Below are 72,089 nucleotides of genomic sequence, written 5' to 3'. Positions count from 1 at the left end.
TTCCTCCGAGCAATCACGAGGCAAAAATTATAATATTTCCAGCTCTGCAGACGCGAGCGGCGTTCATGAGAACCACGCGTCATGACGTCAGTGGGGAACTTGTAAAAAAATAGAAAGTTGTGCAAATACCTGCTCGATAAAAGATAATTTTTCTGTAAATGTTGTCGTTCCAACATAAATATTAATGCGTCAAACACTTGATATCTTCGACAAAACGTTTATTACATGGAGTTTTAGTGGCGCCATCTGTCCGAGGTGAACAAAACCGCTACAGCGAACAGCTGCCAGAAGCCGGGGGGGGGGGGGGGGGGGGAGGGGGGGGGGGAGGGGGGGGGGGGAGTGCTGGTTCGATGGCCAGACCAGAAACCTCCTAGAGAAGAAGGCCGTAGCGCTCCGAGTGGTTACGTCATAATGTCGGAGGCAGAAAGGCCATGGCGCACCTACGTGAGAAAATATTTGCTATCGACGTGGAAAAAATGTTTCCTCTCGAGCGGCGCGGTGGTGTTCGTGCCCGTTTACCCGACATTAATATACGTTTAAAAGGTGCAGTATTATACAATTCATTATATTTGTAATATAAACGTAATATACAACGCGGTACCAAGGCTGAAAGTACCAAATTTATGTTTATGAGGAGAGCCCTGCGCGGATAACAGTTTGACCTACCGCATCTGATTCGCATACGCAAACCTTTTATCCGCATGCGAACCGCATGCGCCGAATTCGGAAGCGCCTCCGACCCTCAATCCGTGCACTCATTTTATATCGTGAAATCAAGCATTAATAAAAAAATTATAAAAGCACCTGGATTGTATCCTATAAGCCGCCTGCTTATTTTTACACAAAATCTTGTCGTGTCAGAATACGGTGAAAGTCATTTCATCGTACCCATTTTTATTGTATTTATAATATGAGCAACCATCCTTTCAGAGACACTTCGCATCACTGGAAAGATTATCGCACTTATAGATCATCTTGGGAGCCCGTGACACTGACCCTCTGTCCAGAGAATGCGCACAAAAGAAAGAAACTTTTAATATGTATTCTCTTTTTTTGCTTTGTAAAACCCACTTCAACCAGACAGATATTCTATAAATACGGAAATTAACAAAGAACAGACTTGTGTTATTTGATTTAAGCAGAATAATAAAAAAAGTGAGAGAAGAAAGGCGCTTACTCACCACAGCAATGTCCTCGCGTATATGTGGTAAAGCGCGAGTACACCAGTGGTAACGTATCACAATATTTAATATTGGCAACACCACCTACCGGTTTCAAATTTAAACCTGCGATGCAAGAATTATGTGAGGAAACTTGTGCTGGCTCAAGTCCAACCACTCCAAAATATCGAATTCAGTCTCCTCGATCTGCTTATTGGTGAAGAAGTCACTTGTGGGCTTTTAATTACGTGCGACTTGTACGTTTTGGGTTTCCTTGGTCAAAAGAACTTTTTCCGCTTTTTCCCTGCCAAACAAGAACACGTACGCTTACCCAGGACGACGGATACTCCTGCATTCTTTACTTTTTCTAGGGACAGCCTAGAAAAAGTAAAGAATCTTTCTTTACGTAAAAGCTAATTTCTCCCCGATGACACAGTTCATCTAAAAGAGTAGTTTGCTTAAGCAAGAGATTGGTCGACAACGTTAAGCCTTTCGTCGCAGCTGCTCTCGCATCGGTACTTTTGAGACTTGTTTCCCGTCGTATTTCTGTCGTCACCATAGTCTCCGGTAGTTTTTTTTTGTGTTAACTTGATACTACGGCATTTACGTGGATTCGTAGAACAAGTCCTTCTACAGTTTGAGTGACATGTGCGACAACTAGCCAACAATGACTCTGGTCGATTATCGAAATAGACCTCTCTAAACAGAGAGAGAATACTTGGAGTTCGTGTTCAAATGTTTTCGTCACGGATATTGTGGGACGTATGGATACGATCGACAGGTGAGAAACAACTTATTTGCGGGCATTCTTGGTCATGTCGGACGCGAACAAAATGCTGCAATCGTTTTCTTTTTTAGTTTTGTGACAATGAAATTTTATTCTTTGCCATTATCCGTGTGCAGTTGCGTCGACATTCGTAATCACTCTATAAATGGTAATCTAGTTTTCCCTGGAAGGTGAAAAACAAGTGTGTGTGATTATTTAAAGCGCGTTATTTGTGGTTATTTGTTTATTTATACTAATGTTATTTTATTGCCTTTATCACGTTTAGACTAGAATCTTAACCGTATTAAGGTAATGGTATTATTTATTGTATGCAAAATAAGATATATTCTGTACTAAGGAAGCTCGAGCCCATACGGAAGAGTAAATTAGTTTACTAAGTAGTAAGTTTAGTAGATGGTTGAAAAAACCCCGAGACTGCGGGTAAACGACACAACACTACAAAGTCTCAAACCCAGCTGAAATTTTTATTATCCGAAATCTTTTGCCACTTCGGGACAAAAGAAAAAAAGGGGGAGAAGGAGAGAACCCGAAAGAATGCCACTTTCCACCAATGTAACCTTTGACTAAACACAAGGACACCGGACTGTGCGTCATGCACCTCTCTTATCTTTGATCCCTCGCTACCCGACCGCCAAACACACTGGACAGCCTAAGCCCATTAACACACACACACACACACACACATACAAACAAACGACTTAACGTGTTTTCTACCCAAAAACATACATAACCCATTAACACACAGCAAAACCTCTTCTTTCTTTCAATAGCTGCCATTCTAAACATGTCAAACTGGGAATAATTCGGAATCTCGTCAATTCAACAGTACAGAAATCATGCTCACATTTTATTGGGTCTTCTCTTCGTCGACTGACAGAACGTTTCGAAGTTGCTAGATATCCTCAGGAACATATTTTAAGGGAGTTGATGTATATGATATGTCCAAAGAAGTCAATTCGGAAAAATCCAAGAACTTCAAAGCGAGTAGCCCTTCCATATTTTCATAAAATTTCGCACAACATCAAAGCGTTGGCCAGCAGGTTTAATATTGGCACAGCCTTTTCTACAGATTATAGATTGAGCCGTTTGACCCCTTTTGCCTCGACTGTTTCAGGTTGCACGATAAAACTCAGAGAAAGGGATGTAGAATGTTCGTCAGGTGTCGTTTACAAGATACCCATTGATTGTGGCCTCTGTTATATTGGACATACTAAACGCTGTATAAATGAGCGCTTGATGGAACACAAACGTTGTATAATGAAAAAAGACCCGTACTCCGAAGTGTCAAAACATGTTATCGAATGTAGGAACTGTGCACCGTTGTGGCATTTGACTTCAGTAGTGTTGCGGGAAAAAGATGACCATAAGCGATTGATAAAAGAGTCATTAACAATACTAGGTCACGGGAACGCAGTTAATAAGCCGTCGTTTGGGTTGGACAACGAACTTCGCCGTTTTCTTAGGCTTTCCAGTGTGTTTGGCGGTCGGGTAACGAGGGGTCAAAGATAAGAGAGGTGCATGACGCAGAGTCCGGTGCCCTTGTGGTTAGTCAAAGGTTACATTGCTGGAAAGTGGCATTCTTTGGGGTTCTCTCCCTCTCCCCCTTTTTGTCTTTTGTATCGAAGTGGCTATATAACCAGATTTCGGATAATAAAAATTTCAGCTGTGTTAGAGACTTTGTAGTGTTGTGTCGTTTACCCGCAGCCTCGGTTTTTTTTCAACCATGTGCAATGTACACCAACTCGTTTGCGCCCTTACTTTTTGTTCAAGTTTAGTACCCCTGCCGCAAAAAAAAGTTAATATATTTACATTCAATGATATGGTATTTAATTAGCTTGCGGTCTTGGGGAATTATGCGAGAGTCGCGAGCTGATTTGTTGACTCCATAATGATATTCAATCGAAATTACATCAATTGTGCCATGTTGCCGGGGTATAATACAAGAATTCAGTGACTGCACGCGATTATATTGCTTATGTGACCGTAAGTGACACTTCTCTTGCCGTGTCCGCGTTGACTACGTCTACCTGATTTTTAACTTTGATCTGTTTTGTTGTGTCCAATCGCTGCGTGTTGCGTCCAATCACTGCGGAAGCAACACGCGACACGGTCAGGCGCAGGCGCAATCGCGGAGTCCACGTCACAACAGAAAGGAAGAGGTCCGCGTTTGCAACCATCCCATATTTTTCGCCAGCCTCAAAGCGGCAGGGTACGCTCAGCAATCGCCATCGGCGGAGCTCCGAGTGTAGCAGAGGTGGCAAACCATCGTTGGTACTGTCGTTCCCTAGTTTAATCTTACTTTAATGCACAAAAAAAAGGAAAAAGAAAAGAAAAAACGCCGGCGGATTGCAGTGGACAACAATCGGTTGCGACAAAATGAACAGGCCTAGTTTTTCGTCTTCTTCCTTCAGATTTTTTGTCGCTTTTTTTCTCGTTCATTGACTTAGGATCAATGTCAGTGCTTACAATGTTCTACGCCCGAGCACCGCCTCTGCACTTCTGAGGTGGCACTTAGTTGGTCGAATCGCGTTTTAGCGAACAAAGTCCCGCCCCCGACTTTTGATCGAAAGACACTTCAGCGAATGGTCGGCCGCCGCAAAGTGGCGTGTACGGGTGAGCCAGGTAGATTAATATTTTTGTAATGAGCCGTCGCAGACTGTCGTCGCGAAGCGGCTTGAAGGAAGGGGGGCGGGTAGGCTAGCACGCTCAAATGACCACAGTTCGCTCAAACGTCCTTCGCTCATGAGATATTGACCCGCACCCCTGATTGACGTGACGTGGGAGCGATCGAGGTGTCACAACCCCGCGTAATAACAACCAACGCAACCGAACGGATCCGACTCGAAAGGTCCAGCTTAGACTGGCTGGGCCTGGCCATCTACCTTAAAAAAATCTGGCCGTAAAGCAACTCTTAAGAGGTTCTTCGGCTCATCTATATTTTGCACCCTAAAAAGTTATTTTAAACAGTCCCTAAAAGCGTTCTTATGAAGAGCCTATAAGGGGTTCTTTTAAGCTTCTTTCTTCATGCGAAAAAGTTCTTCATCGCCCAGTTGCCTTTAGTGTACCAGGGGGCGATAGTGCTTGAGGCGAAACCATTCTTTACGAGCTGAAAGAGGGTTTGGGACCTCAAAGAACCTTAAAAACGAAATTTTGTTAGAGTGTAAAGATTATATCATGTACTCAATAGGTTGAACTGGCGCTAGTGTCTATGGGACGTCCTGTTTCAAATGGAAGCAACAGCAACAACATCCCTACGGAAAAACGTCCTGCATTTTGACTCTTCGCAGGAGAATAACAATAATTATCATTGTTATATGGGTTGTGTAGAGTAGTAGGTAACTTTATTAAGAATATGAATGTGCAGTTGCTTTAGTTATAGTATTTGATTACCCCTGAGCGATATTTATACTTCCCAACTATTGCGGGCCCAATCCTATGTTCCACAGCAAGTGTATAAAGACAAGCGACGAATCTAAGCAGGAATAACAGTTGAAGAAAACGTAGGTCTTGTTCAAGAAGCGCCAACAACCCGATGACGCTAACACTGATAATTTGCGAGATTTATATGCCACTAAAGTGATACCCATTTACGAGTGGTTAAAACACAAAAAACAGTAAAAGTACGCGAACTGTAATAAAATGTTTTGTTTTTCTTCTTAATGTGCTGAATGTATCGAGCGACAAACGTGTTCTGGCTTTCCCCAATTTTTATAGTTGTCGAGCGTGCAGGTATAATGTTTTGAACGCTAGAACAAACTTACCTTTTCGTCTTTCTTAATCAGCTTGCTTGCACTTTTGCATTAATTGCATTATCATCATTACCTTTTCACACCTACATGAGGAGATCGAATAAATCAAATGTTATTTGTTGCAAATCACACTCATTATACTTGGTTTTCAATGAATATTGATCGTCTACATGCGCTGGTAGAAAATAATTCAGCCTACTTCTTGACATCTCTCTTAATTTTTCAGATGCTCTTTATTATTTTGGCCCGTAAAACCCCCTGCAGAAAAGCGCTGATACCGTGTTCATGCTGACAGTGTCAGACAGTGTACATAAATATATGTGTGAAGCAATTTTTCTTCATAAGTTTAATTTATTATCTCCGCCGCAGTACGGTTTTATTGCAGGTTGTGGCACAGAATCTCTACTGGAAGACCTCGTAGAATCATCATATGGTACGTTCGAAAGCAACAAATATGCATAGGCGCTGCTAGGCGCTGCTAAGGCATTATACTCTATCAGTCATAAATACTTCTGAAACAAATTTTTAACTACGGTTTCAGATGGACTTTTTTTAACTTACTTCAAGATACTTCAAGATTTTCTAGCAAACCGGACACAGCATCTTTCAATTTGCAATAACCTGAACGCCAAAGTGTCCTTTAAAAAAGGAGTGCCACATGGTTCCAATGTATCTCCAATTCTGTTTATTTTGTACGTAAACGACCTCACGAAATATGTCTCAGGATGTCAAATATTTCAATACGCCGATGATACGCTGCTACTGTCAACGCATATAAATTGTAACAGTGCGATTAACCTATTGCAAGCTAATGCTAGCAAGTTGATGAACTAGTTCGACACCAATTTTATTAAAATTAACATTCATAAAAGAAAATTGATGTGTTTCAATTGTCTTTTAAAACATGTGAATTCACAGGGTCCTTTTGTGCTGCACTCGCCAAAGACAAGCTGCAGATGTAATATTCTCAAACTTGTCCATAAATATAAGTATTTAGGAACTTATCTTAACAGTGATATGTCCTGAAACTCTCACCTTAGTTACGTTGCTAAGAGGCTACGTAGTGTATCATGTATGCTATACTCAACCAAAATGTTCCTCCCTCTTTCTGTTAGGCAAATGGTCGCGAATGCTCTAGTACAGGGGTCGGTTTCCTCTAAATACTCACCAAAAAACAAAACGCAAAGAAAAGCACAAAAGCTGAAAACTTCACATGGCTGGCGCCTAAACACAAAAAAAAAATTGAAGAATTTTTTTTTCTTAAACTCGGGAAGAAATAACGAGTAACTTCACTACGTTACCGCTTTACTTGAAATATGCAACGCAAGTACATTACCCGTTACTGGTTTGAAAAAGTTACGAGTCCGATAATACGTTACCAAAACAAGTAAAAATTTAACAGTAACGCGCTACCCCCAACACTGGTTTTGGCCTCAAATGGGGATCGTCCGGCACACCATACTTGAAGAGAGAACATCTTCACTTCCTTTTCGCCCCTCCTCTGACTGCCCCCCCCCCCCCCTTCCCCCCAAAGACCCTTCACGACTTGTTGTGCGTCCTCCTTCTTGTCGGCTTTCTGGCGACTCGGCCCGCCACTGAAAAAGGTTGCCGACCCCTGTTTTAGCGTATGGTCTTTTGCGATATGGTATTACTGTCTACACGAAGTGTTCTATGCTATGGCAAGATTAAATTGATAGCATCGTGAAAAACACTTTAAGAGGAGTAGTGTACCCATCTATAAATATCCCAATTGAGGGTTTGTATGCATATTTATGCTTTCCGCATTTTTCGGCTCTTTTCCAGATATTTGTTATTAGTAAACATATTTGGTCAAGCCCTTTTAAAATTCCTAGGGTTGCACATAGCTCTTTAAGAGCTGATGAATGTTTTATGATATATGAAGCATGGACGACGACTGCGCTCGTTTTATGTCCCTGAACTTTTTAACGGCCTCTCCAATATCTTTTTTGGATTAGAATCAAAACGTAAACTTAATGAACTACTAGGAACAATACGCTAAGACATTGGAAACTCTGTCTTTGATATTTCAATACGCTGCTCTTTTTATATATGGACGTACATCTATAGTGGGCTTTTTTTTTCTCCTGTGTTTGTTTAGTTTACCTATTGCGCATTATTATGAATGAGTCATGTAATACATTTTTTTGGCTTGTTTTGTATCTTTTTGGCACGTTATTTTCTTTTAATTCGAAGTTTTATATTCTGTTTCCTGCCTATGTCGTTGTTGATTTTCCATATACGCTCATGTTTTTGGGGTGTTCTTTTTTTCTTTTGTAAGATTGCCTGCAATCTTTGTAGCTTGTGTTTGCTGTCGTCTTAGGTTATGTTTATATATCATGGTTTTTCCTATACGTCGATGCTGGGTATAATCCTACAAGCCGCTTTTGGCATTTGACAGACTCGCTTTTTTTGTATTGATGTTTTGTATTTGCAAAAAAAGTATTATTATTATTATTATTATTATTATTTAAGTTAGGACCATGGAGTGGGGTGCATATTGTTGTTTATTTCAGTTTAATATATATACATTTTATCCATAATCTTGTCAGTCTTCTTCGGTTTATCCTGTCATTTTCCTCCAGAAGAGTGCACCGGCTCAATCTTAACAGTGGTTAAAACCAGGTACAAACGGTAGAACCGGGTGGCTAGAACAGCGTCAAAGCTGAGCCTGGCTGAAAAATAGCACTGCAAAGGCTGGGGAGTGCGAGCGACTTGAGACGCCGTTTGAGTCCCGCTCAGCTTGTGAACTGGCTTTGGCTGTACTTTCTTTCCCCCAGTATTAGCTGATACGCTGTTTCTAGCAAGTTGGCCCTGGTGTTGTCGCTATCTTTTTGCGCACGAACTTACTCGGGTATAATTTAATAAAAAATGACTGACGTTCACAGGCTTGGCTCAGTCTCCAAACGATGGCCGACATAAAAAAGGTATATCAGAATAAACGTTTTCCCGTCATGAATCACCTCAACGTGGATCTGCTGAGGTCAGCCTTCTACAAGGCTTATGGAGATGAGTTCTTGCTTTGGAGTTTCATCTTCGAGCGAGAACAAAAACATACAAAGAAATTGGAACAGAACAAGTAGGCACATACTGTTTTCTTTGAGCTCAGCTTCATTTATTTGAGCCGAAGTGATTAAATGCTGTAATCTCCGTTTTTGCTTTACGCGAAAATCCACATCGGCGGCGGCCTGACCAAGCGATTGTACCAAAAATGGCCGACGACGCGAAGAATAAAAATACGTAAAAAAAATGCTTGGATTGACGTTTAATTTCTCAGGGAGGTTACTGTAAACAAAATAAATTGGTGTATTTGAAAATAAAATTTGGTACAGTACGGTCTGGGTGGGAATGGAAGCCGGGCCTTCAGCGTGCGAGACGAGCACGCTTCTCGCCGCCACGGCGGCTCCACGGTTGTGGCTGACTAAAGCTGTGCCTAGTGTCACCAAAGGGACTATAATGCTTTCGCATTCCCACACGTAAGCAGTCTTAAGTGCCTCTGTCGAGCTTTTTTCTTGTTGTATTCATTACAACTTCGCCTCCAAATCCGTTAACTCTCCGCCGTAGGCAACAACAAGGAGAAGAAGCAAGAAGTCTTTTTCAACTCCCATGGTAGACACACTGCAAGGTGTCCATCGAGGTCCGGTGCGAAAACAACCTAACATCTTTATTTCGAGCATTACCGTAACGCTGACAGAAGTGAGTTTCCGAAGCTGCTATCATCAAATCTCCCGGCTGAGTAACGACTTGACAAAATCTTCACTCGCATTGAGCCACAACCCATCACACGCGAACCGGGAGCAATAAGCGGGGAAGTCTCTGCTTTTCTGGTTTTGTTTATTAAGCAGTAGCTAATTTTCTAAAAAACAAAAACACATTTCAACACATGTGACTTCTCGTTTGTCTTACTGTCTTTTCAGTTCTGATTTTGAATTTTCTGTTATACGCCTACAGCAATCCCGTGGAGTCGTGCTTAATTCGTTGCCAGGAACTCCTTTTTTAAATCCCCTGAGCATATCATTTTTAGAAACTACGCTTGAGCACAATCTTGAGATCAATGTATTGGCGCAGCGCGCAGAGTTTCTAGTCACTAGTGTGAAGCAATTCTGGCCAAAGCACGTTAGTATACGTCATGACAGCAGCACTGTGAGGGGTCAAGGCTGATCTCAGCAGATCAACGTCGAGGTGCTTTTTCACAGACCAACAAAGCTCATTTCGATATATCTTATTTTTGGTATATCTAATATTGACCATCGTAAGGGGACTTCATCAAATCCGTGAATGATAAAACTGCACACAAACAACTTCGAATGTAAAAAGCTCGAGCGAAGGATTGGAAGGATAGCTGCACACAAAGACGGCCGGTTGCAGATCTCGTCTTATGGTTATTAACAGCAGAAAAATTCAGACGAGATGAGATATAATCAAATATAAATATATAGTATCCAGGCTGAAGAATGGAAATCAAGATGATACAAATCGTGACTTATATCAGAGCAGTTTTGCTGTGAGGATTTAAATCGAGCCTTTCCCGCAACAATTATTGCCGAAAAAATGATTTTCTTTACCGTTTATTTTAACGTTTGATGCTTTCTTTCTATGTGCATTTATTTTCTAATAAAAAAGTAAAAAAAAACAAGCAAGATTTATATTACGATGGCCATGAGCAAAAAGCATTGCTCTTCTGATCAAATCGGATCATTGAGCTTTCTTTGTACCTCCTACTTTGTTCGTCAGCTACTTAGCGTAAAAAATGGAAAAAGTAATGTCTTATTCTGTGCAAATCAGAACGAAAAAAAAGCAAACTAAAGAAATCAAGCCGTTTTTGTTCTAGTATGGCTGGGGTTACACGAATTGAGAGTAGTTGATTAAAGTGTACTTTAAATTTACAATGCTTTTCTTTTCTGCATTTTTTCAGTGATAAGATGAATTGATATTAAACAATCTACCATGTTTAAAATGCATGTAGTAATAAAGAGTCGTTATCGCGTATAGTTATTTAAATCAAATTACAGTTATCCGATAAAATAATCTGATTTAAATCATTTGGGTGGTTTCATCTCACTCAGGCACGGATTTGGAGTCATATTTTTAGCTTCGATGAAAAAAAAATATATCTTTTGTTGAAAACCCTTTTGTGACAGTGAGTGCAAACCGCAAGTTCGGGCGAGTTTTTGTTCTCGAGTTATGGATATTTTAAGGAGCCGAGGCGCAAACTGATTTTTCTCTCGCAGATGTCATGTTTAAATCCTTTTTACTTTTTGCCTTTTATTTTTTGTTTTTTGGTAGTGCAATGTAATTTTTTTCGCCCACTCTCAGAATGGGGATTATGTATCGTCAATATATTTAGTGTGATTATTAATCTTCGCTTTTATTTTAAATATTGGCTAAGTCTGTTCCTTTGACAATATTTGTCGAATCTGACCAGTTCTTCCGTGTGAACAATTTGAGATATCGTAACATGCTTAGTATTTTCAGAAAGCTAAGAGTATACTCTTTCTTTTGATAACATATTCAAGGTTGTGTGTGAAAAAGAAAGGGCAGTGTGCTCTCGTAAAGCAAGGACTATATCAAAGTATTTGCAAATTGGAGGTCAATTCTCTAAAAACGCCAACCGTTTATTTGGCTGACTTTTTTTCTCGCTCGCTATTGCAGTGCTTTATAACGTAATATAGCTAGAAAATGTAATATTTTGTTTGTATCGCAGCTATAAAAGCTTGAAATCTGATTTTGTTTGACTGTTTTGTCAGTAAATCGACTTACTCGTACTATTTCAAAATTGGCGCCTCTTATTTTTTTAATAGACACCTGTGAACACACTCATTCCCCAATAAATAATATTAACGCGATTATTTATATGAAATATATTTTAGAACATTGGCCAATATTACGTTTTCGGGCGATATTTGTCAAAGTTTACGAGCTTTTCCGTGCGACCTATAGAGGTGTCTTAACATATTTTGTGTTATCAGAAAGCTTAAACTATACTTCTTCTTATGATAAAAAATTTGATGTTGTGTGTAAAAGAGAAATGGCAGTATCTTCTCGTAAAGCAAGGACTATTTCAAATATTTTTGGAACCGGAGTCGGATTTTCTAAAAAACCTACTTTTTATTTGACTGTTTTTCTCTAGCTACATATTGCAGTGCTATATAAAGTAAAATAAACTGAAATGTAAGCTAATTGTTTTTCTCTAGCTACCTATTGCAGTGCTTTATAAAGTAAAATAAACAAAAATGTGAGATTTTGTTTGTATGGCGGCTGTAAAAGCTTAACCTTTGGTATTTGTTCACTTGTCGCCCAGTAATACAAGTGACCCGCGAAAATACACCAACTCATAATTAACGCCTCTGAAATTTTTAGTAGCTACCTGTAAATTGCCTTAATAAAAGATGCAAACGGCGAGTTATGCTAATTAAGCGTGTAGGTCATAATATCGTTAATGTTTTTTTTTTTTTTTTTTTTTTTTTTTTTTTGATTGCCAAACCGACTCTCTGCAACAATATTTGACGAAGTTCAGCAACCTCTGCTGTGTGATCTGATCAATATATTTCTGTGATTTTAGATCACCATAAAGCTCCCATTAAGCTCTTTCGTTTGAGTATAATTTGAATATTTTGCGCTAAACAAATAATGCGAAATATTTGCCTGAAAAACGAAAATTTAGAAAAACTAGCAAGTTTGAAGTCGATTTTTGTAAAAAAAGAAACTCACCTTTTGTTTTGTTCATTTTTTATTCACAATTAAGTAATATAGTAGTCTGTTAGGAACTACCAACAGAAATTTTAATACACTGTTTATATGGCCCCTATTAGGACTCAGATCTCGTGCTATGAGAGTTTGAACTAGACTTTGCATAGACGCTCAGCTGAGAGGAATTTCAACCTATGTAAGGTTTTTTATTTAATGTTAGTACTTACCTCAATATCTGAGCGTGAATTCCAGTGAAGCAACAACATTTATTGTAACAATATTTTTTTACTTGGCACTGGGTTAATTTGAAAGCTGTGTGAGCTTCGCCCTATGTATTGACGGAGAAGATACGTAATATCTAGACTCCCGGACAAACTTGAGTCAAGAGGAAAAAGTCTAAGGGCCGGTTGCACCAACGTCGCTTAGCGCAAAGCGGAGCTTAGCTGGGAACTTAAGCTTAGTTTCGGTTTTGTTCGGTTGCACCAAACTCGCTTATCGCTAAACCTAGCACTAAACTACGCTTAACTTAAGCGCTCAACATTGGGCGCTTTGCTTCTGGTTGTTTCTTAATCCTGGGGATCTATGTTGGACAAATGTTTCGTTTCTCCTAAAAGAAACGGAAGTGACGACTTCGCGTCTGATTGGTTGAGGCTCGAATGACGAAAGTTCCCTACGAAAATGTGGGCGGAGACGGCGAATTGCCCCCACCGGAAGTGACATCACTTTGACGTATCGTTTCCTCGGTGTTTCGTCTGAAAAGGGAACGAGTCTGTCGATGGTCTCTTCGCGGTAGCGAAATTGGAAACACGGCGTCTCGGAGGCAGAGCGACAGTCTTTCTATTGTTCAACTTTTTTTTTCCGTCCGGAAAGGCTCCACCGGCTGCACCGCGACACCGCGATGCCTTTGAACTACCGGAGGAAGCTTTTCGGAGGTAGTACCGTCTCACCAAGAATGTGGTCCGTTGATTGTGCGACGAACTGCGCGAGGAGCCAGAGTTGAGGCTGCGAGGTTCATGGACGGTGATGTCTGTGGAACAGCAAGTATTGTGCGCACTTCGCTTTTACGCCACGGTGAGCAAACTGTGCGGGGAGCTTTCAGGGCATGGTGGCGAGCGAAGAGCACATAGCGAGGAATCAGGCTACAGTCGGCATCGTTGTGCGGGCTGTGTCCCTCGCTATTGTGCAGCGTCTGGGGATCCGGCGCGGCTAGATCGACTTTCCCCATGACAACCGGCAAGAGGGACGACGTCGAGAGGGGCTTCCAACGGCTCGGCAGGATACCCGGCGTCATCGGTTGCGTCGACGGGACGATGATCGCCATCGTCGGCCCGTCAGAGAACGACCCCACCGTCACGAAGGCGGCGTATTGGTGCCGCAAACAATTCTACGCTCTGAACGTGATAGGGGTATGTACGATCACATATATACTACGTCTCACCTTAGCATGAGTGCAAGCGCGAACGGCTTGACTGGAGCACTCGCTGCACGACCGCTCGTGCAGCCGTCGGGGCTTTATCCAAAGCAGCTAGCTCGCGCTTTTAGCTATAGATCAATGACCGTTCTGAATGGGTTTGAAAAAGAGCGTAACGCTAATACGGTGTGGATATGCCATTTTATAAATGAGAGTTGTGAATTGTTAGTACTCGTTCATCCTCCGCACAAGCGTTTGTTCGACGAAAGAAGGGAGGGTTTGTTAGCTGAAGAGCTTTCGATCTCTGTTTGTTTTCATGTCGTGTTAAGCTTTTAAGCATTAGTCCCTATCCTGCATGATAAAATGTAAACTCTCCTTTGAAGAAAAAAAAATTTGCCTAAACTATTACGTGGATCAAAGGTAGTGGCTATTTATCATATAATTTTAATCTTTGTAACGGACAGCGCTCTGCCTGTGTCCTCCTTCATTCACTTCGTCGTTTTTTTTTTTTTTTTTTTGCGCTGTTTTAATACTTTAAATTTGTAAATTACATAATTTATGGTGTTGTGTTGGTCAGCATGTAAATAGTGTTTGACAGGGCCCCATGACAATGAGTGCAATCAATTGTTTGTGGATTCAGTTGAATTAATGTCGACATATGTCTCACTATTGCAGGTGTGACGCCGACTGCCGGGTGATGAGCATCGATCGACCCACGGTATCCTGGGTCGTTGCACGACTCCTTTGCGTGGCGCTACTCATGGCTCCGGAGCAACTTCGAGCAAGGCCGGCTGATAGACGATGGCAGGCTCCTGCTCGGTAAGCATACTTTATTTGTTGGTTCTGTACATGATGGCTCTGCACCACTTATAAGCTACAATATCACATCTACTGTTCCAAACATGAATAACTGGCATGCGCTCTGGCCATACCTGTGACACGTCTCCTTGGAAACACTCTGACGTAGCTGTCAACTACGGGGGGGGGGGGGGGGGGGGGGGGGAGAGGTTAGGTTGCAAACAGCAGTTTTACCTACTTAGTTGTCAACAATTTTAAAGGAATAGTACAACGAAATTTCTGTGCTTATTTTTTGGTCTATACGTGTTCAAAAGAGCAGTATCACATCGGACACATCCATATCTTGTTAAAAAAGGCACAAAAAGGCATTTAAAAAAAATTAGGCGATTAGCAAAGAGCAATTTCTAGATGTCGCTAAAGCCGTTTGTAATGCCCGTCTAGGAACCTTGACAGGTGGTGATGATAACTGTCTTACCTAGAACTATACATGCTTTGAACCTGACGTCATACGGACAGCTATACGGCGAGCACAAAAGTGGAGGGAGGAACTCCACACTCAACGGGACTCTCTTTTGTGTGTCCCAAGATGATAGAAGATTAACCCGTCGCTAAAAATTCACACAAAGCAGCTTTGGGGTTAGTTGCGGTGGCCCGATCGCTGGCGTGCTTCGACCGCTTTGGTTGCTGGAACAGCTAGGGCATCCTGACGACGTCTGCCTCACCGCAGCTTTGCTCATCCCGAGATAAACTACTTCACAATTGCACCGGATTTGACGTGCTCTCAGCTGGCTGCTCTCCGAGCGCTTGCCAGTGTGGGCTGTTTATAATGAAAAATACAGCCATCAGGCTCAAAATATAAATGTGCGATTGTCATTTACGGGTATTGTGGATCATATTCAGCCTATTTCTGAACACGACGGGTATATTTCAACTGTCGTTGAAGTATTCTTTTAAAGAGAACAGCGTTAATATCTTACATTTCCTTCTCTGACTCTGCAGGTGACAGCGGCTATGCCTTGGAGCCTTGCCTCATCACCCCTGCCCCTGGATTCCACGCGACCTCCACCGCTTGCGGCCGGTTTAATAAGGCACATTCTTCGATAAGGTCCGTTGTGGAGCGCTGCATTGGGCTGTTGAAAAGCAGATTCCAGTGTCTGCAAAGGCATCGGACTCTGTATTATCATCCAACAACAGCCACCGTCATTATATCGGCGTGTGCAGTGCTCCACAATATCTGCCTTTCATCGAGGGAGCCAGAATCGGAGCCAGACTGTGACCCTGACAAGCCAAGGTTGGAGTCTGGGCCACGCTCGGAGGGGTCAGTCGCGGATGACGAGAGGCTGGCTCCTGCCCACCCTCGGGTCAGCCTCTCGGACAGGGGCAGGGCTCTGAGGCAGCGCCTTGTTGCCCAGTTCGGAACCTGCCACGGCCGTGCCTCCCTGGAGCCCCACGGAAGCCATGATGGCAGTTGCGCCCACCAGGGACACCACCAGCGTTAAGGAGTCCGTCGCCACAACGGAGGTCCCGCCCATCAGGGACGCCACCGACGACAGCGAACCCCTCGTCGTCCTCACCTCGACTGACGCCCTCGCCACCAAAGATGCCCCCCCCCCCGTGGCAGCATGTGCTTCAGTTGTTGCTCCACAGTCATGGCCGTCCATAAGCTCCACAGTGTCAACTCCAACGCTTTGCCCAGTTTATCGCACAACCACCGTGTTACCTTTACGGACATGTAGAACTGCCTCCGAAAAGCTATTCGGTGCATCACGGTGATGTTGATAGAGCCTTTTTTTAATTTGCAAGCAGGGTGCGTAAGATGCGTGGGACAATAACAGAAGGTTTTGTAGGGTTATTTAGCTAGCCAATGGGGCATCTGGCTCGCCCTTGTAGGAAACGGAGAACTCAATGAGGCTACTGGTGAGACCTGTTTTGCTTCTTTTACTGCAATATATTGTTTGTATCGGGTTTGGACATTGATTCATTTTCTCTACACTTCCATTGCCCTGCTCTATTTTACAATCTATTATGGCTACCACAGAGCCAAGTGTATTACTCGATAATCGCATATTGGATTTGTGTCTGTTTGAATGTATAAAGAAGACAACAAGCAGTTTGTCTCTGAAAGTGCTTTCTTTTTTTTATAACAATGCCGTAACGTGAAAAATAAACATGTTTGAAAACACAGGTTGCAATACTTTCTTTAAAGTGAAATTGAGCATGGACTAGTAAACAGTGTATAAACTCTTTGCCATTATCCAGGATATATCACAGACATTATTTCACACTTCACTTAATTCAGCACACTGCCATTTCGTTTGTGTTTTGTCGCACATGGAAGCATGACAGATTCTATAGTAGAGAAATGTTGAGATCAACAATGATATAAGAAAACAAACAAACAACACAGGGACACAGACGAAGGAAACAGGACAAGACGCACTTTCAACTGAAGTTTATTGGAAATTCAACTTAAGTTGAGAGTGCACCTTGTCCTGTTTCCCTTCGGCCGCGTCCCTATGTTTTTTTCGTCGCTTTTTCTGTTTGCAATGAACGAACTGGCCCAAATCTCCACTTTATTACGATATAAGAAAAATGGCAAACCCGGAGGCTAGTTTCAGGCGGGTGCCAAGTTGTGGCTAGGGTGCAGGCCTCTTGGTTTCAAATAAAGAAAACCCGGGAGCGCCCAGGGCCGAGTCCTCGCCCACCAGCGTCAAAATACGTGAGTATGATGACGCCAGTGAGCGCACCCGGGCGCCTCCGCCCCCTGTTTGCCTGCGGGTAAAGGAAGTAACTATGAGTAGACTACGCAAATTACCTCGCCTGTTTCGCCAGCTCCGTAGCCCGCGCCCGCGCCTTAGACACCCGCATGGCCAAGTAGCGTTTCCAACCTTCCGGCTCCTTCCTTGGAGGCCCGAGGAAGTTGAGCCGGGAGGTTAGCTCGTTCCAGAGCGTCTCTGGACAGCGCCGGGCTCAGCTCAGTTGCGCCGCGTACCAGAGAGGCCACATCCTCCCGTTTCATGAGCAGTCATGAGCGCCAGTAATTTGAACTAGGCGCTCATCCGCGTCCCGCATGTTGTTCTAACCTTTTATGCGAGTTTATTGCATCTAATATTTTCTAGAACCGCTACAAAATCAGTTGTTCATTTCAATAGAACACGTGTATTTTTTTAGTTTGACAAGTTTCTTTAAAAAAGAGCCGATGTGAAGGTCACCGCCGCAAGGGATTGGCTGCCATCGCTTGAGTAAAAGCAGAAAATGCCTTTCCGGTTGCCGGAGAAACGGACGCTTGCGTAGGGACTAGGTACCACCGGGAAAGCGTAGGTACGGCAGGGGGACAGCGTAGCTACTTCCGCTCTTCGGCGGTTGGCTCTTGACGCCTCTCAAGTGAGTGACAGACGCCAATCTTGCCATGTCGTCACGGCGTCATAGAGGGCGGTTTCGCGGTGTGCGCCGTTGCTTGGTTACGCGTCACCTGCCACTACGTCACTTCTGTTTCTAGTTTCTCGAAAGTCCAACATAGGTCCCCAGGATTAAAAACATGGCGGCTGGTTTGTCACGGTCGACGCGGTGGACGAAATTGGTTGTGCAAAGTGTTTTAGGCTACATCAGCGTGAAAGTCTCGACAAAATGACTTTCGATTGTGACAAGGATGCAAAATATTGTCGCGTGAAGTGTTTATCGACCCCTGTTTTCAAGTTGGCTCTCCACTTTCAGGGCGTGTTAGCCCTAACCGAGAAACGTACAGAGCTGTGGGGCTCACGTCTGTATTCCCGTTGGTTCTTCTGTCAACGAGCTTATTCGTATGTACTTACTAATTTTCGCATAGCTGTAACGTATTGTTATTTACCACCTTGTTTATTTACACTTGCAGCGCGTATCCTTCAATCTGATCAGCGCGTTGAATAGTTGCAGTACATGATCTCGGCGATCAGCTGATTGTCGACACCTCTGCCGTTTGCATTAGATTGCGGCGCTTTTAAGTAATAAAACAGCGAAAATTCAATTTCTTTCGTTTTCTGAGTTTTGAGACAATCTTCAGTGAATTTTCCTTATCTCGCGAGTAGAATCTTGGTTTCAGAAAACTGTATCGTTCCATAACTGTAACTTTTTTGGTGGTCGCATTTTTTTTATATGCTTTGCTTTATATCTTTCATTCGTTTCCCGAGAACGAGATACTGTTGTTTCCGAGTTGTGCTCTGTGATGGTGTTTTCCCTTTACTTTTGTCGTTTGTTGTCATTGTGACGATGGTTGAGACTAGATACCGGAACACGTTTTCAATAAAATTCAGTTGAAAGTTGCGCCTTGTTGTGTCCTCCGTAACTTTTTTAATGATCGCGATTTTTTAGGAATATTTTGCTTTATATCTTTCATTCGTGGTGACGACAAATCGTAACGACTACTATGTTAGATTCGTTCATTGCTGTATCGGGGCAGGCTGGGGCAGGTGATGCGAAGAGACGACCGTTCTTATCGGCACGATGTGATGTACTAGTGGGAGTTTTCTTTTTCTTTTTTTTTTTTCTGAACTCGACAGTGTGAAACTGAAGTCCGTTTGAGGCTGCAGCGGATGTTCAACGACGGTACAGTGCAGTTCTGTCACCTTGCTGATAGCAACGAGTACCGTCGATGCAAGGACTCTTGACCTGACCTCTCGACGACTTCTATTCGAAGATTTCCGGGCATTTTCGCAGCTGCCGTGGCGAGTTCGTCACTGTTTTGAACTTCATCGGTCTCAGGCTTGACTTGGTTTTAGCAGTCATCTTACCTGCCTACTTATATCCATGATGTTTTGTCTTCAGCGATGTAGCGAGTAGAGTGTCCTTCTCGCGTTCGGTGAGATTTGGGGCCCCCGATGGCTCCTTCGCCTCAAAATGTGAGCACGAAAACTACTACCACTGTCAAAATATCCTGTTATCAACCGATATTAAACACACAATCAAAAATGTAAAGAGCATTCGTGTTTATTCGAAGCTTTGACTTCTGTTATTGAAAGTTAAACGAAAAAATGATTGAATTTGGAGGCCTTTAATTTGTTACTCACCGAAGAAATACAGCGAAAAGCAGACGCCGACGACGACTACTACGGCAGTTTTTCTTTTTTCTTTTTTTTTTTTGTTTACATCACGTGATTCCTCTCCGCCAATCGTATTCGTCGCTCTGAGCGTTCCCTAGTTTGCTCTGTTTGTCCCTAGATTCCCTACGCAAATCCAGCGCTTAGCTAGGGGCGCGTCTGTAAAGCCGGCTTAACGTTGGTGCAACCGGAATTTAAACCCGTGCTTACCTAAGCTCGGTTTAGGGCGCTAAGCCGGCTTAGGAAAGCGCCGCTTTGGGTTAAGGTAAGCGGCGTTGGTGCAACCGGCCCTAAGTAACCGGGCATGAATCTCTGAAAACAGAAATTAAACCTAAACACATGACTAAGAACATATGAAGCCGTATACACGCTACGAAATGCTCATTATTTTACGAACGAGTCCGTATGTGCACAAAATAAACCGTACTTCCTAAGCGTCAGATACTAAATCGTATATATGTATATGCACTGCATATCTGTTTGACATAAGAAAATATGACAATTAAGTATCAAGTTCGGCATTTCAAACTCAAAGCCGAAAGCAAAAGCTCTAGAGGAATTCTCTAACGATCAGCATTTTCCCGCATTGGGAGGAAGTAAGCGCTGTCACAACATTTGTAGATACGGACTTCTAACTAACTTTTTTAAAGTTATTGTTATTTGTCATGGTTGTATATTGAGGTAACTGCTAACGATGAATAGAAAACCTTACATAAGCCTAAATCCTGCTGAGCAGTGCCTGTGCGAAGTCCCGTTGAAAACCCTCATAGCACGAGATTCTAGTCTTAATAGCGGCCATACAATCATAATATTACAATTTCTGTTGGTAGTTCCTGGTAGACTACTGTATTACCTAACTGTGAATAAAAAATAAAAGAAATAAAAGCTGAGTTTCTTTAGAAAATCTACTCCAAACTTGCTAGTTTTTTTCGAAATGTTCGTTTTTCAGGCGTATGTTGCGCATTATATACTTATATATGGAAATTTCACTGGACCACAGAAAGTTAACATCAATGGGAACAAAAAAAATTAAAAAAAGAAAGAACAAATGACCTTTTTCTTTTCAATTACGAAATATAAAATTAAGAAAAAAGTTTTTTTACAGAATTTAAAAATTTGTAAACATTATTTTATGAAGACTAATCAAAATAAAACAGCACAAGTCGGTAGCACATGTATAGGCCTACATGCATATAGTATGCAATAAGCAAAATGTATAATGAATTCTGAGAAACAAGGCTACAAAGGTGTGATGTTTGGCTTTTTTTTTCTGGGAAGAAATACGCCAAAGCAGAAAAAAATATACCATCCCTATTGAAAAAACCAGCACAAGCTGGTCCCAGCATCCCAGCTTCATGCTGGGTTATTGCCCCAGCATGCCCAGCTTGTCGTGCTGGTCCCAGCACAAGCTGGTCCCAGCATCCCAGCCTCATGCTGGTCCCAGCATCCCAGCTTCATGCTGGGCTATTGCTCCAGCATGCCCAGCTTGCCGTGCTGGTCGAGCTGGTTGGATGCTGGGTCGTGCTGGGTGAATGCTCGGCAAATGCTGGGTCATGCTAGGTGAACTGCCCATGCTGGTTAGGCTGACGTACTTCCCCACCATTTTAACCAGTTTAAATAAATACACACGATAAACAAGCCGAACTCTTCAGAAAAGCCAGCTTGGCATCGAATTTATTATTTTCGTATTTGCGGTCTGCACATGAACTCAGATGATATACATCCACTGCGCTGACACAGTACTAACCGGCGCAGAGTGCAAAACAAACAAGGCTATTAAAACTAGATTGCTTATCTCTCAACACGAAAAATACTAGACACACGCCAAAAACAGGCAATAACAATAAAAAATACTACACGGATGAGAAAAGCGAACCTGGGTCCCGCCTATAATGGGGGCGAAGCGTCCTCTTGCGTAGTCGGCAGAGACGAGGAAATCCGTGCGGCTTGGATGGCATTGGCGAAACTCCTCGGCACCACCGTATTCACGAGCAGACGGATGTTCGAAGACACGAAACGAGGACTCCGTCGGGGCATCCGATTTCTTCCCGCGCTGAACGGACTGCCGCTCGCCGCCTCCCTAAATCCCGCTTCGCTTGCGCCGCCGTTCAAGTAGTCGCCAAACAACGCGCACACAGCCGTCCCTTCGAAAATCTGTCCAAGATAGCCAAACGTGTCTCAAATTCTCCGTTCCTACCTGGCTTTGTTTAGTGAGGAAATGGAGCTATAACATAAAACTTTGGGAGGCAAATCAAAACACCGACCCCTACACGGGTGTTTCATTTCAAACAAAGCTACCCATCTTTATATTTCCCACTAGAATCATTTCCAAGATGTATGAAAATATTTTTATATTTTAAACCTTTGAATATTTTTATTTATTTTTTATTCGCACAGGTGGTTTATAGGAAGGCAATGTAAAGAATTTTAAAATAAAAGTAAAGCCAACCGGCAACATTGGAAACGAAATTGAAAGTGGCGTTCTTTTGTCTGCAGTGCTTGCGAAATCTTATTTCGCTGTAAGGGCAAAAGATGTTTCCATTCTCGAATTTTAACTACGGAATTCTCATAAAAGGATTGTCCCGGGTGGAAGCAAGCCTCAAGGTCTTCTTGAATTCCTCTTCTTTGATAATTTCACTCAAATATTCCGGTTCATTGGTGATGATAGCATCGACTCCCAACCTGCGAGGAACAAAATAGAGAGTAAGCAACTACAAAAAAATTCAAATCGTTTACAACTCTCTTTAACGCAGGATTAGAGCGCAGCTCTTCGGGAGGAAGAGGGGAAGGGAACTGTGGGGAAGGTATATCCTTCCTCCCTCCTCCTCACCTCCTAATCCTGTCTGCTACTCCTTCCTCCGAGCGGCGTCGCCGTCGTCTCACGAGGGTCACGTGATCTCACGGGGGTCACGTGACGTCACCGGAGTCACGTTACATCACAGGGGTCACGTGACGTCACCGGGGTCACGTTACATCACAGGGGTCACGTGACCCCTATGAGGTCACGTGACGATGACGATGCCGATGCAGATGACGGATGGATGGATGGTAATGGCTATACCCTTTGTAACGGGCGGCAGCTAGCGCCATCTAGCCTAACGTTTCGTCACCCCTTTTTTTAAATTTGTACGAATTTTGTTATAACAGACCCCCCTCTCTTTTAAATTGAATGTATTGCTTATTTGTTTCTGTATTTTCTTATCCTTCCCTAGATCTCTTCCACCAATCTTCCAATCTCCTCTTAGTTACCGCAATTCTTTCCCTATCCATTCGTCCATTCATGTGCGGAAAACCCAGTGCCCCCTCCAAATCCGTAGTTATCCCCCCCAAGAGGGTGGGACGAAGCCCCGTGCACCTTAAAATTACATGTTCTAAAGTTTCCCTCTCGCGGTTGCATACGTCGCACAGAGTGTCTACTTCCTGGAATTTAGCCCTATACGCTTTCGTTCGTAGCACCCCCGTTCTAGCTTTAAACAACAAAGAGCTCACCACTGAATGATCATACAGCTGTTCCTTCTTTATTTCTTGTTTTTGTGCCAAGTATGTTGTTAAAGCGGGTTTCCCCTGCATTCTCTTTTCCCACAATTTTCTCTATGTTTCCTTTACTCCCTTTTCTACTGATATGCTTTGCTCGGCTCCATCTCGTTGAATGTATTTAAATCTTAGCTTGCTGGTTCGGTTTGTCCACTTAGTGTTTAGACTTTTCATATATAGATACTTGTACACTTTCGCTGCCCACCTTGTATCCTGAATTTCAGCTAGTCTTTGTTCAAATTCCACTTTACTGATCGCTTCCCTACTCTCGAAAGATGCCAACCCATATCCCCCTGTACTCCCTCATTTGGTGTATTCCCATGTGCCCCCAATGCCAACCTACCCACATTCCTTTGCTGTATCTCTGAACCTGCCTGTATTTCTGACCTCATACACAATACCGCATTCCCAAATGACAGTCCTGGCCCCATGACTCCCTTCCATACACCCCTAACGACTTTCATATCTATTATAGTTCCATAGTGCCCTGTGTTTCATGATAGCCGAATCTCGTTTCCTTTTTTTTATTACAATATCTTCATGGTCGTTTAGATACCGCCCTCCTTCACTTAACCATACTCCCAGATATTTGTACTTTTCTACGTGTTCTATCAATGTGTCCTGTATCTCCAGGGGCTCTCCTTTCTCGTCGTTGAAAACTATTATACCAGACTTGTCCCTACTAAATTTTAGTCCTAAATTTTCCTCTTCCCTGGTGCAAATCCTAATCACTTCCTGTATTCTCTCACGACTTTCTGATCCGAGTACAATCTCGTCTGCATACATTAACCCTGGCAATACTTGATTTGCTTTCTGTCCTTCCTTCATGTAAGTCAGGTCAAAACCTAGGTTGCACCGTTTTAACCTTTTTTTCATCTTATTGAGGTATATCATAAAAAGCAGGAAAGACAATGGGAAACCCTGTCTTAGACCTCTTTTTATTGCTGCTGGTCTTGTAGTTTCGGATTCGCATGTTAAAACCACCCTATTCTCATAAACCCGTTCCAGAAACTTAACCATGGTTCCCTCTAGTCCATATCCCTTCAGTTGATTCCATAGTTTTTCCTGATTCACATTGTCATATGCCCCTTCGATGTCTAAAAATGGTGCCCATAATGGCCTCTGACTTGTCACAGCTATCTCTATGCACTGAGTGATTACGAATAAATTATCATCTAGCCGTCTATCTTTCATGAAGTCGTTTTGAAGCACCCCTAGAATCTGCTTTCTCTCTGCCCATTCCTTCATTCTTTTTTTTACAATTTGCATAGCTAGCCTGTATATTACTGAAGTTACTGTGATTGGTCGGTATGATTTGATACTGTGTTTGTCTCCCTTGCTTTTGTATAATAATCTCATCCTGCTCAATTTCCAGTCACTGGGTACCTCCCCTCCCATAAGTATCTGGTCAATCACCTGCCTTAGTTTCGATTTGCTTGTTTTGCCTAGAACATTTACCAATCTCATTGGTATGCCGTCTGGACCCGTCGAGTTCCAGCCGGAACCCTTCCTTCTGCGTTTTGCCACGCCCCAGTGGTCATTTCCTCTTCACTGTGATCCTCCTCTTGTGTTGTGTAGACGCTATCATTCCCCATGGCCTGATCTGATTCTAACTCCGAAAATGCTGCTTCAATAGTATGTCTAATGTATTATCTTGCCTCTTCCCCCTCTACATTTGTCCGTTCCTGTGTGGTTAGTGTCTGTTGGTACCCGTTGGTCTTCTTTCCCTGCGCACTGATATGTTCCCAGAACCTTTTTGCCGCATTCCTATCCTTCTGGTTTATCTCTATCATCAAGTGGACCCCTGCCCTCCCAATTTTGGCCTGTATTAATGTTGATGCCTCCCGCTTTCTTTCCTGAAATTCCTCCCATTTTGATGCTACTTCGGCTAGTGTGGCCCTCTTTTTCTTTGCCCGTCTGTGTTGTTTAGATGCGGCCTGGCGTCTCGATATTGCTGCCTTAACCTTTTTATCTCTCCAGCTTTTCAGCTTGCGTTTTAGTTTTCTTCGTCCTTGTTTGATTCGATATTTCTCTAACTCACTTTTGAAAACACTAATTAAGTCTTCTTATGTCCATTCTCTTTTCGGTTGCTTGGATACTATGTTCTCGATTCGCTTAGACACCTCATGTAGTTGTTTATCATTTGAGTTATTCCTACCTTCTTGTTTTTGATTTTGCAATTCTGGTTTTACTGTGCCAAATCTGATCTTGATTCTCTTATGGTCGCTCCCACGACTTTCTGTGCCTTCTTCATCTATTTTCATGCCTCCTAATCTGTTGTATATCTTACGCGACATTAAACAGTAGTCAATAGTCGAGTGAGAGTTCTCTCTTTCCCATGTTATTTTTCCATCACATTTTACCTGAGCATTAACCAATACCAGATCAAGAGCTTCGCAGAACTCCTCTAACATCCCCCTGTTGTATCTGTATGTCCATCAAAGTGTTCCAAATGTGCATTCATGTTCCCCAAGATAATTATTTCCTTGTTAGTGCCGATTTCCCTAGCGTCTCCTGATATACATGTCAAGTGTTCTGCATTTTCCTCCCCTGCATCGCTCCCTGGTTTTAGATAAACAAAACCCAGGATTGGTATCCAAACCCCCAATATTGCCTTTGACCCACATGTGTTCCCTGCAGCCCTCTCGTACCCTTTCCCATTCCTGACCCTTAACTAACACCCTTAATCCCCTCCCTTTCGTTCCCCATTGGCCCGGTTGCATCCCATCCAATGATATCCCGGTATGTATGGTAATTCTTCCATATCCCTCAGATGTGTTTCTGCTAATTCATACACTGCAAAGTTTTCGCTCTCTAATTGCTCCTCAATCTCCTCCCACTTTATTCTGTTCTGCCCCCCTGCATGTTTATGGACCCTATGTTAGGTTGTTTCTTTTTCCTAGTCCTGCGAGGCTTTATCTCATCGTCATCGTCATCAGTGACGATGACGATGACGATGCGGATGCTGATGACGTTATCAGTGACGTCACTGATGACGTCATCAGAGACGATGCGGATGCCGATGACGTCATCACTGCCGATGCCGATGACGATGACGTCATCAGTGACGTCACTGAAGACGTCATCAAGGACGATTACGATGACGGTGCGGATGACGATGACGTCATCAGTGACGTCACTGATGACGTAATCAGTGACGTCACTGATGACGTAATCAGTGACGATGCCGATGACGTCATCACTGACGTCACTGATGACGTCAGCAGTAACGCTGACGATGACGTCATCAGTGACGTCACGCGTCCCATAATGCACCGCGCGGTTACGCCGACGGTGACGCCGACGCCGCTCAAGCCGGAAACGCTCGCCTAAGAGCTGCGCTCTAAAACAAAAATCGTGGAACGGGGAAAATATGATTCCGACATTCCCGAGAGCATTTATATTTTTCGACGTTTTATTTTATAGAAAAGTGGATTAAAATATTGGTGGTCATGTTTCTTTTATCCCGAGGTGGGACATCGACACTGGTGGATGTGGAGGTTAAGAAAAGCATGATTAAAAACAAACCACGTTTTATTTGCTTTTGTTTCTGTTGCATTTATTACCATGCAAACACTCTCTTTGGGTGTCAAGAACCAAAGAGTGTTTTTCGTTTGGCGACGCAGAGCTTTGTCTTCTCTGCAGTCTACAGTTTACTGGTAAGTGAGAGCACTCTTTTAATGTTAGTGCCTGGCAAGCATTTGCAGTGCTCTGGGATCGCCGATATAACGATCCGAGACGTAGAAGAAAAAACATCTATACATGGCTCGTACACACAACGTTCATATAAAGAAGTGTAACGTACATGTTTGTGTGCTTTTTTTATATGGTTTAAAGTGACGATGCAGGCGAGTTGGTTCATTCTTACAAAATTGTGATACAGCGCCTATTAAACGCTAATAGAATATGCAAGAGAAAGGACGAGCTCTGAATTACTATTTTTATTTATATGGCTTAATGGTAGCAGAGGTGTTAAACAACAACTTTGCACCAGTGTTTTAAACCTAGAATAAGAAGCTAGTTTTAGTATTAATATTATAAAACACGGTACTAAACGAACACGCACAATACGGGGTATGCATGGCCATAATAAGAAAGACATAGAAACTTAATTTCCCTCGCTCTGGTTGGCATATTTTTCACTAGTTACGTTCACTTTATTTTCAGCGAGATTCTTAGCATGTATTATATTTGAACTCTCGTTTTGGCTAGAGGGAAGTCACCGAGCAATGATCCACCATTCAAGAAACTTAAGACATGCGTGTATAGTTATAAACATTCACTAATACTACCCCCCCCCCCCCCCCACCCCTGAAATACGGGCACAGTAGGAGAGGGGAAAAGTTGGCTGACGACATAGTGATTGGTTTGTCCAGAAAACTCTCGAGCGAATTGGCATGAGTTTCGCTAGAAGATAGCTTTATAAGAATCAATAATATTTGGAGCGACAATGTATTCTAACGCAGTCTACGGGAAGACGAAAATTAGTTATGGTTCATCATTCTGAGACTCAATAAGCGTTAGTTATAGCTGAGAAGTTTTACGGGGTATCTACTACCTTGAATTACACCCCGTAGCTCGGTATCTGCTACAGTCAGGAGTACACCCTAAATTAATGCTGTTTAACGAACACCTTTTCGGCTGGAATTCGCTCCTTTAGCAATGACTTCTATTGCCCCAAACAACGCGCTTCACACGCCTGCACTTGTCACAGGAATGTGGCAAATAACGGGCAAAGAAATAGGCTTGTGCGCCACTAAAAATGCCTCGTCAAATTTTTAAGTACAATAGGAATAAATTTTGAATAATTGTCCAATACATTTTCGTAAATAAAGCCATTGAAGCCTAGTTGCGAAATCAACACGCAGCCTCTCCTAGCTATCGCTGGAAGAAGTGACTGACTAACCCGTTCGCGCATGATGAGGAAAAGCCAACCATGCGGGACAGGTGCCGACATCTAACGTAAGAAGCGAAAAACATATGGGTGGGTAAAATTCCCCGCCGGCCTCCAATAACCACCTTTCTTGGACCTCTATGAAAGTGCAAGTGATATATTAAAAAAAATTATTTTAAACGTTTGGAAGCACGATACAATTTAGGATTTTCAGCTATTCTACATGCAAATTTTATAACACATAAATTACGAATTAGAATAAAAACGGCTGCATAAGATCCTCTTTTAGTTTTCAGAAATACACAGGACGGTTGAAGTAAAAAGTAACGGCTAATATAATACGGCGAACGCCTAAGTGCCGTACACACACATGCGTTTGCTTAGGATCGAGTTCTTGTGATCTCATACGACGAAAGGGCACTGGTACGCGGGCGCCATCTATGAGGTGACCCTGGAACAGCATTTCAATTGAGCAAAGGTTTTACGGCATTTGCGAGGTACAATGGGTGCACTATCTTTGACAAATGGTAGTTTATAACATTTTCCAAAGTTTTTGAAGTTATAAAATACATAGTCATGCTCGAAAAAAAATTAAAAATATATAGAAACTATACGAGTGTTCCACGGCTACCCCAAGATGATTCTAGTGTGTTCGCTCGTCGTAAAGGCCCTGTTATATTGAAGCAACACGACGGCAATTAACAGCAACACAACACGTTGTCCAACAGTCGGGCAACTTGTTGCTCGCTTCCCGTGTTGTCCGACAAACCTGTCACATTGCGGCAACAGCAGCACAACATCGACGACAACGAAAATGTGGCCTCAGTATGACAGCTTTCGGCAACAACAACAACTTGTCTTTTACAACATGTGTTGCCCTGATCACTGGCTGAGCAAATTTCGGGCCCGCAACACGACAACACAGATAGCTTTGATGGCAGACCTTGTTCGCCATCAATAACGTCTTGCTGAAACGAAGGCTTGAAAAACGTGATTTAACAATAACTAAGGCAGGTGTGAGCTGACTAATTTTATGAATGTTTTTACTGTAACAGAAAGCAATTGTCGAAATGGCCACAGCTACGGTCGTAAATGTTGAAAATGGTGTTAAATTAGAAGAACAGAGAGACCAGCTCACATTACTGATAGTGAAATAAAATGGCAGGCCTACTCAGCCGCTCATAAAGTATAATAAAATTAGTCCAGAAATGCAAAGATTAAAAAAATCGAAGCATTGAAACGACCACTCTGATCATGATTGTTGATGCTTGGAACTTGGAAACAGCCGCTACCAGACACCTGATTTCTTTTAAAAATACCCAGGATATTTGAGAGAACGAAGCGATCACTTAGTAGACGGTAGGCGAATAAACAGCGCTGAAAAATATCTATTCTATCCATTGTTTTCAAGCCTGATCCTGTCATCGCAGTTTTGAAGCACTGTCAGTTCAGCTCAACACTACGCTACAAAAGACGCTTTGCGGTATCGCCGGTGCTAACTCAATTTTACAGTAGAAATAGAAATTGCATGAAAAAAAGAACCGGGTAGAAACACTTCATACGGTGGCGTAAATTCCGAAAATATATGAGCGATCTCACTTTCCTCAGTAAGAGATATCTGCTTTGTCGGCGAATAAAGAACGTTTTGATAAAATAAAGCTTGAAAAATACTCCCCGTGACAAGTTTTCTAATCACAGTCACTAATTAATGTCGTCCCGTGGTAATTGCTGGCTCTTCGAACGTACTACAACTTTGTAGAGTCACATTTCCAGAGACGCCGCGCCATAAAGAACGAAGGTAAACATTCAAGATGGCGGAGCGTTCTCTTGGTTGTCCCCGCAGTCAGCGCGGTGTGAGAGGGTGGTTGGACAACAAATCGGCCAACACGGTTGCTGGGCGGCAGCAACATACTGGCCGAATGTTGTTGCCGTGATGCGACTGAGTCGCCGGCAACAGGATTTCCTCGTGTTGCCGGATGGAGTTGTACAACTGTTGCCTCAGTGCGACAGGGCCTTTAGAGATGGTAAAATGTGTTAATGCAGATGCTCGTATGCAGTCGGAAGTCTATGGACCATGCCTTTAGAGTTTGTAGACTCACCTGAGTACTTTTCTTATCTTATCCTTATTATCAACGGTCCAAAAGTACGCTTTGTCCACAAAGCTGGTGGCGTTATTGGCCTTCCTGTCGGCAATTGCCGCCTCCAGTCGTTCCGTGGAGGCACCATTAGAAAAGCAGTTCGCCTTTCCGTGTCCTAGCCATCGATGTCTTGGGATGTTCAGTTCCCTGTACATGCCGCGTATGTCCTGCAGGCTACCGCCCATGCTGACGTCAAACCCTGTAATGTGGAGAGTTAGACAGACAGAATAGTGAAGTGAACGATAAGCGCACGCACGATGGCTCTTCGTGGACTATGACGATTTAAGGCGGAAGTCGTTATTGGCGTGGTTTCGCAGCGGATCCCATGTACGTTTCATGTACGTACATCCTCCATCGCTAAATGTAGACGGAAATCTTCTCCACTAAATAGAGCCCTTTCAGAAGTGTTCGCCATCTAGCAGATGCTGCGCCAATTACAAAGTCCGCCATTTGATTGGGCACCTCGTACCTACTCGAAGCATGTATTGTGCACGAGGGTTGCGTCTGCCTTCGGAGTGGACTCGGCTCGGCTCGTATCCAAGACGAGTATTGTGTCAGTTTTCGGTAAGCATTCGGGTCCACTCGCTTCGTGCCAACGTTATTAGGTCAGCTCAATTACAGAACTGCTTATAGACGCTGCATGCACAAATAGAACCCCCCTCACTCTCTACGGCTCGCCTGGCGTCGCTCGACGCGCCGCCGGACAAATGCTTTGGTAACTGCAGCGTATTCTATGGGAATCTGGATCTGTAAGTTTAGAAGTACGGCGTCTAGATGGCGCTTCAGCTCTGCTCTATGCAGGCTCTATGGAACGCACAGCTACTAAACGAAAATCTAGATGGCGCTTCGAACGACGGCAGGCGGATTGAAGTGAGTGAGGGAGGTACCCCTTCAGCGGGAGTTCCACAGCTGAGGTAATCTAGTAACGTTGCCTCGTGCCCAATGAAGGGCGACGGCCAATGTTGCTCGACGGGCTTTCAAAAAAGGCCTATTTAGGGGAGAATCACGCGTCGTGACGTTGTGACTACGCAGTGCCACGTGACGTCCTGTTATATGACGCCACGGTTTTCCGCTGATTTTAGAGTGAAAGTGTTTTTCATTCAATTTTTGCTGAGGAGTTTACCCGCTAAATTTAGCAATAAAATATCTTCGCTAAATGCAGCCGGAAAAGGGTTCTGCTAAATTTAGCCTGGCGTTTATCTCCTACATTTAGCAGGAATTTAATGTCCCATGACGTCAAAGTGTCACGTGGGACGTCAGACTGTCGCATAAAAACCGTCCTTAAAGTTTAGTGGTAAGTCAGTCCTTTAAATGGCTAAACTATAAGTGCGCTGTAGATGGTTGAGCGTGTTGGTTATTAATTCACGATAAGGAAAGAGGAACATTTAAGACAAACAGACCGCGTCGAAGACAAACAGAAAGCCTGTCTCGTCTGTTTGTCTTAAATGTTCCTCTTTGCTGATCGTGAACTAAGGACGCTAAACTTGAATAATGCCGTGTATACCTGTATGCAGCAGTGAGCAGCGCCTCGGCAATAGAAGTATTGTTAAATTACCTAGGCATCAATGAGAATGTGGGGAATGTAGATCTATACGTCCCGCGCGCTCGCCTTCCTCGCATAAAAGATCGAAGGAAATAACCGAAATAAGGCATTGACAAACGCGCGTGCAAGATTCCATTTGTTTTAGGCATTTGCTTTAGAACAGTTACTCCTGCAGACGACAGCGCGTGCAGCGCCTGTAACTACACTCCCAGCATGCTCCTTGGTGCTTGGGTAATTTAGCAAAAGGTCGATCGCCGCAGTTTATTTGCAGGGCATGGCAAGGAACGGGGAATTTTTATTTTTACATTGTGACACATCGGGATTGTTACGCGTATGTTTCACAACAAAATAAAATAGTCACGGAGCCCATAACGAAAAAGGGCCGATTGGTGGCTGCCCCCCAGACTTCGTTGGTCGTTCGTAAACAGTAGAATTCCAACTAGTTATTTTTTGTGAAAAAAAGTGAAAGCCGTTTACAACTCCCTGTAACACCGAATTAGGGCGCAGCTCTTGAGGGGGAGGAGGGAAGGGTACTTGGGGGGGGGGGGGGTGAAGTGACCTGGGGGGGTCACGTGACCTTGGGGGGTCACGTGACCTTGGGGTTTCACGTGAGGATGCCGATGATGTCATCAGTGACGTCGCTGATGACGCGTCATCAATGACAATGACGATGCGGACTCCGACGACGTCATCAGCGATGACGATGATGACGATGCGGATGTCGGTGACGTCATAAGTGACGTCACTGATAACGTCATCCGTGATGATGACGATGACGATGTGGATGACGGTGACGTCATCAGTGATGATGATGATGACGATGCGGATGCCGGTGACGTCATCAGTGACGATGACGTCATCGGGGAGTCACGTGACCTCGGCGGGGGGTCACGTGACCCTGGGGGTGGTCACGTGACCTCAGGGGGGGGTGTCACGTGACTTCGGGGAGGGGGGTCACGTGACCTCGGGGGAGGGGGGTGACGTTACCTCGAGGAGAGGGGGGGTCACGTGACCTCGGGGGGAGGGGTTCACGTGACCCTGAGGGGGGTCACGTGACCTCGGAGTGGTCACGTGACCTCGATGGGGGTCACGTGACCTCGGGGAGGGGTCACGTGACTTGGGGAGTCACGTGACTTTGGGTGTCACGTGACCTTGTGGGCCACTTGACCCTACGGGAGGGATCACGTGACCTCTGGGATCACGTGACCTTGGGGTGACCTTGGGGGTCACGTGACCTTGGGATGACCTTGGGGCTCACGTGACCTTGGGGTGACCTTGGTTACGCCGACGCCGACGGCGACGGCGACGGCGACGCCGCTCAAGCCGGGAACGGGCCCTTAAGAGCTGCGCTCTAAAAACCAAAACAAAAAAAGTCTCCGAGCAAAGATAAGTCCACGCTTCGTTTTGGAACCCGGAAAACATAATTTTGATATTATTGAATGCTCATCTAACTTCTGCGGGGCAGAACAGGCTCTTCTAATGAACATTTAAAGTGGGAGTAATAACGTTAAAGGGCAACTCTGGTTGAAAACGAAACCAAATAAATGACTGGTATCGCTTTAGTGGCATGGAAAGTTATCGCAGCCGAAATATTACTTCAATGTGAAAGCGCGTACTCCGCTAAAACAGATTTTAAAGATGCGACCAGCTGCTTTATATAGCGGGTGGCAAGCGGGGTAGCTAGCTTTCAGTCAAAGAACACTGGCGCAGCACCCTTCCGACGTCACGTCCCGGCCTTACGGTAGATGATCAGTGTTGCCATCCCTCTAGCAGATAGTTTCGGTTTTGCGGTAGACGCCCTAAACAAAACTTTGAGCTGTGATATTTATAAAGCTACACACAATATCGAGAAGAAAAAAATTATAACTTGTAATTCAGGAACACCGCTTTAGGTAAACAAACACAATAAGGTGGTGAACTGGGCCAGTTGGTTGACGTTATTCATGATGGGGAAAACAGCTCCGAAAACACGGACTACGAAGAGCAACATACAGGAAAGGACAATGCATTGTCCTGTCGTGCATGTTCCTCTTCGTAGTCCGTGTTTTAGAGCGCAGCTTTTAGGGGCCCGTTCCCGGCTTGAGCGGCGTCGGCGTCGGCGTCGGCGTAACCAAGGTCATCCCAAGGTCACGCGACCCCCAAGGTCATCCCAAGGTCACGTGGCCCCCAAGGTCACCTCAAGGTCACGTGACCCCTCCCCCAGGGTCACGTGACCCCCAAGGTCACGTGACACCCAAAGTCACGTGACCCCCCGAGGTCACGTGACCACCCCCCAGGGTCACGTGACCCCCCGCCAAGGTCACGTGACCTCCTCGATGACGTCATCGTCACTGATGACGTCACCTGCATCCGCATCGTCATCGTCATCATCACTGATGACGTCATCAGTGACGTCACTGATGACCTCACCGGCATCCCCATCGTCATCGTCATCATCACTGATGACGTCATCAGTTACGTCACTGATGACGTCACCGGCATCCGCATCGTCATCGTCATCATCACGGATTACGTCATCAGTGACGTCACTGATGACGCCACCGACATCCGCATCGTCATCATCGCTGATGACGTCATCGGAGCCCGCATCGTCATCGTCACTTATGACGTCATCAGTGACGTCACTGATGACCTCACCGGCATCCGCATCGTCATCATCATCATCACTGATGACATCATCAGTGACGTCACTGATGATGTCACCGGCATCCGCATCGTCATCGTCATCATCACGGATGACGTCATCAGTGACGTCACTGATGATGATGATCGGCATCGTCACGTGACCCCCCAAGGTCACGTGACCCCCCCCAAGTCACTTCACCCCCCAGTACCCTTCCCTCCTCCTCCTCAAGAGCTGCGCTCTAATTCGGTGTTACAGGGAGTTGTAAACGGCTTCCACTTTTTTTTTAGCTGTTTTTCCCCATCATTAAACCAAACACAACTTTCAGAAAAAAAAAACGAACTAATTCGTGACGCTCACTCTAAGAAATGCCTGCGCGTCTACTTACCCGCAAAACGCTCGAAGAGACAATCTCTGCGATCTTCGAAACCAGTCCAGCGAATGATGAGGCGGAACATCCGTTTAGACCTCAAAATTAAGTCTGCGCTGTGGAATTACGCAATGCAAAGCGTCATGCTTGTATTGCGTACAGCCACAGCGCAGACATAATTTTGAGGTCTTAACAGATGTTCCGCCTAAACATTCGCTGAACTGATTTCGTAGATCGCAGAGATTGGCTCTTCGAGCGTTTTGCGATTAAGTAGACGCGCAGGTATTTCTTAGAGTGAGCGTCACGAGTTAGTCCGTTTTTCTTTTATCAAAGTTGCGTTTGCTTCCATTCGAAGTTATTTCATCTTTCCTCAACAAATTATGCTCCAGATTTTTCCAGAGCCTTGTTTCTTGCTGGGACAAAAGTTTTACCGGGCAATAATAATAAACTACAACGATGCAATAAATAAAACTAACCGACTCGGTGAAGATACTTGGCGTGACGCTGTTTTATGGCTTGCACAGCTCCACTCAAAATGTCCTTGTCAGCCACGTATCCGATAGACAGAACAATATTCACCGCTTCATGGAACGGAACTGTGAAAACAAATGCAAATAAAACACTCACTCAATAAAACAAGATAGTGGCGGTGGGATATCAAAATCAAATGCTACAGCGTTGTGCGATTGAAAGAAATTGCCACTTAAATACCAGTTCGTGTGTCTCTGTTGAGGACTCGGAAAGCCACTCAATGCGATATAGAAGCCGGTTCACACACTTGCGTTTGCTTACGACCGAGTTCTTGTGATCTCTTCCGACAAGAGGACACACGGGCACGCTGGCATCATCTATGAGGTAACCCTGGAAGTGTGTTTTGCTAAAGCGAAGGTTATGCAGTACTTGTGAGATCAAACGTACGTGTTATTTATGAGCAATGGTCATTTATCTTATTGTTGTAAGTTTAAGGATCCAATAAAAAAAATGATGTGCGAAAAAAGTAGGAAATTACATTGCTACTAAATAAAAATAGCCCGGGCATTATCTCGGCGCAAGAAATTACGACAAGTTTTAATGCACTCGGTCGTTAGAAGTAGCAAGTGGGTGAGCCAGCATTAAGAACGGAGCTTGTAAAATTGAGAATTCAGGAAACTACGAATCGTTCCTGAATGCAGCTTTTGTTTGATGTCAATATCAGACTAAGTGTCAGGCTCCTTTAAGCTCTTATACAAACTCCAGGTAGTTTTATTTTTGCGCTAATTAAGATAATATTTTGTTATGACAGTCCGTTTTCCTTGCTTCACTGTAAGGTTAATTTTCTTGATGAAGACCATGCATACTTTGCTTTATGAACATACAGCCAAAACCATCTCATGATTCAACAACACGACCCTAACAAATATTTCAAAGTACCGGCCATCTCGGTGCAGATACCCCCCCCCCCCTTTCAACACACGGACACATACACACACTCAAACAAACAAAACAGTCATTCGGTATTAGCATGTCCACTTCGATAAGTTAATAGAAAGTGGCAATGATTTGCTGCCTGGAAGAAAGTGAACCATGTTTCCAGCATATATCGCAGGTATATATGATTCACTTTACAGCATGAATAAAAGAAATTAGCGGATACCATTTCTCCAGAGATGATCCATCAGTTTACTGGCAAGGTCTGCTCCGGCTGATCGTTTGTTCTGGGGTGGCAAACTCTTAGTCTTTAGATCTAACATGAGGACTAGTAACTTTCCGTGGTATTTGCCCCCTAAAAAGCGAAAGAGGAAAAAAAATGTTTTGCCGGTTGGTACATGCACTAATAACCTCTTTCATTTCCATGTGCGATGCACAATGAGTTTCAATGATTCGTAACCGGAGACGGCCCGGAGAGGCTTTAGTGATGGTTACAGGAATGTTTTGCCTAAATTAGTGAATTATTCTGAAGAGTTGAGCTTCTGTTTGAAATTATCCGTTTGAACCAAAGACATATATTTGTTATAGCCATTTGTCTAGTTCTTTTACTGCAAGGTTGGCTCGGTGTGTCAAAGGATTTCTTTTGCCCAATGTAAGCTTTTACATATTTTGAATTTATTCAAGAAATAATGAGGGCACGCAGAGGTAATCCTAATATAATTTCCGATTTTTGAGAGGTGTGTGAAACAAAAACCGAAACGTTTCTCTGGTCAGATGGTTTGACATCCGCAAGCTAGTGGTTAAACGTTATAAGGTTCTGTTAGTTTTGATCTTGTTTTGAAGGGTAATCTTAAGCGCACATCGTTGCCTGCTTCTCTGCAATAAAGCAAATATTATGCAAATATGTTCGCTTTTTACTCTCTCTCGCTCTCTGCTCTGGCTGTAGAGTAAACTATATTTTTACATTCAACTTTAATTTAAATGCCCGGCGGGACCTGATTGTTTTTTGTGTATATATAAATATTTGGATTTTGGACTATCAAAGAATAAATCAATGCTTTAAAAATATCGCATTGCAACAGTAAGATTAAGTGATTCTTAAAACAAAAACTATGCGGTTTCACCTAAAACACTTCAAATATCAAATTTTATTTCATTACGTGGAATGAAATAAACCCGATTTTATTGAATGATGACTCATTGATACTACATGGCCAAAGTTTTAAAACAAAATGAATCCACCGTTCAATTTTCATTTCCAGCTAGGTTTTTTAAAAATTATTATATGATATGTGGGAGACCTCTTTTGTAACCGTATAATCGCGAAATATTCCTATTTTTAGAAACCCGTGTTCTTTAAGCCCGTATCAACATTTGCCTTATTGTAAGTTAATCAGTTATCTTCTGGATACAATACTGTAATTTAAAAGCAGCATGAGCGGGTTGGCAGAAACGAACTCTTTGCAAATTTCCGTTCTCTGAACAAATGTGTGTGCTGTATATCATTATCCTGTTTTTGATAAAATTAAAACAAAACATAATTAATGCTATTAATATTGCATGACTTTTCTTAAGATCTTTTCGCAAGTTTTCTCATGACGGATCTCAAGAAGAAAAATTTCGTGTACCATAATCAGTAATGTCTATATTTAGTTCTACATAGCGAAGGTTTACGAAGTGAAACCGCATGCTTTAGACACTAGTTACGTTAAACGTTGTTTACTGCACAAACAAACCATACACAATAAAAGAATACATTATTCTTACCAGAAATTGTTATATTTCGAATGTAATCAAAAAAGTCTTTGATATCAGTGCTTTTATGGCACCATCTCCAGCAGTCGCATGGAATTCCGTGATGTATGCGGTATGCAGTGCCGCTTTTATAAAACTGCACGTCAGCTTCAATTGCGTTGGCCCCTTTGTTCATGAACTCGCTGACTTGTTCTATAGAGTTCACCATGTGCGCGATGTTGTAGATCGGGCGAAGTGCTTGGCAGAGTAGCTATGTGGTAAACGACAAATTTGAATCGAAAATTCGTTATCTGTCCCAAATCATGCCTTGGAAGCAAAGTACAATATCTATGTCGCACACATTTATACCACCGTCTTACAGCAAGGATGAATTTTATTATCTGCTGAGTATCATAAAAAAGCAGTAAGAAATTGATTTCAATTATACGTTAACACAACCACATTACCACTATCAGCCACATGATAGCAAGTTGTGACATCAATTAACTCTCTGAACATACACATGTGTTTTCAGTGTGAATCTGTATGCCCTCCTCCTCTGTGATGCCCCATGGTCCCTGAGGGTATTTAAACAAATAAACGGAATAGATAAGCAGTATTGTTCCATCGCTTGCTTAATATGGGAACATAGGTGTCATATTTTGATATTTTTATATATATTTTATAATATTCGTGTATTCCAGTACCTCACAGTAAATTATCTGCGTAAAAGTAATTCAATAATATTTCATTGTAGAAATGTAGAAGGAACAAGGTGGGTATAGTCAATAAATCAGGTAATTGACATATACCACTCGCAGGAACAGCATAGGTACTCTACGTGTTCAATTTTAATTAAAATAACGCTCCTTAAAAAGGGGCGACTGTGATATATAAGAAACACCTTCCCTATTTGCTTATTCAACAAGTGAATTGCATACAAAAAGTAACCAGGTTGGGTGTTTTAATATCTTGCGTGCAGTGCTGCATCAGTATGCATTTATTTACTTCCTTAAAAATCACATTAACGCAGAAAACACTACAATAAAAACCAATTCAGAAATTTAAAGCGAAAAGGTAAAAAAAAGACTTAAAAATTTTAGCGGTCTCACCGGTGCATGTGTGAAGCCGCCATCACCTTAATTTATAAGAGGCAGGGGGCAGTGCCCGAGATGGCTCGTGCCGTTTCGTGCTGTGCACGCACAGAGCTCCAGCGAGCTTTGGGCACGTGCAGAAAGACTAAAGTTCCCTCGATGCATTGCGTCGGCGGTGGCGTAGTCAAACTGGCTCGTGAGATCCATCTCTTGGTAAACCGATCTGTTATAGTTGTGGGGTTCTCATCCGATTCCCCGGGCCCCTGTTTCCGGACGAATGTGACACAGTGACGCATAGCTCTCGGCAGAAAGAGTTTATTCCTGTGTCACGTACATCCGGAGACAGCTGCACGGGGAATCGGACGAGAGACCTACACGAGAACCCTACTATTACCAAAATAAAGACTGAGCTCAAAGCGAATTTGGATTTTTTTTTTTAAAGCGCAGCTCTAGGGCGCCCTTCTCCGGCTTGAGTGGCGTCGCCGTCGCTGTCGGCGTCGGTGTCGGCGTAACCGCGCGGTGCATTATGGGTAATGTCCGATAATGCACTGCGCGAGCCCCCCGGGGTCACGTGAACCCCCCCCCCCACCCCCCTCGGAGGAGATTCAAAAATGAGTGGAGTAGGAGGATAAGGAAATGAGGAGGAGGGAGGAGGGGTATACCCTCTCCTCAGTACCCTTCCATGCTCCTCAAGAGCTGCGCTCTAATACGGCATTACAGGGAGTAGTAAACAGCTATCACTTTCTTCAAGCGGAGAACGAATATTGCGCTAAAAGGTATCTTGTTTGAATAATATGTTTGACTTACAGAGTAAAGGTTAATTAATAAAAGCGAACGTTTTAACTTAACGTATTGGTATAGGGTTAATTAGCGTGATGTAGAAAAGCAAACCACGTGATGGCAAATCATTCATATGAATATGACGCACTTATCGGAAACATTTCCCGCTTCGTGCGTTGCTGTGCATTGCATATGAAAGTGGTTGCTTCCCCCGAAATATTCTGTTTCATAAGGTCAAGGGAAGTCCACATAAAAATAATTCAATGCAAACCTGAATCCACTGAAAATCAATCCACAGATTTTTTTTTTTTTTTTTAAGACGCCGGAACAGTAAATTATCCAACAATAATTTTGTTGCCGTTTACGTCGACAACAGACGACACTCCAATCCGATGAAGCCAACCAAGCAGCGCAAAAGCCGCGACGATCATCCTGTTTTTGCGTTTGTTCTCACCAACTAAAACAATGACACGCAATGAATGCGCCCGGGTCCTGCACCCCCCCCCCCCCCCTTTTTCTTCCTTTGCGTGATTGGTTTAATTCGTGATGACAAACTCATAAAACGAACGAGCGCAGGGACGATGCACTTTTTGGCTCGGATGGATTCGCTCCATCGGATCGGATCGTGGGAGGAGTGGAGTCTCCGGCTTTTTGGCAAATTGACGGAGACAACGCAAAAAAAACCAACTCGGAAGCCGCGTGCATTTCGGGTTAGAGACGCGAAGCCCAAATATTAACGCGAAACGTTCCCTGGCTAGGTGCTCAGCATTTCCTGGGGGTGGTTATCATTTGAGCCCGTTCTCTTTTCGACCTTCTCGCTTGACCCTTCTCAAAACAACCATTCTCAAAAAGATCTTCTCTCTTGGAACTGTCGCATTTGGTCCTTTCCCGTTTCGTCCTTCTCATTTCAACCCTCCTTATTTGAGTCCGTTCTCGTTTCGTCCTTCTCACATTGGCCCTTCTCAAAACAACCATTCTCAAAAATATATTGTTTCTTGGACCTGTCGCATTTGGCCCTTTCCCGCTTCGTCTTTCGCATTCCAACCCTCCTCATTTGGGCCCGTTCTCGTTTCGCCCTTCTCACCTGGCCTTTTTCAAAACAGCCATTCTCAAAAATATCTCGCTTTGACCCGTCGCACCTGACTCGTTCCATACCAAAATGGTTTTTTAGTGTAATATTAATAAATGCATTGATATATTTCGTGCGTGTGTCTGTGTGTGCCACGCTACCGGCATAGTCTCTCTGCTAAGGATTTTAGCAGTGAGTCAAGGTCGTCGTGAAAAGCTACTAGCTGACAATAAAACAGACCAACTATTTATCGCTGCCAGATCATATTCCAAAATGTCACGTTGTTTGAGGTCTCTCGACTTGGGACAATGCCACCACTTCTATAATGCAGTGGTTTTCAAATGGGGGTCTGTGTAGGCATCCTAGGGGTCCGCGAAGCCCTGACTCATCAGTCACGCACGGCAATGTTAGTTGTCTTTCTTCACGTTGAGAAAAAGCGTTTCAATTTTCGGGTGAGTAGTCTCGTGTGTATGTCAACGAGATAAGTCTACTACACACTAGCAATTAGTTATATCATTTTATTAAATCATTATCATGATTACCCATACCTTTCTATCCCCCCCCCCCCCCCCCAAACGGGGTTCGCCATCATCTCCGCCTTTCTACAAGGGGTCCGCGAAACATCAATGGTTGAGAACCACTGCTATTATGCATGCTATTTCTGTTCAAACAAAGTTTCCAAATTAAATGTTCATCGTTTTTTTTTCTCGTTTGCTTAGAGGAAGGGAAGCAGGCGTCATTGTACGGTTCTCAGTGCGTACCTCTACACATAACATATATCTGATGGTATGTTGGGGGCCCAAGCAAGGTAAGTCTCATTAACAAAGCCGCGAAGGCAAAACGACGTTAGAAGCGTGCCGAACTAGTGCCATTCGGTCGTAGCGCGAACGGGCGAAATGAGAATGGGTCCAGTTGCGAAAAATACAATTTGGATCTCATAAGAAGGTTCAAACAAGGCGGACCAAATGAGAATGGGACGAAATGCGCACGGTAAAAATGCGAATGGGACGTTTTCAGATAACGGGCAAAATGAGAATGGGCCCAATTGCGAAAAACACGATTCGGATCTTATGAGAATGTTCAAACGAGAAGGACCAAATGAGAATGGGTGGAAATGTGCAAGGTTCAGATGCGAAAGGGACGTTTTGAGATACACCCTTTCCTGGAGCCCGATGAGCGAAGCCTGATAACGGGGGAGGTCACGTGACCAGGGGGGTGGGCGAGGAGGAGCTTTACCACCTTCGCGCACTGAGGAAGAGGAGCTCGAGAGTATGGAAGGCTCTAGAATATCGCAAGGTTTATCGGGCCGGCATACGTGAAACTATGCCGGCCAGATAAACCGATAAAACCGAGAAAAAAAGAACAGTATAGACCTTTTCCGTGTAGTCTCGTCCCCAGCCACCTAACAGGCATATCCGGTATGGGCGACGAAAAAATAGTAAAACGTTTCAACCTTTAACTAGTAAATAAATAAGGGGGAGGAAAAACGATAATGTGTGACGGTTACGCTTTTATCCTAAGTGTCTTCTACTGCCGCGGCGAAGGCAAAACAATGTTTTCGCCCATACTGGAAGTGACGAAAATTCAAGATGGCGGCGCCCTTGAAGAAGGGGTCTATAACTTTTCACTATCTGGATTGTGGAACTGGAAATCTAACGGGAATTGTTTCTGGAAACCTGAAATATTAGATTGCAGGCAAAAGGAACAATATCTGAGAGACTGAAATCAAGATAGAATCCAGATGTATTTCCAGTTTCATGATACAGATACCGAAATATTATAACGGGGATTTTCGGTAGGGCTCGCTAAATGTTTGAAATGGTAGGACGTTTCACGTAGGCAACATTGTTTTCTAGCACTTTGCCATAAATTTTATACAAATCTCTCTCCTCCCCTCCCCCCCCCCCCCCCCCGCCTTATGCCCCCCCCCCCCCCTCCAAAAAAAACAAACATGGACGTTGAATGTATTTATTTGCCACCCAGAGCACAAAGAAGACAGAACTCTCGACGTAAAAAAAACGTGCCGTTTCTTTTTTTTTTTTTTAACGTTCATCGTTGTTTATAAGAGGCCAATGAAAGCAAGTTTTGAGCTTCCCGACGGATTTCTCAGAAATCCGTCGGGAAGCTTCAGTTTTAAACTTACGCATGACTAAATAGTACCCCTTAACGTTTCACTTTCAGAACCCCTTTACTCACCAACGGCGCAGTGGCGAATAGAAGGAGTGTGATCGTGCTATAGCCGGTAGCCATTCTTGAGGCGACTGAAAACAAGCAAACGAATAAAGTACTTTTACATCAGATTACGGTATGCCAGATATTGAGGTTCAAAAAGCGCCGTCTCGTAGATCGACATTTTTCGCTGCATTTTGACCAATTGTTCCTGCTTAATCATATTAAGACAGTAGTCAGAATGTATTAATGATCTTAAACGATACATTTCGGGAAAAGCGGCGCAACGAAGTTGTCTCGATTACTGCCCGATCGATCACGAAGAAGGACGACCATCATCACCTGAGAAAAAAAAAGAACAGCCTGCAGTAGTGACTCAGGTATAGTCGAGGCTGGTATGTAGAATATTCGAACGAAGAAACCTCGGGATTGTCTTGCAATAGAAGGCGAGGTTTAGCTAAGAGACTATGCATGGTGCCTGCGACTCGTCAACGACTAGTGGTGTGTTTATAGCCCAGACTTATGTCTACCTGAAATACCCTACTCAAGATATTGTGTTTCAGATACATTCTGAAGTATGTTTGTATTTTGCAAATACTTTTGTGCGAAAGTGTTTGATACTGTATTTTAATTACATTTCTGATGATCTTGTGTTCATTATCTCAAATACATTTTTGATATTCCGCCATGTTCCCAGTTTATTTGTATGAATTGGCGTAGGCGTGGCACATGCAAACGTAAACATTCTTTCGAGCAACCAAATCCTGTTGCTAGCTCCGATAAGCCACGGTGACTTAGATCGAACTCGTGAAAAGATCGGTTTTGTGCCGAGTGCGACTCATATTTCACCCCAAAGTTCGTACAATGAGGGTTTTCCCCTCACATTCCCAAAGGCGCTTTCTGTTTCCTAGTTTCCACAAGAAATCCTCAAACAAAAGTGGTGGCTTTACGGAAGTAAAGATTGCCACATTGAGGCGCAACGAAGGACGAGAAATGATTCACGACAACAATGCAGACTTCAGTGTTAAAATAATTACAAATAAAAGAAAGTGAGAACTAAACGAATAATTTTTTTCTCCTTGTTGTATACTTGACCCCGCAACGGCAAAACGTCGAGGTTTGTTTTATTTCCTTTTTGTCGTCAGTCCGTCACTTATTGCTCTCGCGAACGCTGTCTGTAAGCGAACATTGATATGCAGAGAACAGCACAGGAAACTAACTACGAGCAGGTTGAATTCTCAAAACTGCCGACAAGCCATCCACCAACGTTGAGTGCCTTTCTGAACGCAACCTACTTGAAGAAGGTGAGACCAGTGAGGTGACTACTATATGTGTTTTCTTTAATATCCATTGAGTCATTTCCGTATGCCAAGTTCGTTCATAGTGAACTCCCCATATCGGGAATATGAATTGTAGTTAAACGATCCGTCCAAGGCGCGCCGCAAGACGTGATATTCAGCGATGTCCCTATAGCTGGAGCGACCTCTTCCTTTCTTTTTTCTTGTCCCAGAAATGTTTTGTAACATGTATCAGTGATATCCTGCTACTTATGGTTGGACTGCATATAATAACCCTACGATGTTGTCGTTTTTCTTTTTTGTCGTTTTGTGCTGTTGCGTATTAATAAACTATTCTGATAAACCAGATTTGCGCAACTGTATAATTGTGTTTGTCACTGACGTCGACACAAATTACGCAATATGGAAGCCTCTTCAGAACTAATCGAATTACACTTCTAAGTATGTGTACTCTACTGAAGACACTTTGCAGTGAAAGTACTGGAGTAGTATTTTTAATACTTTACGAAGCAGGTATTTAGGAACTTAAATACTTTTATCTAGTATCTTGTCCAACGCTGGTTTCTACTATGTCCTCAAATGTGGTCCCCTGATTTCCTCCCGATGACGGCCCGGAAGGTATATGCTGTTGCACTGCCGCGATCCTGGCGGTGTCACAACAGCCGTGGTAGATGTGGCTGACTCCTGTTCAGCCACAGGTAGCTCTCCAGCTTGACAGCCCGCGGAATTTTCAACAACCAGGAATTGAGACGCCGCGACGACTGTGGCACTTGCGTTCGTGTCTTTTTTTTTTCCCTTTTTCTTATTGGATTTTTTACGATTGCCCGTTAGGATCGGACTATCTGATAGCATGACCGATAATCTCCCGCAAAGTAAAAAAAGACCCCAAAAAACTTTGTGATTAACAAAGATGTATAAATTATTACATGTGAAGGGGATGGCTAAAGCCGTGGTGTGGGATTAGGGTTTGAGGAGGGGGATAGAAGCTACCTGCGAGGAGTTGTGCACGCTTGATAATCTTACTGGAGTGCAGATAGGCCATCCTGGCGGTCGTTCTTCTTCTAATCTTCCTGCCGGTATGAAAATCTGCCATTCAAGTATGGGGAGTCGCCTCACAATTCTTTCGCAAGGCCACTTTTACTACCATATTGGGCTGGCGTGTATTGGCAGCGGGGGGGGGGGGGGGGGGGGGGGTGTTCGGAGGCGTGCAAGTAATGTATCATGATCGGCATGTGGTATATCCTGATTATCTCTCCTGGCTCTGGAGATGTGTGGGCAGTCCCTGATAACGGGCAGGAGATTAGCTCTGCACTCTGATCCGCAGTGACTGCAGCGGACTGATGTGTCCGCGGCTGGGGGGTGCCATTTCCTGATGATATGCGGTGTGAAGGCTCCGCATACGAATACAGTGTTACGAACACGGAATACAAGGAAGGCTGCGTCTGCGAATACTTTGTTTAAGAATACTTCTTGGTCGTGTGAGAGTCGTAATTGCGGATCGACTTGGGGCGTAGGTGTTATTGTTGTAAGAAATTGTTTACGTTCCCCGCGGGCGTTTGATTCTGATAAAGGAGAGGTACAATCGATAGGCCGTTCTCGATGAGTTTGTGATTCATGCGTAGGGATTAAGTTGCGGGTCAAGGGGTGGGTAAGGGGCGACTGAGTCAATACTCCCTTGGGCTGCCGTGGCTGTGTTATGTGCCACTGCGGTCCTTCCTGCCAATCCGGTGCGTGCTGGTGTCCACTGGATACGTGGGTCGAGGCCAACTTCTTGTAAGTAGTGCACTCGCTTTCTTATGGCCTGAGCCGTGTCGTCGTCCGTGTTAATGTTCTCGATTTCTTCGAGCGCTTCTTTGGTGTCTATTAGTATTCTTATGGAGTCGTGTTGTGGTAGCAGACTTGGGATTGAGGTAAGGGCTCCCCATATTGCCAGTAGTTTAGCCTACCTGGCGTCCCCGTAGAGGAGATGACAGCTATGGACGCCACTTAGTTCCAGTCGTGTGGGGCTGTACCAGGCCATGCCACCCTTGCCGTCGTTAAAAGTGGCATATGTGTTGATGACCACGTAATGTCGTTCAAGCTGTTCGTGCTGATTGGCAATATGAATTCGAAAAGCCTCTTGTTCTCGGGACGGGATTGCCTGTTGTCTCATTTGAATAACCGGACTGTCCCACGGGAACCTCAGACTGGGGGCCCGGTTGTCTGCGTGACTCAGTTGGAACCACGCTAAAATTCTGCGCCCTTGCATCGTGTATTCAAGTGTATCTGTAAGGGTCTGTTGAGTATCAGCGTATGTTGCCCTTATAGGCGATAAAGTTACTAATTCGGTGAGCCGGTCTATCCATGTATGTTTAGGAAGCCCAGTGATGATGCAGAGAGGGCACGATGCAGCACCTCCACATCCTCTATGTGTATCTCCGAGAGGACGAAAACTATAAATCCCTATAGAAGTTTGCCGACATCGACTGCCCGGGCCAATATCTGACAGGCCTTTTGTCGCGCATTCCCGTATTTTTTAGACATTCGTAGTATAGCGTGTACTAGTGGGCTCAATTGTCTGAGTTGTCGGATCCACGTTCGCGCGCTGTTACAGCTTGCTACTTGCACCCTGAGTATACGAAGTTCCCCATTTTCGGACGTTAGAGCTTCATTTTTTATGTACGCTGTGATCTTCTTAGTACGAGTGGTGCGAGTTTTCCCATCGATGCTGAATAGCTCGGTCTTTTCCAGAGAAAGTTGGAGTCCTATTTGCGGTATCTCGTTCCAGATTTCGCGCGACTCTCGTCATGGCCAGGTTAAAAAGTATGGGCACAAGGATGGAACCCTGGGGCATCCCCTCATCCAGTATGAGCAAGACACCCTAGTTGTATTGGTCGTTGCTGTGAGAATTCCCGTATCCAGTCCTGTGCCTTTTGATTGGAATAACGGGATGCCAGCTCCTGAAGAATGACCTTCTGAGAGTTGTTATCAAATGCTTTCCGGATATCGAGTGTAAGTACGTAGTCATTGAGGCTTCTCCTGCTCTTTCTGTTAATAACCCGTCACAGTAACCAAAGACAGTTGAGGGTGCCCATTATCGGACGAAACCCCGCCTGTGCCGGATTAAGTAGAGGGCCTACACATTCGATTTGGTACTGCATTCATGTATCGAGTATTCGCTCCGTAAGCTTGCATACTGTTGAAGTTCGGACGGAGATTACTCGGGTTTGATGGATCATTCCCTGCTTTCGTATTCGGCATATCAGAGAGAGATAAAGGCAGCCAGGAACGGACCAGTGTCCCAGCAGTCATTGTTCATCTGCAGTAATTTATTTATGGCCCTGCTCTGGTAGGTTGCGGGGTTCCTGCCACGTGATGCCGTCATGACCAGTGGCCGACAGCGACTTGCCTTGTTTAAGGGCTGCCATCAATTCTCCGATTGTCAAAGGTTTCTCGAGTTTTTCAACTGGTAGGGGAATCACGATACAATGCAACGGCTCTCCCGGAATTGTTCGAGCGTGAGGAAAAAATGTGTGAATGACAACGTCTTCCACGATCTCAGGGACATCTTTAAAGAAGAGGGTGTCGATTAGTGGTATGCCTTTCTTGCGGCCCAACATAGATTGAAAGATGCCCCAAAGTTCCCTTAACCCAGGCTTCCAGCCGAGCTTATCACATGATGTTTGCCAGTGTTCGGACTGTAGTTTTTCTGGCGTTAAAGGGGCTGAAAGAGGTGCTTGAGGTGAACGCAATCTTTGTGCCGCCTTCCCTCATTGCGATATAGCTTCGTGAGGACTTCCGCCTCTCTCCAGAGCTGGGCAAGTCGGCAGTCTATCGATCTGGTGTCATCGTAAGAGCTAATTTCCTTCCTGGATTGCTGCTTTGTTTCCCCGATTGCATCCGCCAGCGTCCGGGAATCGGAGATATTGTAACCCACCATTGCACGGAATGTGTCGCAGTTAGTTAAAGTACTGGTTGTCTTGATTCGGTTTTTATTGCGATTTAGTGTGATAATTACAGAGAAGTGATGACTGCACGACGTAGTCCCGTGTGTCTCCCAGTGACGAACTATTCCTGTCGTGGTAATCGTTAAGTCAGGTGAGGTTTCACTTTGTTTGCAATGCAGATCTAGCCATGTGGGCGTCGAGGGCGTGTTGACAATATTGCCACGGGCAGGGCCGAGAAAGCAACGCTTGGTCAGGAACTTCTAAAAGGGTCTCGTTTATTCTTCCTCTAGACGTAACTTCTATCATTTATTCCTGCTTTCTTGTTCTAGAAAGTAAGTGTTCATTCCATCCCTGAGCGCGTGACGCTCGAACCTTCTTTGCCGAATCTTCTAGATAGTGACGCACTCAAGATAAGAGGCCGCGCGCGACCTTGTCGAGTCAATCTCGCCACAGAGTTCGATCCTGCTGTTACGCCGACTTCGACGTCCGCTACACTATGTTGTTGTCTTCTGTTTCCTTTTTGTTTCGGGCACAAGTTTGCCCCATTAAACGTTTCAGTTTCCTCAGTTATTCCTTCTTCGTCACCTCGTCATTCGTGACAATATGGAGTTTGTTCAAGTCGATCGCCACTGCAAGCGCCTTACCCCGGGTGTTGACGGTAGGGTATCTTCAGTTTCAATGCCGGACATTAAACCCCCCCCCCCCCCCTATAAGCATTGGAAGACCAGCTGCATATTTCTTAATGTCTGTTTGCCATAAAAGATGGCCCTTTGTGCTGTTTTCATTTGAAGGGTCTATAGTATATCGATGCCTCGACTAGAGACTGTTGGCCAGGAGGTCAGACTTTCGCCGCGACATTTTCCTTGGCATTATAGCACAGGTGCTGGATGTCAGCCTCCACAGCTACTCAATCACTTATGATTGAGTAGTTCCAGTGGCTGCTGTTTGCCTTTAAACTTATGTGTTATGCAGGGTTTCTGGAACGTTTTGTAGCCAGCGAGAGCCCATTCGCCGCGTGTTTCTTGGAGTAAAATAGCGATTGGTTTGATATATTTCATCTGTTCGAAGAGCGTGGATTTAGCTTGCGTGCCATTTCAGCAGTTCCGCTGTATACACGTAGGTCGCAGGGTCAATGCGGATCCATAGATTTGCGGTGTTTAGGTTTGTCTGTAGCCTGTTGAAGATAATGCATAATCTCCGCGAATTTGTCGTTCATTCTGGTCGGGAGCGGTGTGGTGGCTTCCTGGATTTTCTCGCTAGCCAGCCGTTCAAGCCTCTGCCGGTCGTTAGTGGCCACACTTGGGCGTTGCCCACATTAGGACACAAGTGTTTTAATTAGCCTTGAGCCTGGCCGTCTTCAGGTACTTGAAGACCGCGAGGCTCAAGTCTGCTTAAAACACTTGTGTCCGAGAGTGGACGACGAGCCACGACTCTTTCCGATTCACTATGCGACAGCTTACGAGGGCCTCGGTTGCCATAGCGACTATGTCATTGTAAGCAGTCACTAGGGGTCGTGACGAAGTCAGTCCCACTAAAGCGCGAATGTCTGAACCAGAGAACCCCAGCAAGCAGGCGTGCAGAGCATAGACGACGGACGTTGTCATCTGTTTCAGCCACCTGTGGCTATAGTAACTATTGAAATGCTTTTCGTCCAGAAGGCACGAGAGATACGCGTCACAATTGCTATAAATATATCATTAAAAGAAAATATTAGACATTTCTCTCTCGAAATAATTTGCTTTCACTAAAGATTTCTTTCACTTGCTATTTTCAGACGCACCCGTGGAACAACCATTTAGGGGGAATTGGAGTTTCTAAATTAGAAACGTATAGGTAGCATCGTTTTACTGTCAAGAAGGTAAGGGCAACGGCAAAGAGCATTTTTGAGTCTGTATTTTTCGTGGGCCGTGAAAACTATGCAATTCTCACAGTCGGTAGAGTTTTATGGTGGTAAACGATGGTAGAATGTTTTATAAAGTCATAATTATGTCGAGTTGTGTGTCACCGCAACGATCGAAGTATTCACGGCTGCGCTTATCGTTCAATGCAAAGTGAAGTAAACTAACCTAGATTTTAAAAATATTGATTTTATTGACCTAAATTGTATGTATGTTTGTTGTGATATTAATCAGACAGGTATTGACCATTGGTCTTTCTCTAACTCTGCTGCTCGGCAGCATTTCAGAATGATGGTGAGATGCCCTGTGGTAACCTCTTCAATCTTAGAAGTATCAATGCTCTTTTACAAGATTACAATATTTATCGTAAACAGTTATTTTTTGCGATATAAAATGAGTAAATGTCCTTCGCAATAATATGAACAGGAAAAAAAGCTGGTCACTAACAACTAAATTATAATTATATTTGCCCTGTTTTAAGGTAGACTGTGGTTTATTGTCGCCACCTGATATGAGTCAAGTTAAAACTCATTCTTCACGACATGATTTATTTAGAAATAATGCACGATATAGTAAGGCTCAGGTGCTGTGAAGCAACTAGTACTGAATCGATCAGTCTTATCAAGCAAGGTTTAAAAACTAGGCACATCTAGAAAAAAGTGACTTAGTTGGGATGAATCTGATTTTAATAAAATTAATTTAATTTGAACTAAAAAGAAAAACCTATTCACTTTGTTCTTACTTTCTTTTAAAGAAAAGATCTGGTTAACGTCAAGATATCTCTGCTATAGATTGCCTGATAAGTTCTAACCAACTTACGAAACTGACGGGGTGCACGCTTCCGGTTGCTTACCTCCAGTAATAGTACTTTGCCTATATAACGGAAGTCTTGGCGTATTGTCAAATGTCGTCCAACGCAAAAGCACCTCGCTAAAACAGAAATGGACCCCTGAGAAAGGGTGCCTTGCAACTGAGGATTAATCGCCGTGACCGTTGGTATATATGGCAGAGGATTCAAGAACCACATGAAAACAAAATGAATCCTTGCTTACGTCAGCGTTTTCCTCTCGCTAGATTGGCCGGCTCTTTGCCAGATGATGCGAGGGAAGGAGCGGTAATATTTTCTTCGCAATGCAATTGTTTGTTGTTGTTGTTGTTTTTGCTTTTTTTTTAGATGAATACGTAATATGTGCCACGAAACAGCTTGCTTTCATATCCGGTATTTCTCGGCTTGGTTCCCTCACATCCGGAAGGAATAAAAAACTTATTTTCAAAACCAACGGGTATCGCGTGTACACTTTAGGCTGGCTAACGGCAAAAAGCTCTCCTTACGGTATCATAGCAGAGGCAGTAGAGAGTTTTCGTAGATCGTTTCCGCTGCCCCGCAACGCTCTCCACAACCCATTACGATAGCCGGAACTCTACAGTTAAGGCCATCGGCGCGCAGGCGCAGTAGCGGCTTCTTCGTTGCGGAGAGCTTAGCGGAGGGGAAAAAGCGGTCTGCGAAAACTCCCTATTAGAGAGTTTTAGAATAGGGGGCCGCAAAGCTTGGGGGCCCTAAAGAAATAGGAGCTCACTACTGCGCTTGGGTTTTGGGTTGGCGCTCGCCCCCAACGCAAAATTCGACAAATAGCGTGGGGCCCCTATTTGCTTTTGACCGGGTTGCCTCGACAAACATGGCGGCGCCCTTTCCGCTCGCTTCGGAGCGAATTCGTCATGGTCGCTTCAGTATAAGCCAATTACACTGCCAATGAATGGTGCAACCGGCTTTCGCTTTGCTTCATCTAGCCGTTCCTAGCTGTGAGCAGGCCCCATTTTAAAGATAGTCCCGGATTGTGGCCGTTCCTAAGCCTAAAGAGACGCAGTAACCGTTGACATGGCAACGTATTGCTGCACCGTGCTTCCGAGTGGATTTCGTTCGTGGCACGACACCAGCGAACTTGAAAACAAGTCTTTCAAGGTTTCAGAGTCGCTCCAGCTCAGGTCTAAATAGAGCGGCTGCTTGCAGAGTATGCTCGCTCGCGTTCGTCTCAGTTTCGGCATAGTTGAAGGCCTAAATCTTCGGCGACAGGCGGTCAAAGCGCACGCGAACGCCCAAAAAATTCGAGAACGAGCGCCAAATTAGAGTTCTACGGATAGGATTGTTTCGGCTGATAACAGCCAACAACGTTTACACTGATTTTAGATTGTATCTTGTTTTGGCCGGTTTGATTGGTACTTACCTTTACTATTATTTGTAAACAAAGAATACTTGCTAAGCGTACGTGTTTTACGTTTTTTTTATATATATATAGCGCGCTTACGTTGCGAAACCTCTGTTCTATAAGCCGTCGACGCCAACCTTGTTGCGTTTGGGTCACCAAATTCTCTGGGGAACTCAAAAGTTGGAGCCTCCTATTTTTAAACACTCTACTGACTGCTTAAGAAGATATGGGCTTGGCTTCTTTGACGGGAAAATTGATTACACATTGCTACACTTCAATCGTAGCACCATGGTTCCAATAAACTCGTAAAAAAGCACTTCCCACTGCTTTTGAACCAATTCACTCGTAATAAAACTATTACCTTCTCAAACTGATCGATATCCGGGTTAGCTTGTATAGTTCATTTTCTTCCGAAGAAAACTATGTATGAAGCCACTCGCAAAAAAAAAAAAACGGATTTAACTTTTTTTTGTTGTTTTGTCTGTAACAAAGTGCGAGAAGTGTAATATAAGCTAAACGTTAGACTGAACAGGTAAACAATTTGAATGCAATAAGACTCTTTCTAAGGTCGGGCGCTAAGTGTCACTTTTTTTGGTGCCATCTTCGCTTGGTCGCGGTTTTACGCCTCCAAGAGGTAAATATTCGGGCGTGATTCCGTAAGCTCGAACACCTGACCATCGCCTATCAGCCGGATTGTTTACACGCAACTTAAAGGTTAGCATAAAAAATGAAAGACGTTTACAAATATCTGTAATGCGAAATTAAAGTGCAGCTCTTGAGGAAAAGAGGAGGGTGCGGAACCTCACCTCCTCCTCTTTAACCCGCTAAACTTAGCCGAGAAAATATCCCTCTCAATTTAGCGGAAAATTTCCCCCTCTAAATTTGGCGGGCAAAGGTTTCCCGGTAAAATTAGTGAGAAAAAATAATCCCCGCTAAATTTAACAGGAATACTTCTCCGCTAAATTTAGCAGAAAACTTTTCCCGCTATAGTTAGCGCGAACATTTTCCCGCTATATTTTGCGCGAAAATTTTGTTCGCTATCTTTAGCTGACAAAATTTTCCGTTGGATATAGCAGGGAGATTTTTCTACTGTTCGGCGGGAAAATTTTGTCCGTTCAATTTAGCAATGAGATTTTTCCACCGAATTCAGCTTAAACTTTTCTCGCTAGGTCCCGCTAAATTTTGATGGAAAAATTTTCCGGCTAAATTTAGCTGGTTAAGTTCCCCGCTAAATTTAATGGGAATATTGACGTCACGCTACCTCAACACCGATTCAACCGCCCCGCTAAGTTTAGCAAAGAAAATGACGTCACATGTCTTCGTGTCACGTCACCCATGAGCAAATACAGTTCCTCCGCTAGATTTAGCGGAAAAATTGACGTCACGTGAAATCAACAGCAATTCAATTTCCCGCTAAATTTAACGGGATGGTTGCGCGGACGGCCAACGTCACTCCATGAGCTCAGTGGCAAACTCCCACGGCGAGCGTGATTCCTTCTCGTACCCCTTAGCCGGGCAAACGTACCTCGAACCGCCAACCTTCTCGCTCGCTGCGGCGCGTCTTGCAACAGCAGTTCAAAACACAACCGCAGCGGGCAAGATGGATGACTTTTCAAGCATCATTTCCGAATTTAGGGGTCAGGTCAGTTTTCGCTGACACAGGTCAGCGAAAACTGACGTGTGTCAGCGCGTGTCTTAGAAGGGATCACGCTCTTCGTGGAGTTTGCCAACTGAGTTGATCGAGTAGCGTTTGCCGACGCCGACGCCAACGCCGATGTCGACGCCAACGCCGACGCTGACGTCGACGCTGACATCGACGCTGACGTCGACGCTGACGCCGCGAAACGCGAAACGGGTGCCTATGAGCGGAGCTCTAAAATGGGTTAGTACGATGTTCAATATGCACCTCTGCTGGACAGATACGACGTTGAAAATCGGGTTCCTTACACGTGTGCTTTATACAGCCGGCTCGTGGTTCAGTCAGAACAGCTGCACATTTTTCTCTGTCAGCGACCACGTTAAAATTGTCGCTCCCAGCGGGCAGTGATTTAGAACGCTGGCCGTAAAGCAAACTAAGCATAAGTCAAGAGCGAGCTCGAGGTATCAGATATTTATCTATCTCAAATATTCTACTCGAGGTACCATATTTCAAATACATTTGGCAGTATTTTAGAATATTACAAATACTTTTGATCGAGAGTATTTGATCTTCTCTTTTACTTCCTGATAATGTTTATCGGTTATGTATAACTGGTGGCAGTGGTAAGCTTTAAATAATACGACCCGAATAACTTTTAATCTTTGATATTGGAACCCTAAGAAAGTAAAATGTAGCAACTGACTAAGTGCTCGCCTTGATGGCCAATTTGGGGGAAGCTTGTGAAAGAAGAATCGCTATTCCATGACAAAATGCTGTATGAGGAGAGGTGGGAGAGGAGGCCCCAGCAAACTAGAAGATTTCAGGGGGAGGGGGGGAGGGGGTGAGCCCAGGCCCCATGGGCAGCCCCCCTGGCTACGTGCCTGATTTTCCCGCTAACTCTAGCGCAGAAAGGGAATTTGTCCATAGGTAGGTGACGTGACACCAAGATATGCGACGTCATTTTCCCGCTAAATTTGGCGGGGAAATTCAATTGGTGTTGAGGTCACGTGAGTCGATTTCCCCGCTAAATTCAGCGAGGAATCGAATTGCTGTTTAAGTCATGTGACGTCAGTTGTGCCGCTAAATCTAGCGGACAAACTGTATTTGTTCATAGGTGACGTGACACCGTCATGTGACGTCATTTTTCCCGCTAAATTTAGCGGGAAATTGAATTGGTGTTGAGGTCCCGTTACGTTAATTTTCCCGCTAAATTTAGCGCGGCGACGCCGCTCATCCCGGAAACGGCCGCCTAACCGCTCATTCACACTGGAAGCGGATCCGCGTTCGCAAAGCGGCTGCGAACGCGGTGGTATAAAGATCCAATACAACTGCACGCTCACTCGATGACATCAAGTGCGCGTGCAATTGTACTGGATCTTTATACAACCGCGTTCGCAACCGCTTTGCGAACGCGGATCCGCTTCCAGTGTGAATGAGCGGTAAGAGCTGCTCTCTAAAGAAATGGCAATCGCTTTTTTGCGATGAGAGAGCCGCGCGATGTGCTCAGGTCTTGTCACATGTGGAAAGTTTCGTCGAGCTAAACTGGGAAATCGCAAGACGGTCTCAAACCTTTCAGCGCATGCTAATGTAGTGTAAAGAGGGAGCTACCGGTAAACCTCACAATGGGGGCGTGCCGACGTTTCACTACGGGACTTAGCTTGTTATGTTACCCACTACCCAGGGAACGGCTCATTAAAACGAACAAATTGTCATTATTAATGAAGGTTACAGTCGCAACTATTGATGGTGCAGCAAATAAAAAAAATAATGGTAACTTATTTGATGCTCAATATTAGACTCGTTGGCACAGATAATTCTGCTACCCAAGACACATGAGCGCGCAAAGGTTTTAATCTTCATCGAAACTATATGATTTTGCTCAATATCGTGGTAATATTAATACGATTCGTTAACAACATATACTAGTGTGGAACGAATACACACTTTTTTGCAAAATTTAAATTTTCTACAGACGTCATTTGTTGACTTTACTGTGCTAGATATAAGGGTTGTTTGGTTTCAGCTGACGAGTTTGCAATCGCCAGGTAACACCATGCGTTCGCAATCGGGACTTACGCGGCCGCAATTACTTTGCCTACAAAAATTTATACATTAAAGGAGCGCTCAAACAGTGATTAGGAGCTTTCTAAAATATCAATAAAGCAAAATGTTTTTTTTTTTTTTTTTTTTTTTTTTTTTTTTTTTTAAAAGGGAGTAGGGTGTTCGACTTGCAAAAACAAGGACAGACTGGTTTCGCGGTGTTTATACTCCCTCTCATGAATCTCTACAATTCAGAGAATGGCACTGGCCCGTGATCTATAAACTTGCGCACTGTGCGCGCCACTTTTTAAATCCTCCAACTCACGCCTGTACTTCCCCCAATCTGACGGCGGCTTATTTTGGAGAGGGCTCCCTCTAACCGAGCTTTCGGTTGCACGTCAAATGATCCCCATGGGGTCGAAATTATTCGCTAGTCCTCCGCTGGGGCGTCCAAAGTACCATTCGTTGTTTTGGCACGTAAAAACCCTTAACGTGAATTTGATGGCTGTGCTTGGCATCTGTTATATCAGTATCCTCTAGGTATAACTTCCAAGAAGGAACCATTTTGAGATGTTGTGATATGGGTAGAATTATCTATTTTCTTGTTTTTCTTTTTCGCAACCCAACATCACATGATCACACACTTGTTTACAAATTGACTCGCTTCCAATTTTCGAGTTTATTCGTGTTTTTTTTTTTTTTTTTTTTCAATCGCTAAAACTAACGATTGGCCACATATATTTTTTTTTGTTCAGATCGATATTTTTGAATTTTTTACATATCAGCATTAAGTAAAGAAGAATGAAGTACCGCCAAACATGTAATGTTCATTTGAAAAAAAAAAACTTTCTAAAAAAAACGCTCAAGGATGTGCCAGGTTAATTGTGCTTTCTTCCGATTCAGTTCAAATAGTTCTATAATAAAACTGTCCATTGTTTGCGCGATATCTTTGCTAAAACACGCCAATGTCCTGCTAATTCTAATAGTAAAGTTGCATTTTTATATTGTTCTAAGTACACTAACCAAGTAAATGATGACGTCCCTACCTACGAGTGCGTATGATTGAAAAAGGGTAATCTGTCTTTATGGCAATCCCTATTGAATCCGTACGGCTCGTCTTATTTCTTTCTCTGAAAAGAATTGTGCCTTACTTTTGTTTTTTATTTGGTCTTTTGGACAACTTTAAGAAACATAAACAGTTACAAATTCCTAACGTGTTTTATCTCTGTGATGTCTGAAATGTTCTTTCGCCGTAGGGAAGGCCAAACAATTATTACGTGAACCAATATTTTAATTGTTGTTTTGCTTGTTCACAGGAAATGATCTTCACTGTCCGTAACCCACCTGTCCGAATGAATTGTTAAGAAGAAAAGAACGCATTCGCAGTTCTAACAGGCAATGACCCTGGTGTTGTTTTTTTTCCCGAGCGTATAACACCTTTCATAAATTATTACAGGAGCTAAGATTTTTCATTGTGTCTCACAAATCTTCTCAGTTCTCCACCTGGGAGCCAACATCGAGCTGGGAGTCCTGCTGAAACACCTTACGTTTCGGAAACAAACATACCCAAGGCAAAATTATTTCTTAAAATCAGTGTTAATTTGTAGCTAAGTTGGAGGTTGATACTTCAAAGGAACATTCATTGTTCGTGCCTCTTGCAATGAATGATCTGCAATTGGCAAAAAGGGCCACATCATCATTAGTTCTGCCACGGAGAGATGTAACTAATGAAATAAAAGAATCATTAAACTATTTGTTGTGTTTGCTGTCTCTTGGGGTAATGCAAACATAATTTGTATTGCATAACTAAACATATGAAACTGAATTTTGTTTTTATGACATGTTCTGTTGTTATTAGTATTATTTTCATTTTATGCATTTAATATTATGTGCTGCCGTTAGTTAAGACTAATCATGGCCATTGCGCCATATGTTGTTCAAGTTTCTTGATACTTTCTGTTTGTTTTTGTCTAGTTTTATTTTAGGCTGTATCGCATGCATTTTTCATATATCATGCTGAACTGCAAGGGGCAGAGGCTCTGTCAGGCATTACGGCTTTATCTCTGCCCCCTATACAAGAATGTATCAGAAAATAAATCAAAACAAATTATTTCACTTTTTTTCCTGGCATCAACTTTACTAATAAAACATACATTGTACCGTATTTGTTATTAGTACAGTATCGTAAAATCAGGCTTTTGCATTTGTTTGTGCTGGTCTCTCTACACTGTGTAGTTGTACTCCAAATTTTCGTTGTAGTCAAATTGTGTTTAAAAATGTCGCGAACATTCTCGGGGGCTGGAACCTTTGTCCAGCTGCTCTTTAGCAGATTTTTGTCTGAGTCCCTGTTGTGCATGTAAGATGCGACAACAAAGAAACTTGATTTTATTTGACTTGATATGATACGATAAATGTTCGGCATTAATCATATTCGCTATTTATAAGGATGCTATTTATAAGGATTTATAAGGTGTCGGCCTAATAACTATCTGCGTTAACGAAAAATCGGAGCAGAGACTTCAAAACTCGGAACACACAGCAGAATTTGAAGATATGGTAGGATATAGACCAGACCAGTCAATGCCGGGGAGATTAAAATCGCTCAAAAGAAGCAAAGGCAAGGCAGGAAACCTTGTACGAATTGTATTTAAAGCATCATGTAAGTCTATAAAAAAAGTTTGCTGCGGCATTGGGAGGACGGTAGCACGCGCACGAAAATACCTGTTCATGGCTAAAACGCAAGCGCACGCCAATAAGCTCAAGAGATGTAACAATGTTGACAAGGCTGAAGGCTATCATTTACCGCGATTATGACACCACGACCACGCCTAAATAGCCTATCACATCGATAAAAAGAGAAACGTTTCTCGCAACAAAAAATTTCGCTGTCACTTACAACACTAGATAGCCAAGTTTTAGTGAGTACAACAATGTCGGCGAGTGAAGAATCGATGGCAGAAGACAAGTCCTCACGATTGCGAAGAACACTTCGAATGTTGGTGAAAAGCACTGAAAGATAAGGACTAGAGTTGTTCCGTATCGGGTTATGTTATTGTGATGACGTTGACAAATCAACCACCAGGTCAGCATTAACACGAATGGAACTCGTGCCCGGCGTGATATAATCGCGGACCTCACAAACGGCATCGCTGGCCGCGTAGTAAGAAAAAACATTTGTCGTCAAAAAACACTTTGTTGTAGCGTAGACTAAAATACTGTGCATGAGCCTTAGCGAATTCGAGCAGCTTTCTTCTAGCAAGAGAGTGGCAGGGGGAAAATCCTCTGCGACTTAAGTGGCACTACCGCGCAGTTTGCCTCTCGAGAAAAAAAACATGGTCTTTCGGTTTGAATAATGAGAATTTTACTAAAACTGGCCGACATTTACTGTGGTTAAAAACACGACCGAGTCTATGTGCACAAATGATACCCTCAGGGGGAACAATGATCTTCATTTCGTTTGCAATGACTTCACGCACTTTGCTTTCAGATACAGCCAGGTCTCAAAGTTTGAGTCAGGAACACCGTAAAATATTAGATCATCTCTTCGAGACCTGTCCTCAAATTCATCAAGACGTGCTCGCAGACTGGCGTTCTCGCGTGACAGGAAGGTTACAGTTTCTTTCACATCTGTCAACTCACGCTCCAAAATGTCCGAACTGGCTATCTTTTCTTCCACAGTACTAAGCCTCCCTTGAATATCGGTTACCATTAGTTCAATTCACCCTTGCTCAGTCTTAATAGCTTGAATATCCTCCATGATTCGGGTCTGTCCAGCTTCAAACTTTGCCTGACGACCGTTTAAGCCTCTCAGTAAAACAAGCATCTCACTCATCTCTTTTGTATGAACTTCTTTTTCATCTGGGCCAGGATTAAGTTCCATATCATCAGACAGGAGAAGCTTCAGACCCGAAATACATTCGCAAGAACATAAAAACAGCACTTGTGGGCATGGGAACACCAGTAGACAAAGGTTGTTGGACTTTTTACAATACAAAGAGGGAAACGGACCAACCTGTACGAAGAAAAAGCAGAAAGCGTTAGCTGACTGCATGGCTGGCTGTTCCACATGCCCACTGAAGGGCCGAGGGGCTTGCATATTAATACAAGCAACCCCGGATCGTTAGTCACTCAATATCAGAATTTTCATTGGCACAACGTTGGAGCGAGTTTCGCTCCAATATTGGATCCAGTATTAGAACCCAATAAATTCAATATTGTGCCGACTTTAAGCCAACACTGATGTGTTGCCTGGGGCTGCTCATTCTGGAAACTGTCCCCGATGCAGCAAATAACGTACGAAGCCATGTGTTTTCCTTTTTACGCGATGCTGCAACCGACCTCCTTTATCCGGTCTGAAAACAAGCCCCACACAACTTACGTGTTTAAGGCACAACTGAAATATTTGCGTTGCACCGATTTATATCAGAGACCGTAGTAAACTAAAAGCTTATTTCGACAAATCCACTTCGTATAATCTGCGTTTCTCAGAAACTCCTACTGTTCTTCAATTCTTGTAGACGTCCTCTCCCGACTTTCCTTCGGATTTGCCTTCTACGCCGAGCGCGGTCGAGACCCACACTTCGCTTCCGTCCTCCTCAAAAAAAAAATGTTACAACAAATCCCCCTGAACTCTGTCCCACTTCCGTACACCCGCTACTTTCCCACAAATTTTATTGGACCTTTACGCTTTCCAATATTTCGCTTCCCCCTGCACTCTCGCCCAGTGGCTCAACAATTTCTCTCCTCACCCGACCCTGGCCGGGTCCTCGCGGCATCACAAGCATTTCTTGAGCACTTGGAAGACCCATCTGGCGCACTGCTCTGTTCCAGGCTACTAAAGCCCGATGAGTCCCTCGTCCTCGCCTCCCGTCATATAGCTCTCCATGGTGGCGTTAAGAACGGTTGAAACATCGCATTTATGCCCACCCGTCACTAAGTGGGCAAATCATTCGCTAAACAATCCTGAGTTTCAGGAATGCACCAGAGTATTGGTTTTTTTTTAAGTTCATTATTAAGATGTAATGAAGGTCATTCGACCATTGTATTTTCCCTTGAAAGCGCTGGAGATATTTAGATGAAAGTGACAAAACGAATGATAGGTTGTACATAAAAAGGGGGTACGTGAATAAACGGGGGCTCTTTCTGCCGAGCACTCGGAGCGTCAGTGTGTCAGGCTTTCCTCCGCGGCCCTCGGCTCCGGCCGCCTCCTCGGCCGCCTCGACTCGAACCCGCCCACTACATGGTGTCATAACTGGGATCCCTTGTTGCTGCGGTTCCACAAGGCTGCTAAGGATGCTCCAGTTCCTGCCCTTGCTGCCGCCAGTCTCCGGAGCCCGGCCCCGTTCTCCTTCGACGATGCCGGCGAGTGGCTTCCACGGTTGCAGATATTCGAAGACTACGCCTTCGCCACCAGCATACACGTGGCACTGGAGGAGACACGAGTTAGGACCCTCCTCTATTGCATGGGTCCACGGGCACGCATCGTTCTCAGCTCGCTGATGTCCAACAAAGAGGCCTACCAGTCCAACGCGGAAGTCACCCGCCGGCTTACCAGCTACTTCGTGCACTCCATAAACGAGGTGTACCGTGTACGAGAGCTCCCGGTTCCACAAGCGGACGCAACAGCCAGGCGAGATCGTCCACAGCTTCTTCACGGCCCTTCGGAACATAGCGCGCAAGTGCAACTATCTGTAACCAGCCGTTGAAGACCGTCTTGTTCGTGACCGTTTCGTTGTAGGTTTAGCGCATTCTCGTTTCTCGGTCAAGCTGTGCCGCACCCCGAGCCTCTCCCTGGACGACGCACTTGTGCAAGCCCGTCAGCACGAAGACGCCGAGCGAGAGAAGCAACGCCTGTCCCTCAGACCTGGTCAACCGACAGCGCACATGGACACAGCGACTTCACATAAAACCCGCGCAGCGCGCACACGGACGGGACTCTGGCAACTCTAGCAACTCTGTGTCACGTGTGTTCGATGTGGGAAAAGGGCAGGCTTTAAACATGGAGTCAGGCACGCAAAAAGCCGTTTATTCACTTCTTTCTCTTCCCTCGTGTCCGCCAAACCGATACGAGAGGTGAATTACCTCACACATCTCCCCTACTAAGTCTCACACCAGCAACCAATCACACATCTCCCCTCCTAAGCCTCACAACGAACACTCACACCTTTCTCCCTCTAAGTCACACCTGCATCGTTCATTGTTCTTGATACCTCTTTGGTACTCGAACACATCTTCCAATTTTTGTGTGAGCGTGGCCGCTATCGGCGCAATCAGGCCCAGCCTCTGGTGAATCAGCATCGTCTTCTTGCATATTCTCGGGTACTAGTACTTCTGATCCAGAAGCCTGACTGGGTAAGAGAATCAGGTGTGTTCTGTTTCTGCGGATAGAGTCTTTGGCGTCAGTTTCGATCCAGTATGATCTGGGCTCATTTGCACTGCTTTGGACGACTCCTTGTCGTTGCAGGTCGACTACCCACACGTCAGTTCCCTCGTCCAAGTCGACTAAGTCTCGGACGCCATGCCGGCGGTCGAAGTCTTCTTTTTGTTTTCGTCGCTGAGACATTTCAAATTTTCTTACGTTGTTGAGATCTGGAAGGCAGGGAACGAGGCGGCTAGACGAGACTGGGGGATTTGTTCGTAACCTCCTGCCCATCAGAAGTTCTGCCGGACTGTATCCATTTTTCAATGGACTCGTTCTGTAAGCGAGCAGGGTCTTGTACGGGTCTTCTGTTTTCTTCAGAGACGACTTTATTATTTTTACCGCGGCTTCTGCCATTCCATTGCTTTGAGGGTACCTTGGACTGGAGGTGATGTGGCGAAAACCATAAACCTTTGCGAATTCATCAAATTCGCGATTAGCGAACTGGGGTCCGTTGTCTGATACCACCACGTCCGGTATCCCATGCCTCGCAAAAATAGACTTGCAATGGGTGATCACAGTTCCCGATGAGAGGCCATCAAGGCGGACCAGTTCTGGGTACCGTGAAAAATAGTCAGTTATGATTAGCCACCAGGCTACTGAGGGCCTAGGAACCACTACCATCGGTGCACACCACGCCACTGGTTCTGTCACTGGTGAAATTACTCCGAGTTGTTGCATCCTCTCCAGCTCCATCTTTGTCTTGTTGAAAAGAGGTAGGGGCACCCGGCGAGGCGACGTCAGAACAAAGGCCGTTGCATCAGGTGCTAGCTTTATCTCGTAGTCTCCTTTCATAGTGCCGAGCCCTTCACAAAAACAGGGAAACTCCTCCTCGGGGCAGAGGCTCCGCACCTGGCAAATCTCTGGGAGAACCTTGAGCTTTTCTATAGGCGGCCTTCCAAGAAGCGGTATTTTGAGGACTCGGAGGACGTAAACTTCCTCTTCGTTCCTGTAGTTTTTGAATGAGAGGTTCAGGTTTGCGACGCCCAAGACGTAAAGTCGTCTTCCGTCGGGCCCCTGAAGCTGGTGCCTCGGCGGGTTTAGAGTAGGGTCTTTGAAGAGACTCCTAAAAAGGTCTTCGGGGATTACTGTTTCGTCTGCCCCGGTGTCTACCTTGAATAGTACTGGGTGGTTCTCAACAGTATCATTAGTTCCGACTTTGAAGTTTGGGTGTTTGACATTGTGCCGAGGAATCCTGGCTCTTGACCGTCGTTTCTTGTTTGGGCAGCTGGACCTGAGGCAGTCATCAAATGTCCTTTTGAGAAAAATCCTTCTTCTTGCTCGGTGACATTCCTGAGAGAAGACGTCGACCGACAAACTGTCATAAAATGTCCTCTTTTTCCACAACCTCTGCATACCGCGTCTTTTGCTGGACAACTTGCCCGAGAGTGTGTTGCGTGTCCGCACCAGGTGCAGGATCGTTGTGGATTTTTGGCGTCATGCTGGTGACGTTTTGACAAAGTCCTATGCCAAGCGTCCGCAGCCTTTTGTGGCACTGTAAATGATCTGCTAGTGCTAACCTGGTGTACTGACTCTGGGCTTTCTGTGAGACGTAGCTCTTTCTGTAGTATTCGGACTGTTTCATGTTGACGGGCGATCATGAGCGCCTTCATCAAGTCTAACGACGACTCCAACTGTAGTTTTTCTGAAACTTTCTTGTCCTGTAGGCCTACTACCTAGCGGTCTCTGATTAGTTCTTCTCTGAATTCGCCGAAGTTGCACGTGTCGGCTGACGTGTGCAGGGCCGTTAAAAATTCCTCCACTGATTCACTCCCCCCTTGTGTTCGGGTGTTGAATCGTGCTCTTTCATAGATTATGTTGCGTTTTGGAAAAAAGTAGGCTTCGTATAGGCTAGCACGACATCGAACTTCTTGGCGTTTTCTGTACTTAGCTTGAAAGTGTTGAAGATATCTTCCGCTTGAGTGCCCATCAAATAGATGAGCGTGTCAACTTGTCTTTCTTCGGCTGCAGCTTGCAATCCAGAGGCTGTGCGGTACCGAAGAAAACGTTTCTTCCATGAGGGCCACTCATTAGGAGTGGCGAAGGAAAAAGGCCCGAAGGTTCTCGAACCAGCAATGTTCGAGAAGCTTCTATAAGCAGCCAAGGTGGGCAGTGCCTCTTCTGCGATCATGAGTTTCACCGACGGTTGGACTTCCCAGCTGCCAAAGCGGTCTGTAACCACTGCAAGAAGCGAGGCCACTTTTCGACGGTGTGTCGCTCAAAGAAGCGCCTCGGTTCCGCGGAGCTCCACTCCGTTGCGGCGGTGGCTCGGAACGGGCGGTACGTTGAGGTCCAGGTCAACGGGCACCCGCTCGTCTTCAAGGTGGACTCTGGCGCCGACGTTTCGGCGATTCCGCGCTCGTTTCCTAGCTGCCTAGCCGTCCTCGAAAAGCCGCGTGGCGAGGAATTTTTCGGACCGGGGAAACAACCCCTGAAGGTTCTCGGCACCTTCTCCGCGGCGCTGTCTTGGCGAGGCAGACACGTCAACGAGCGCCTCTACGTCGTTGCGGGACAAGAGCTGCCCCTTCTCGGCTATCCCGCTATTGCCGCCCTTGGCTTTGTCAAGTTTGCCGGCGCAGTCACAGCGGCTCGGACCGCTGCTCCACCGGACACACCACCTTGGTAAGTCCCTCCAGCCCTTTTCGCCGGCCTGGGCACGTTCCCCGACGAGTGCATGATCCGCATCAAGCCGGACGTGGTACCGTATTCCTTCAGCACAGCCCGGCGTATCCCCATACCCCTACGAGACGAGGTCAAGAAGGAGCTCGACAAGATGAGCAGGAGGGCGTGATCCGGCGCGTCGACAAATCGACGGACTGGTGTGCAGCTAGTCGTCGTACCAAAGCCAGCGGGGGCTTACCGCCCTTGCGTCGACTTGACCAAACTCAACCAAGTTGTTCTGCGTGAGCGCCATGTGCTCTCGACCCTCGACCAAACCCCGGGACTTCTCGGCGATGCCTAAGTTTTTTCGAAGTTGGACGCAACTTCAGGCTTCCATCAAGTACGTTTTGCCCGTGACTCTCAGAAGTATACTACCATCGTGACTCTGGCAGGTACTGCTATTGCCGCCCTTCTTCGGCATTATGTCGGCGCCGGAATATTTCAAGCGTCAGATATCTCGCCTGCTGGAAGGGTTGGCCGGTGTCGTTAACTTCATGGACGACATCCTCGTGTTTGGTCGCACCACGGAAGAGCACGATTAGCGCCTCCAAATAGTCCTCGGTCGCCTCCAACAAGCGGGAGTCATCCTTAACGCCGCCAAGTGCAGTTTCGGCGTGTCAAGCGTAAGGTTCCTCGGTGTAGTCGTCGGGGCCAACGGCATTGCTCCTGATCCAGACAAGGTGGCGGCCATTCAGCGTATGCCAGCTCCTCAGGACATTCATGGTGTCCAACGCTTTCTGGGTATGCTGAACCACGTGGGTCGCTTCCTCCCGGATCTCTCTCAGACGACTGCGCCAATCCGAAGCCATCTCAACAAGACTACAGCCTGGACGTGGGGACCAGCGCAAGCCTCAGCGTTTGACAAGCTCAAGGCTATGCTGTTCCCAGACATCTGCCTCGCAACGTACAACCCTGCATTCCCGACGACAGTCCCCTCAGATGCCCGTTCCTTTGAGCTGGGTACATTGCTTCTTCAAGACCAGCCATCAGGGGATCGCCGACCAGTTGCATACGCCTCTCGTGCACTGACAGAAACGGAACGAAGATACAGCCAGATCGAAAAAGAGGCACTGGCTGCCACTTGGGCCATTAACCGCTTCGATGAGTTTGTGCGGGGCCTTCGTTTCACCCTGCAGACCGACCATCAGCCGTTGGTCAAGCTCCTCGGTACCGCGGACCTTGAGCCCATGCCATCCCGGATCCAGCGCTTTCGCATCCCCCTCCTCCAGTACAAGTTTGACGTCAAATATGTGCCTGGGAAACAGTTGGCTACCGCGGATGCACTCTCGCGGGACCCGGCCGACCAGCTGCGAACGACTCCAGCCGCCGACAAGGTTGAGCTGTACATCCAAGAAGCGCTCCGCGCAATCCCTCCCACGTTTGCGGTCCTCCTTGACGACTTCCGTGCCCACCAGGCTGCTGATTGGGAGTGCGCTCAGCTGAAATCGTACTGCGAGCAAAGGTGGCCTCGGAAAGAAGGTCTGCCTGTAAGCATGGCTCAGTTTTAAGGTCATCGTGCAGAACTCACTATCGGCGACGACCTTCTCCTCTGCGGGGGACGTCTACTGGTGCCTGCTTCTCTGCGGAAGCACGTCCTGTCCCTCATCCACGACGGACACCTGGGAGTGAACCGTTGCCGCGCCATCGCCAGAGAGGCTGTCTGGTGGCCGGCCATGGGGGGCCAGATAAAAACAACGGTGGAGAACTGTCCCAACTGCGCCACCACGCGGGTCCAGCGAGCAGAGCCACTGCTTCCTACAGTGACGCCTAGCCGCCCCTGGGAGAGAGTCGGTGTGGACATTTTTCATCACGAAGGAACAGACTACCTTCTTCTCGTTGATTACGACTCGAGGTACCCAGAAGTGCTGTCCCTACTCACGACGACGTCCATGGTGGTGATCTACATTATCAAAAGTGTCTTCGCAAGACATGGCATCCCGGAAACCCTCGTCAGCAATAATGGACCTCAGTTTTCATCAGCAGAGTTTTGTGCCTTCTCCCAGAGCTACGGCTTCTTCCACGTCACCAGCAGTCCCAGGTACCCCCAGTCCCACAGCGAAGTCGAGCGGATGGTGCGGGCTGTCAAGGAACTTTTCAAGAAGTCTCCAGACTAGCCCTTCGCCCTCTTATCCTACAGTAACGCACCGGGGGTGACTGAGTGGGGCACAGCCTCAGGACTCGCCTCCCAGTCCCAACGGCCACGTTGGTTCCAGGATCGCCACTTCCTGCGGATTTTCACAGGCGCGACACTGTTCAGCGACGTCGCCAGCGTCAGGATTTCGACCGGTGAAAAAGCAGTGAATATCGGACAGACGCAGGAAAGGTAAAGCAGCCATCGCTTTGACTACTAAACGTAAAGCAGACGACGTTACTACTCCAACCGTGCCAACCCGCCGACGCCGTTAAAGAGTGAGGAGTCTCGTCGCACACGAAAGAAGGGGAAAAGTATTTTGGAGGGAACTTGCGTACACTAGCCACCCTCACTCTCGGTTATTAGCAAACAAACCTCGGCGCCTCTGGACACCTCGCCATTTAGTCCTTTGACTTCTCTCCTTGATGCGCTTCTGCTAGTTGTCAGACAAAAACAACGTACCGCTCGAGTTCTTTCGTCTGCCCTCTTTGAAAAGCGAAGTCGAGATCGTTCGTAAAGACTTGCACTTCCGAAAGTCGCAGGAAAGGTAAGACCGACGCAGACGACGTTGCGAGCAGACGACGTTGCAAAGGAGCAGACGACGCTCAGATAGCTGGTCGCGATCAGCCAATCAAGTCTCGGCGTTCTGACGTCACCGCTACCCCCTGCGCAAGAAGCAGACGAACTTGCCCTCCGCATAGTATTGATCAAAATCAGCACGAAGTAAAAGATTGCTGGCTAGGCGCGCGTGGCAAGCTGCATGAGCCCTTTCTCAGGCTGCTACTCTTCCAAAACTTTTTTTACCACAACGTTACAAAGCAAAACCGTGAATTGTTCTGGTTTGTCAGGAAGAGGGTAAACGAAAAAGGATACAAGTTCACGTGGGTGAAGAACGGTAAGATGTTTGCTAAGAAAAGCGAGAGATCATCGCTGTTGCGGACTAACGGAGATTTAGATTTGGACACAATTGTGTAAGGTGCTTCCATGGATTGCTTTCAGTTCTTAGACTGTTCGTTACTTAAAAATAAGTTCGAAGAACATTCGAGTGTTTTGTTTAGTATGTTCCATGCGACGAGGTAAAGGTCCTTGGAGCCATAAACTGGCAGCTGAAAGGGGCCAACAACTGACCGCCTCTATGTTGCGCATTTCTGACTACTAGACACGAGACCTTATAGTTTTACGTCTAGATTTTAACGAAGTACTGCGCACAAATAATTGCCTTTTGATCTTTAATAACAGTACCGACGAGATAAGTTGTGTTTCGTTTGTTTTAAGTCCAAAATGTGCTTTTATGATAAGAACTCGGGCCTCCGCCTCCGCTAGATGCTGTCAGCCTCGGTGTTGTGTTTTAGGTTTTTATTGAAGCTAGACACTGATCTCTGGGGCTAAGATCATTGAAAAAATAGTTTATCATGGTTTTTTACAGCGATCGCAATACAAAACTCGGCTCAGTTTTGCATAAAAGCTTCAGGATTTGGTACGGTCACGTGTCTAGTGGTCAAAATTGTACAGTATGGCGGCAGTCAAGTAGGGGTCACTTTTGCCTGGTGAACGGGATACCAATTTATCGCTCTAAGCCCCTGTACCTCGTTGGTTTCATGTCAATATAAGAAGTATCATAAAATATTGAGACCTGTTTATGGTGGTAGTTCGTGACTTTATCCACGGATGCCTTTATTCTGAGATTAATATTAATGAGCAAATAATAACTTTTTTTTCTATCCCTGGTTATGATCGTTTTGCAATTTTAAGATCCCCTTGTAGGGTGGGAGGTATATGTGTTTATGTTAAAACCATTTGGTACGCAAGTCAGATTGCAATAACAATGACACATGCTGAGCGTAGAGGTCTCCAGATAAGCTGCCAAGATTTTTCTGTCGTCCTCATTTCAGTCTATTGTACGACGTCAAGTAACACGAACTTGTCTATTGAAGAACTTGATAAAGCGTTTGTATATTACAGGCACCAACTAGGGAAGGAGTGTTGGGCGACCAATTGGTTTCGTCATGTATTGACCATATTAATATAAGAATCTTTGAGAGTACCGTATAAGCCATAGTGATATTAGCCAAATTGGCGGATCAATTGCTTAATTGCTTGATAGATAAGCTCTGAAAACAAAGTGAACGCCTCACATAAATCGATGAAAGAAATAATAATAACTGATCAAGTGCAATTCAATAAAATAATAGGTAACTTCGACTAAATTTCTTTTTGTAGAAGCACTAAAGCTGTACGATACGTTGATGACTTATTCTCGCAATTTTCTTTCCTGCGTACAAAACAAAAAGGTGATAATAAAAAAAAAACTTCAACCTGACCGAGAATGGCTGATGCCAGAAGTTGTATCTGCAATAAATTATAAAGACTTCCTCTGGGAACATTGCCAGCATTCACCAAAATTTTCATCACTGAAAAACCAGTCCAAAATAGCAAGAAATAAAGCCTGAGCCTCAATTTGTTTTTTTAAGCGTAGATTAAAATTGAATTTGAAAATAATCGTTTTGATACCAGGAAAAATTGCGACTTAGCAAATCGAGCTCGAGGGGAAGCAAAACGCTTTTCAATTGATGTCATGATAGATAAGTAATTTGCGCCTGTTACGCAAAAAACGATTGATGTCTTCAAGACTTCTTTTGCTCGTATCTCCGGGGCAGACCGCGATAGTCACGATGCAACTAATGTTACATTGAATGTGCATAATAAGGCGTCAGCTTTTCTTCCCTTGATATCTGAAAGTGAACTACATGAATTTATTTTCAATCAAAGAAAGAAAATCACCGGGCTTCCATAAATACGCATGTGTGACCTACAACTAAAGTTTCATAGACACATGTACTTCTAGGAGCGCTAAATAATGTCATTGAGACATAAAACTGGCCAGCTGGAACGAAAACATATGTTGTGAAACCGCTGTATAAAAAGGTTTCAGTGAGAGGCTTTAAAAACTATCGCCTAACTTCTATACAGTCGCGCATTGAACAATTACTAGAAAAAAACCCTTTTTAAAGGTAATGAGCCGTTTTTCAGAACGGTTTGATTTATTATACGATAATCAGTACGGTTTCGTTTCTAAACGGGGAACTCAAGCTTTATTAGAAACCTGCCGACTGCTTACAGGCAGGTTTAGATATTAATTTGTACACCTGTGCAGTGCTCCTTGATGTGTAAAAAGCTTTTGATAGCATAAATCACGAAATACTGTGTTCTTAATTATACAAACTGGGGTTTTGGGGCCACATTTTTTTCGCTTTTATAAGGGTGCCTCTCAGGACTATCCCAAGTCGTGGCTTTTAAAAATCGCAAAAGCATTAGAACTTTTCTGACTGACGGCATGGCTCAGCTCTGTCACCTTTGTTGTTTAACCTTTATGTAAATGATCTTCCTATTGCTATCTCCGAATGTAAAATATACCAATACGCAGACGACACGGTTTTGATGTCATGTGACGCGGATTATCACAAAGCCGTTCAAAAGCTTCAAAACGATCTTATTTACACTTTGGACTGGTTTTATGCTAACGCAATTTAAGTAAATGCTGCTAAGACAAAACCTTTTTTTTTTTTAGGCACCCGCTCAAGCAGCTGGGTCTATCGGAAACTGTAGCGTTGCATACTTCCACCTGTAGCTCCTTGTGGTTGCGAACCTCTTCAGTTTGTGAAATCGATAAAATACCTAGGAATCAACTTCAACCGTGACTTGTCTTGGTCTACCCATATGACGTATTTATGTAAACGACTAAGAGGCGTGTCATGTTGTCTTTACAATGTCAAAATCTTCTTGTCCTTTTCTGTTAGAAAAATGAAAACAGAAGCCTTGACACATAGAATTACTTACAGTACGGTATAACCTTTTTTTTTTCCTTTACTAGCGCGCCAGAGCAAATTCTTTATCAAAATGTATTTTGAAAAGTGTTGCGTGGGATAGGTCAGATGTCTTATTAAATACATGTCTGATTTACGAACTTCAACTACCGTCTTTCGAGGGACTTTTTAACGATACAGTCGTTTTACGCCACTTCTGTTATTCTGTGTTTGAAACACCCTATCTATAGCAGCGACCAATAAGACCATCATTTTGTTTCAATGTACCGCGCACCAGAACAAGGTATGGTGAGTGCACACAAATGTTCTATGTACCACACGTTTTCAACACCCTACCAGAGTCATAGCTTTCTATAATATCTAAAAAGAACCTTAACACATGCACTGGGAAACTTAGAGCAGTGAGTTGGCATTTTCTGTTGAATTGTGTTCTAATGTGACAAATTTATTGCTGTTTATTTTCTTCTTTGTTTTCTTGTTAAAATGTCTAGCTCTCTTGAAGCATTTTCTCGAGTGTAAATAGATATACCTAATTTTAAATTATACCGTGACTTCGCCCCTTTCCGAGCTAGTACACAAGCCCCTGAGGCATATACCGGCTCGTTAGTTGTATTTTGGACATCGTTACCCATGGAAATAAAGCTATGTTCTATGTTCTCTGTTAACACGTAATCCCCAGTCAGTACTTACATAGAGCCATCGCCTCCATGATCCATTCATCGTAAAGCGCTTGTTGGTGTGTACTGGCTTGTGCTGACAAGCTCCGCAGGAAGACCCTGAGGAATAAAGTTTTTTTTTTTTTTTTATGTAGATTCGTTTGCCTGAGTATATTGTAGATGTGTAAAATTTTTATGCAAGAGTATACATATTTAGGCAGCCGAGCAAGCACTTTCGTTCAGATTGGGAGTTAATACAAGCACGTGAGTGCATTTAGCTGGTAAGCAAATAAATGCTTTCACGCTGGTAACTTGAACACCAATCAAAGCTAAACATGCAACATCTTCTGAATT

General features: G+C 44.4%; 1 long non-coding RNA gene and 1 pseudogene across 1 annotated transcript; one reads left to right on the top strand and one right to left on the bottom strand.

Annotated features, from left to right (window-relative positions):
* The first annotated feature begins 13,764 nt into the window (after positions 1–13,764).
* On the top strand, positions 13,765–15,638 carry LOC120844328. Its single transcript, XR_005716368.2, has 3 exons — positions 13,765–13,810; positions 14,491–14,634; positions 15,613–15,638. It is a non-coding gene; the product is annotated as an uncharacterized LOC120844328 (long non-coding RNA).
* A 6,474-nt stretch (positions 15,639–22,112) lies between these two features.
* LOC120844330 lies at positions 22,113–43,121 on the bottom strand (annotated as a pseudogene).
* Positions 43,122–72,089: the final 28,968 nt, after the last annotated feature.

Source organism: Ixodes scapularis, unplaced genomic scaffold (assembly GCF_016920785.2).
Source record: "Ixodes scapularis isolate PalLabHiFi unplaced genomic scaffold, ASM1692078v2 PGA_scaffold0__279_contigs__length_252992795, whole genome shotgun sequence".
NCBI classification, from domain to species: domain Eukaryota; kingdom Metazoa; phylum Arthropoda; class Arachnida; order Ixodida; family Ixodidae; genus Ixodes; species Ixodes scapularis.
The sequence above is the reverse complement of the archived record's forward strand: the minus strand, read 5'-3'. Positions and strand labels throughout refer to the sequence as shown.